Here is a 72089-nt window from a genome sequence, read left to right on the forward strand (position 1 = left end):
GAGCCACAGCTGCCCCAGAGGGGCATGGAGGCTCCTAGTCCAAAAGTGATACACTTTAAATTCAAGGATTACGTTGTCAGTGATGGTAGTGACAGAGCAGTGGTGTGTAAGGTCTGCAGCTCAAAAATCAGTGACACCAAAAGCTCAACACTCATCATTTCGTCTCTCCAACCTACAAAGAAATTAACGTGAATATGTCTTTTTAGCTAACTAATGAACTCATTTTCCATTTAGAGCCCTTCAAAGCAATAGGACAATTATTTTAGAGCTCCACTCTGTTCTGTTACTTATGTAAGAGGCCTAATCTTGGTTGACACAAAATGTCAAAAACCATAAGATTTATGAGGTGTAAGCAGCGTAATGGCAAAAATAATACTCAGCTTTTCATGACCATTGTCTGAAGATCATCAGAATTTGACTGACTTGACTTGTGACTTGCTTGACTTATAGCAGGGGCTCAACTTCACTTGTGTGATTTGCTCCTAAATCTGAAAGTAATTGGTGGAAAAAAATATTTGCAAACATTTCTGGCACTACTCACCTCAGTCATTCTGGTTTGTTTTTTACCCCTGTGTCTGTGCACGTCACAATCCTGCTGCTTAGACACCCGTCTGTAGTTTCACGTTTATTTTCACAGCATGACCTTTTGTCAGAAGCTCAAATTAACAATTTCTTTGGTCTGCCTATCATATTTACCTCAACTGCTGAGATTATTCCTGCCTCCAGAACAGCTCTGCATCTCTGAAACGCCTCTGTAACTAACTATATTTAAATTATGACTGTTTGTAGTCGTCCTTGTGGCCACTACAGCACTTGAGAAAGAAAAGCTCTCTCAAGAGGATGCAGATGAGGGAGAAAACTCTTTTATTGCTTTTGAACTTGGAGTGGTTTTCAGTGCTTTTCAGAAATGACCTTCAGTGACTTTGTTTTCAACCGCGCTGAAGTGTCTTGGGATTTGATTGCGAGCAAAACAACATGACTTTATGTACAACATGGTAAATGTGAAAAATAAAGAAAGAAAAGCCCCGACTAGACAAGAAAACATGGAGTGGTGAAGGTTGGTGATATTTCCTGTAATACTGGGGACTTTTTGTTTACATTTACAAGGCTCAGTCTGGTCTGCTACCTGCTCAGTCTGCTTCGGAGAGCCCACTCTTTGGGTTAATTTGATCCCATTCAATGTTGAATGTCTGGAATATAGGGCTTGACATATTTTTTTTTCACTTTGGGGGGCTATACGTTATCAGAATGGGGTTAACGAGAGCAAAGTACAGGACACGTAAGTTTGGTAATAATTTCAATTGCAATAATTTTCTGGAGGTTTAAATTGTTGGGCTCAAATTGACACAAAAGACAAGAGGATTTGAGTTTAAAAGTGACGATTAAAGTTTATAGAGCCTGCATCCACAACGGCCTGTGTGGTCCTTTACACATTTACGTAAATCCAACATATAGAGAACCCCAGGAATAAGTCCTAAAACACTAAAATCAATTAGCATTTTAACACCTCAGGTTCCCTCATCTCAAAGTAGATTTTTGTAATCCATAAAACGTCCCACCTGCCTCCGTTACATGACCGCTCCCTGGATATATACTACTGACTTCCGATTGAGCGTCCCACTAGTGAATGGCGATCAAATAATTTAATCACACAGCTTTCAAATGTTATCAAACTAAAAGGATTAATACTTTATAGTGAAATGAATCGCTTAGCAGAAATTTTGACACTCAAAAAAATGTATACACTGATTTACAGACGTCTCTTTTCCAGAGTAAGTCTGTATGAAAAAGTCTTTCTGGGCCCCATGGCATCACGTCACGGTGTATTTCCACTTTTGGTCATTATGTAAAATTTGCTTCAAAGCCTGGCGCTCTTCCTGTGGCCTTGGACCGCTCTGTCATGCTTCCTTGTTTACTCCTGTCAGCGCACTGATCACGTGATCGCAGCATTTGGGATATGCATGAATTTGGGTGCATCACTTTTTGTTGAAAAACAGTCTGCCTAGTTTTCTACTATATGCGCAGTAAGAGGATCCTGCTTTTCCTCTGTCTGAGCTGTCCTTGGCCTGAGACCTCATGAAAAAAAATAAAAAATAAAAAAATAATAAAAGCAGCTATTTGGGTTGCTAGGGTTGTGGGCACAGGCATTTTAACCAGATTGCCACAAATTAACTTGACTGAAATTAACACTTGTGTAACCACTGAAAGCACGCATAATTAATTTATCAAAGACCCTGGCGCACGTACACACAGAACAACCATTAGATGTAACACTTATTTCCTTACTCACCCCCCCACACCCCCCCAATTCCTTCTGCATCAATACAAGTCATTCTCACATTAGTGCAGACACTGGGGTGCACAGCCTGTTTGGCTCCTAAGCCTTATTTTTTGGTTGTTAGGGGGGATGGCGGTGGCAGTGGTGGTGGTGGCGGTGGAGGAGGAGGGGGTCGCCTCCTTTTTGAAAGTGTGGGTTTTTGATTCGGTGCCATATTCTCTGAAGCTGAAAAACAGCCCCATCAGTAACTCATTTCATATGGATGTGCTCTGATGTGGCAACTGCTTTAGTCTCTACTCAGTATGGTGCTTTGCTATAGGCACTTTGTATTCATGTTCCGTGTTATTCTTTTCTTCTTGATTATACAATGCGGGTAGAAGCTCTTCAGCGGCAGGAAAGAAGCTGCTGCTAATTTGAATAGTTAACTTATGGGTATTTCTTGTGCCATCGGTTTTTAAATGTCTGTCAAAACTAACTGGACTGACATTTTGACCTGTGCTCCGCTGCTTTAAGTGGCTGTCAAAGCAAAGCTGTCATGTCCAATCTTAGGTGCTGCTGTCCTATTGACTGTGCTCAAGTGAGCCGACAGTTGTCTTCGAGGGGATTCCTCTGGGCATAATCAAATCAAAAACCCTGTGACAAACAGAAACAGGAAATAGGAAACAGTATAGCCAATTAGGGGGGTATTTCCCCTCAAAGCCATGGAAAAAGTGCCCAAAATAATTTAAGCAAAGTGAGTGGCTCCTTTTTTTAAAATTTGAGAGTTCCTTTTGTGTGGTTGCCTATTAGTGCTTAATTGAGAGAGTCCTGGGATAAGCTGTGGAAGAATGCGAGTACTGTCCAAGCCGTGGCACTGCCCCAACAGACAGGGGGGGCCACAGGAGGGCACAACCCCCCTCTTCCACCCCGACTACCACCCCTGCCCCCCTCTCCTCTCCTGATTCTTTTGTTTCCCTCCGTACAAGAGCAATACAGTAAAGTCCGCCAAACTGCATATTTAATTTGTTTGACGAGCCAAGGAAAATTGTTTGCTGTTCAGTTTTTTTTTTTTCCTTCCCGCGAATCTTCCCTTCTCCTCCCAGCACTGCTACGTCTTTGTTCCATTCCCTCGACGGCTTGTTCAACTACTTTTCCGTTTGACGTTCATTTGTAACAACTTCAAAACACACTGGCACAGAATATACAGACAGATGTTAGCGATGAAATATTTATCCCATAAATTGTAACCTGGATTCCTCACTTGCCTTGTGAGCTTAGCCAACGCATCTATTATTAATGATGAATGGGCATGTTTTTTTGTCAGCTCTTTGTTGATTTGTAAAATAGCTGTATGAGTGCTTTTCAGACTTCTTTTTTTATTTATTTCCGTGTAAGCATGTAGCAGATGATGCGTGATGAATGATGAGGGCCAGAAACAGCAAGCTCAGGTCTGTTTTCACCCGATGAATCTTCATCTGAAATCCATCTTTATCTGCTCTCCGATGGTGATGACTGGCCATTTAAAGATACTCAGGCTGTCTGTTGAGACGGAGCCAGGAGCGTTTGAGCCTGAGCTGGGATCCAGGTTCCTCCCACTGCTTTGACATATAAATAAAAGAGAATAATAATGTTCAGCGGCTGCCTGAGCAGCATGCTAATACGGCTGAAAGTGCCCTTTAACCAATGCACCATATCAAAAGGTGGAAAATATGATCCTGAGAGGCATCTAACAGTCCGTGGAAAGCTACACAACTGGGACTCCTGCCTTATTTTATCTGCAGCTAAGTAAAACCATTAGACTCTAATGTCCATATCTGGAGCAAGCATGCAAAGTGAATGCTGCAAAATCAATCTGTGCAAAACTATAAAATCTCCAGATAAAGTTGTGCACATAAATCCAATTGTTGTGACGACTATTTGTTTAAAAGCAGCCCCACAGACTTCTCCCATTCAGCAGTGAATAAAACAGGGACGGTGGGAAATTCAGAGGCTGAGATTAATTGGCATGCAAGCAGAGTAACTGTCCACAGTCTGCCGATCACAGGGCTAGCCAAGCATGACAAGCATTGCCTATCTTCTACTTTTCATTAGGCCACGGACGGGGCCAGCCACAAGCTTTATGCTAAACAGGGTTGATACGGCTGTCTCAGTCTCCCAAAGACCTTTACACCCTCAAAACAAAACAACAGGATACGTACGAGGGGAAAAAAAACAAACAATGTCAGAGAAGAAAAAAAAAGGGACGGTTCTTGCACGAAGTCTGTCATGCAAATAAAAGGAATGAATGGCTGGCGGGGAAATAAGAAGGAAGTGCGGTATCAGAAGTTGACTTGATGCGGAGAATCAATGAATAACTGTCTGCGTATGATTAACTAGGCCTTTATTCTGGAAGCGTGCCTGCTCAATTTTCAAAATGTACATTTCATTTATTGGGATCCATTAACTGTGGGGTGTTGGCAGAATTATGATTTGTATATGCAACAGTGGTAAACTAATTAAAATATAAACTGGGCTGAGTTTTATTTTGTTGTATGTTCCAAGCATGACTTGAAAACAAATAGATAGGTGCAGTGTACCTCGGAGTGATGATAGTCGGTGCGCATTACCATTCTGTTGGTGTGAACTCAAAAAGCCCCGTCTCTTCCCTTTTTAAAATTCATATCAAAAGTGCATCTCCAGCAGAATGGTGCAGATAGCAGAGCTCTTTGAAGGAAAAAAAAAAACAGCTTGTGCACTGAGTTAAATTTCAACAAGCAGAACATAGGGAAGTGTTTCCGATCACAATTTAACTTGAATTGCAGACCAGTTTCGCTCTAACTTTTACATGCAGTCGATGTTTGGGTGCATTTTGGAGAGATGAGGACCTTGCCTGCAGCCATCTGTGAGAGCCTGATGCCATTAGATTGGTTAATACAGAAATACTGAGTTTTCTGCAGTAACACAAACCTTTTGCACCTTGTTCTCTATTTACAGTGATCACAAGGAAATGTAATATAAAATCAAAATTAAAGGGGCCGTTCATCACAAAATCAAAAATACATATTTTTTCCTCTTACCTGTTACCTACTTATCAGTCTAGATTATTTTGGTGTGAGTTGTTGAGTTTTGGAGATATCTGCCGTAGACATGTTTGCCTTTTCTCCATTATAATGGAACTAGATGGCACTCGGCTTGTGGTGCTCGAAATGCCCAAAAAATAATAATAATGGCGTTCTCCTCAGCTGTCACATTGGCTAGCTCAGTGGTGCTAGGTGAGCTAGCGGTAGATGTATGCTACCTCATGCGCAGTGGTAAGGTAAGAGAAAAAATATGTATTTTTGATGAGGGGGTGAACAGTCACTTTAACTTAAAGCTGCTGATATTATGGGAGCCCCTTAAAGGAACAGTTCCATATCACTTTTCTTGCCAAGAATTTAAAAAGATGTGTGCCATGTATATGGTAAATATGTGACTGCAATTAGCAGACGGTTAGCTTATCTTAGCATAAAGACTGCAAAGAGCAGGAAACAGCTAACCTGCTTCAGTCCAACAACAAAATCCACCTACCAACACAATCAAAACTAACACATATTTTTACATGTTATATTTGGTTTGTTATTTTATCCATTAAACAAGAATCCAAAAAGTACAAAGTTTTTCAAGGGTTACGTAAAACTATTTCTTGGCTGGAAGCACTGACTTTCTTAAATCTATGCTGGCTGATTGTAGTGCTAAAACAATTAACTGGATTAATTGACTTGTCCACTGACGAAAAAATAATATGCACAAATTTGTTCATAAATTAACAGCTTAAGTCATTTTTCGAGCAAAAGTGCCAAACATCCACTTTTTTAGTCTTTTGTGATAGTAAACTGAATAGAAATGGCAATAGAGCAACTGAAAGGAAAATAAAATCCTCTTACTGTTTAAGATCGTTCTCCCTCTTCATGCTGTGAGTCATTTTTGCACTTGCATTTTGTGCCAAAACAAACCGAAGGACAAATATAACAGGCAATTAAGCAGTTACCACCATGGTTTTAAGTAATTCTACAGTTATTTATAGCATGTTTTCAAAGTTCATTTATAATTATGTACTGTGGGCCTACTTTTACATGAAAGCAAACAGCATGAAAATATTGTTAGAAACTGATGCTAACAGTTCAGGGTGCATTACATCGTTGTTGGCTGTGAATTTTCGGTCAAATGTCATGTGGAACTAACAGAAGCAGGGGCGCAATTCTTCACCAGTTTAACCTTCTTTTCTCTTATCTTTACCTGCACAGCAGGTCTGCCCCCATGTTCACAGAAGACAAAAAAAAGTCCTCTGTACCCATCTGAAGGAAGTGACCGGAGCTTGGCAACGGGACAAAACAATAGAATCCCCTCATGGAGAAGAGGATGCAAGTGATCACAGTCCTAACAACCACCGCTGTGACCTGCTTTATGGAAATCACCTCTCCACTGAGCGGGCGCCTCCAGCTCATCATCGGGGAATTTTCCAGAGGCTCTCGCAGGCCAAGAGTAATATCAGCAGAGAAGCAGGAGGGGAAGCATGTCGTCACCTTCCCTGTTTGTCTGGCCCACTGTCTGCTCCAAAAATACTAAAGGATGCTTATGATTTTGGATTGCAAGTGGATCTGGAGAGCAATATTGAAAAACACCATTACCAGCATGATGACGGTGGATTATTGTCATTGAAAGTGCCGGTGTCTGAAATGACATGATTGGGCCCCGAGCCCAAGAGTGGGGGCAGCCCTGAGGCTACGACAGGTTGTTGCTCTTTTTTGTTTTGCTCAGTGTTGACATCGGTTGGACACGGGTGGGCAAGCATTTCCTAGAGGGCGGGTGGGAACGCATTATTTTGATAGTGACCCCCCCCCCCCTTCCCTTTAGCTCAAATGACAAAAACATCCAATATCTGCTGAAGTGTATTCTTCAGCCAAGCATGGGAGTCCGCATTCACAGCCACCGAGTGTTAATAATGTGCCAAACAATTATGTCACAGGGTTTGGCCTCCCATGTGAGAAAGTTAGCCCCCCTCCCCTGCTGTGTTACAGTATGCAAATGAGGAAAAGGCTAAAGTCTGAGAACTAGATCTTATGGAGCGGAGCCAGGCTACTGTTCTGCAGCAAAGGCATCTATAAGCTTTTACAGGACGGGGGGAGTGGATGTGAATTAGAGCAGTATTCCATGGGAAATAAACTGGGAATAAAGGAGCAACTTTCTGTTGTTGTTGGGGGCCAACTGGTGCCCGCAAAGATGTTTTGGGGATTTCTCAAGCTTCAGAATGTAATCCATGTCAGCTATGTAGTTTTTCACCTCTTGTATTTGTGTGTGCTGGCTCTCAAAATAGCTCAGTGGGAATACATAATGAGAAATCTGTTGGGTGACAAATACTTGAAACATCACAAGAACTCGCAACCGCAGGTTTATTGTGGGAATTGTACTCTTGGGCCATTGATGTTTCCTGTTGCCACGTTTGTTGAAAACACAGAGTGGCAAGGAAAGAAGCCTGGCACTGGGATGATTTTGTAGAAACAGAGTTAATGAAATTGCCTAAACATGTACCATTGATCGTTTTTCTCTCTTTCCCACCAACAACCTTCATCTTTCTACCATAAATTACCGGCGTTATTTACGTTGCACCAACAAAGGCTTGTGGGAGATTGTAAAATTGCGATGGGGTCAAAGCGTCCTCCGTGCTCTATAAATTATGCGTCCTGTGCATGTTTAATCACATGAAGCACAACGCTGGCGAACAAACCCTGGCCTGACCTTCTCATAATTAAAATGCAAAGTAACCTGTTGCCTGTCTGCTGCAGTGATTGGATGTGACGCGTGGTCAGTCAGCCCCGCTGCCTCTTGGTTACACACTTCTACTAAAACGTCAGACATAGCTGATATATCACCGCTGTTTTCTCTCTGAGGATATTTAGATTTTATTATCATGTAGGGTGAACAGGTAAATAAAGAATTAAAGAATTACAGCGAGCGTTGAATGAAAAATGAACTATATAATTACATTTTGTGGTAAAACAAGTTCCATTTTTAACTTTTTTTTAAACTATTGCAGTTTAAAGCCTCTTGTCTTCAGAATGTCAAGCTTTGGTTTCAGCCTGGTGATCAGGAGTGTCCCGCTGGAGGGAAAAGCTGGAATGATTTCCTAGGGCCCCAATGCAAGGGGGGCCCTCAAAAAGAGAAACTAGTACCATAACTACATTAAATCTGGTGATGAAAATGGTTGAAAAACTGAACTTTGTATTTGTTAAAAATAAAAATTCAACTCAATTGTAACTAACAAGGTTCACAAACTAAACAAGTGTCTTACACTAGACCCGTTTTCCCCACAAATACGACATGCAAACATTTTTAGCACAAGCCTATGGTATTTAACATTGTATAAATTAGCCTAGCGGCTTGCAGAGTTTTATATATGAAGCCAGGAAGTATCACACACAAGAACTAAAATGCTATTGTGTAGGGGCGTTATTATTATTTTCAAAATGTATTGTGTCTTATCTGTGAAATAAAAGTAAATAGAAGTTTTTTTCCACTGGTTTTCAGCTCACAAATATAGTATAAGCAGTATAAATACTGCTTAAGAGAGTGACTGCTTATGCAACATGAAAGTACACTGTTATGTCTTTCTCCAAGAAAGAAAAAAAGAGATTCTAAAACAGAAAGGACCGTAAAGGCAAAGAAAACAAACTGACAAAATAAAAATTCAGGTGCATGAGAGAGACACGGATCAAGAGAGGAAGGCCAGGGGCCCCACACAGACTGGTTATGCATAGCGCCCAGAATTTGCTGCTATGCCCCTGCTGGTGATAATGAAAATCCCCAAAAGTGGAGATGGATTCCACATAACCGTAGCATCATGTCTGCTCTCTCTGTTGCCTTTTTTCCCAAGCTGAATGTAGTGCTAAAAGGCTACTTGCTTCCCAGAGTGTAGCTCCCATTAGCCTCAATGTCGATCCAGGGTTATGAAACCTTTTAACATTCCTAAGTGTCGTCTCGGAAGCATTATGCATCAGGATGCGAGCAAGGCCATCCACAGCCTGAGTCATTTATATTTCACTGCAGGACCCCTTGATCCACAGAATAAGCTGGCAAAACAAAACAATCATTTCAATAATTGGAGGACAGATGTCTTTTTCCTCGGGGAGCTGCAATTAATCTTTGAAATATGCTGGATAACATGTCAACTGAAAATAGAAAGTGCATGCCCTTTCTATCTGCACACTGACTCAGTAGTTTATTTATTTTTTCCAATGTGGCTGTGAAGACACTTTGCATGTGTAACCTACAGTAGAGAGCAATGAACTGATGGCAGCATTTGCCAGAAATGCAGCGCTAATGCAGACTTAATGTGTAAATATGCTCCAGCATGATGTGAGCAATTTACACTTCACGCACTATATTCAAAGTTAAGAGTTTAGGCGTTCCAAATGTGATACGGCCGCTTTTCGCCTTATTTTCACCACATTCACTTTACATGCCGTCACACCGCTCAGCATCACCCGGCTGCCTCCAACACCAGCAGCAACTTTGTTATCTCCGCTCTGCCTTGTCATATGCTACACTATTTCCTATATGCTCTTCACTTTTTCAGTTGATAATTAATTAGTGTGACCAAAAATTAATTAGGGTCTAGTCCAAAGAATATGGGTGTGCGTTGCGAAATTAATTCCTAAGTTGGAGGTAGAGGGAGGAGGATTAATATTCTGCATGAGCGTTGGTTTGTAGCCTTAGGTTTTAATGAGAGATGATGAAGTGAAATGTAAATATCAAACACATAAAACCTGATGATTGAGTTTACATGGCTACATTTACATACTTGTGATGAAAAGAAAGGACACAATCGGTTAACAATGTTAATACTTGTATGGCTAATAAGGATTTCAAGGCTTGTGTGCTTTTGCTACAATTAATACCCAGTGCTGGGCATTAGCATAGTGTTGTGACTTATTTCAGTGCCAAATAAGGAATTGTAATTTGAAAATAGGTAAAATACAGTTACTTATAATAGGAAACGCTGTGTTACTTCTACAATTTGAGGTCGGCTTGTTTGCCCTTTTACAGATTTTTAAATACTTCTCTGTATTCAGTGGACTGACTGCTGATCAGTGCAGGGGTGTGGGGAGGGAGCTAGTTCTTACCAAAAGATGAGAAATGCCTCTTCTGCTAAACATAAAAATATCTTGCTTATTTTGTCTGCTTAGTTGCTAGCTAGCTGCTAACTAGCCACTGATAGTGCTGCTTGCATTTGAGCTTTCAATAAAAGACAGGACTTAGCTTGAGTGCTGCATTTGGTTAGTCACAGCAAGGGTGCACCATCAGGGGAGCCAAACCAGGAAAATGCATGGGGCCCCCTCAAAGAATTTGAAAAAAGAGGCCCTTGACACCAAGAAATATTGGAATATATTGCAATGACCACTATAAACCCTCTTGAACCTCCCATAAAGGCATTATACAGTGCACTGCCACTGCCCCCCCAAAAAACCCCTAAGTGAGGCCCCTTCTAGCTATCGTATGACCTTGATGGGCCATGATGGGCCTCTTCGCCTGGGGCCCCCTGAAGTACAGGATCACATTTGGTCACTTAAACTAATCCGAAACTACTGTTAGTTGTTGAGGGTTAACAAATAAAATGTTCAACGTGATCTCGTCCCTACTCATCATAATCTGACGCTGGGGCAGAATCAGCCTTTTCATTTATATCTTGATGCAGAAGGTGTCGGTGAATCATGATGCAGACTGGGTCAACAGTAAGTCATGAGGGTTGACTCATGTCATGTCATTTAATACCAATGCTTACATGCTGGTTTTCAGCAGATATGATACTTACAATAACAATAACAAGGCTCCATGTCCAAAATTTGAAACAACAGAGTACAGTGGAGGCTGATGGGAATGTCAATCGTTTTGGAGGTGTTTGGTTAAAAATTAAAAAAAATGTTGGACTAATTAAAATTTTGATGTAATGGTGGCTAAGTGAAAAAGGCAAGAGAGTAGCAAAGTGACAAAGTGATAATTCATCTGGAGGGTTCTGTACATTTTTTTACTAAATATAGTGCTGATTCAATGAGTAGATGTTGAGATATTTTACAAGGAAAGTAAAAACTGGAGGCGCTAAAAGTAAAGTCAGGGGACAGCAAAAGTTCATTAGGACTCAATTCATCACACACTTGTTGTGATATTTTAGTCTGAAACAAAGTAGCGGACCAACAGACTGACATTGGCATCCATGCAGTCGTGCTGTTAGTATGGCTAAAGATTATATTAGTCTAAAGACATGCAGATCACGCGAATTCCAAACTCTAAATTGCCTGTACATGTGAATAGGTTTGTATATATGTATTACCCCTGTGTATTACCCTTATGCTCCATCCTGCTGCAACACTGCCCATGATAAACTTTTTTTTTTTTAAGCGGACAGATAGACGGAGAAACTAATACTTTATTTTATGCATTTCTAAGATTCAGATGAAGTGGACAGATGTGCTCTTAAAGCAGAAAGTAATCAAGCTTGTATGCTATGACCTCATCTTTTCCTACAATAATTGCAATTTGAGCAAAGCGGGACGCGTTACAGTGAGTTTGAAGTGAAAATATTCACAAAGTGTGAAATTAAAACACATCTTGTCATGAGACTATCGCCATTTCTCTGCTTGCTTTCTTTCTTCTCTCTGCCAGGCATAACACGTAGTCAGGAGGCAGTTGTCATGGTGATTAATGCAAATGCAGACTGTTAACCTGTAGAAGAGAGAAAAGGACTTTTCAAAGCATCTCAAACCTTGACTTTAACTAATAAGTGTCTCCGCTCACCACCTATATAATGCCAGTAGAAATTGAAAATCATACTGGCTTTCATAAAGTTTGACATCTCGCTTAGATGTTATAAATGAAATCCCTGCACTTCAGATTGTGGATCGGCTGCCTGGTTCAAGGAAAACACTTTGGGTACGGGGAGTCAGATACTGGGCTGGAAACTGAGCCTTTCAGATGTGACAATGTAGTTATTTTGGGCAACACGCCAACGCTGACACCACGCAACATAGCAACAAGTTGTTTAGAATGAAGCCTCGACAGTACCATACGGACTGGGATCATTAGTGCACATAAACTGGCGCAGCATTGCATCTATAGTTCTGAAAGCAATGTGACCTACCAGGAATGCCTTAATGAGAGTGAGAAAGGGCAGGGACAAAAACATCATTACACCAGGGACCATTATATTGGAATGTGCACTCGCCTGTCCTCACCCCTTCTTGACCGCCCGACCCCTGGCTCCAGAGGCTAACAGTGTATTTTGGTCCATCCTCCTGAGTACACTGCCGCTGTCTGCCGGACTGACACAAGCCAGAGACTCGGAGACTGAATCTAATTACAGAGACAATTATGATTGCGACCCAGTTCGACCCGGATTTGTATTCAAATGGACTCATTTACCTTGAGCTTTGGAGCTACATCTTCTGAGGACTGAGTGTGAACCCAGAGACTCTTCTGTCAGTCTCTCTAAAGCAGTAGTCTCTTTATTACATGCTCACACAATGCGCACAATTATCAGTGACATACATGCTTATTTGTCAGCTGAATGCATCACCGTTTTCCTGTTTTTTATGTATTAATTCAAACTGAGCCGTATAATTTAACCAGAAGGTCTCCATTAGCTCTGGGTGAAAATTAAATATTACAGTTTATCGACTGCTAGCAGAACCATATTGTGACATGTTCTTATTGTATTCTATAAATTTCTCTTGTTCATAGCAATGATTTAGATTAACCACCGCTAATAAAATGATAGATTGGAACGTTTACACAAAACATCCTTGTATTAAAAAAAGCCGCCTTGGTGGGGGCGTGTTGTTTCACATGGCACAGCGGATTATAATACGATGAGACGATCATCTCTTGCATTCCAACAATCGTAAGGAAAACACTTAAAGTACACTATTTATGTTACAAAGTAATCTCCAAGGAATGTGTGTGCACAAATTTGAATGGCCAGCCTTGCCACGTGCATTGTGGGAAAAGCTCAACTTTTTATTTCCATAGCTCTTTTGAGTCTATACTCTCAATACATCAATAAAATATATATAAATAAAGCTATTGCTCGACTGAAATGAATAAGAGGACAGTGTTTTTTCATGCAGTGCTGCAGTCTGCCTGAACACAACCTGGTGATGCACATCAGTGGAACATTTGTTCATTGCTTTGAACATCACTTTTATTGACGGAAATGTCATTAAATTATCATGATAAGGATTTTAAATCCAGCCCTACTCCATTCACATTGACAATTATATGGTAACCTGAATTTTGAGTTATTGCTTTCCAGTAAAAGAAATGTAAATTAACTAAAGGATCAAGCATTATTTTATGGCAGAGCATCAAGCCTTTGAAACCTGGATTGGCATCATCTTTTCTTGTGCTGCTTTTCAGTTTGCTTAATACCTTTGAAACCTAAGCAATTTTGTTTTATTTCTTCCAAAAACATGGGGGAAAAAGGCAATGAGCAACTTGGCAAAAAATGTGCTGCAAATTGCAGGAAATTATTAGATTTTTTTTAAAGCTAGGTAAAAATATCCATAAAACCATACTACTCTCCACTTCCTGAGCTTCCTTGTAGGGAGTGACAAGTCCAGGAACAGGACATTTTCTGACTAACAAATTACCACAACCATAAACAATAGGTTGCTAATAGCTCATTTTTGCCCCAAGCCCCCCAACCAGGTTACCCGGCCATGCAAGCACAGTTTTTCTGAAGAAATCTTAGCTAACTGGCAATTAAGTATTTTTGGTTACTGTACAAATATAAGTAGAAATAAATGTTCTGTTCAGTGATGATGCTGGTTTGAACCTACTTAATGAGGCAAATTATGGCTCTTTAGTGAGGTTCAATGAGGTCTGAACCACTGAGAAATTCTAGAGCAGACCTGCTGTCGAAAAATATTTTTATTACTCAAACTAATCCTTCCTCTGAGAATTCGTACTTCCAATGTCACATTGTCTACTTTGCATAGCACTCAGACGTGTTCGCTGGTTCACCGTGAGTTCTGCGACAAGGTCACGCTCAGTGACATCAGTTGGCGGAGGTTTTCCCGTAAGCCCCCCCCTCCTCCTGCTTCCCACTGGCTACTACAATGTCTCACCCACAAATCTCTGGAGGAGGTGTTGCTTCTTTTGGGGCGAGTCAGGCTCTCTGAGGATTGCATCTCAGTTTTCAAAAGAAGTGACACTCTTACAGTTTCAGTCGGAAATTAATCTGTGCTGAAAGACGAAACAAGCTGAAGCTCTTCATACATATTTCTGGGGCTTAAATACAAAACAGAACGGAACAGAAAAAAAAACATCTAATCTGGCACACTTTGTTGTGGGCAATGTTCTTAGATCCTCTCTCATTTCTTTTCCTAATTGCAACATGGTAATTAGGTGTAGAATCTAATTTACTATGGGGCTTCGTTTAAGGAAATATGCATTATTCAAGGGGGAATCCGAGGAGAGGGAGGAGGAGGAGGAGTAATATTAGGATAGCAGGATAACAATAGTTCTGATGATACTCGTGTTTTTATACCAACAGTGACAGTGAGGATTGAAATGGGACTGACAATGCAGGAGAGGCAGATAGCATCGATGATGATGATGATGATGATGATGATGATGATGAGGACGGTGATGATGGTGATTATGGCGCTGTGGCGGCGACTGCGGCTGTGGTGTTGGCAAGCCAGGAACATAAAGGAGGGTCATTGACCTCTGATTTCAGTCCTATTTCCCCTACAAGCCAAGTCCTAATAGACTCCATTAACAGAAAGAGAGAGAGAGAGAGAGAGAGAGAGAGAGAGAGAGAGAGAGAGAGAAAGCCCTGACGCTGGGGCTTTCAGAGTAAAGTCTGCATATGTGATGACTTGCAGTCTGGCTGGCTGAATGAAGCAGGCTCAGAGCCTGATAACCTCCTCTTTCCTTATTATTTCCCCTCATTTAACTCACTGTGTGCCTCCATCACAGTCCATTTTCCTGTGTGTGTGTGTGTGTGTGTGTGTGTCTGTGTGTGCCAGTGAGAGAGATTCGGGCGAGGACATCTCTCACTCCTGCAGCACGCCTGTTATTTCACAGCAATTTTGGATAATGATTTATTTTACTATCCACAATTGGACGGCCTTCCGCTTGAAAGGGAATGATAAAATAGTAATCCCTTTGCAATTATGTAGTGAGAGATAGTCACGTTCATTGAGATTCGCAGATACGACTGATGTGGACGCAGGACAGCTTCCAAATGACTGTGAATAACATGCTCGTTCTTCTTCAGTGTCACCAGCACAGTATAGATCGCATGAAAATACACAGGCCTTTAAAATACACTGTACATACTGTAAATACTTGAATTATTTCTCAGTCCTTGTAAAGAATGATGTCCAAGTGAAGATAAGAATGGGATCTCTTACTGCCTCTATCATTTTAGCTGACATTAGATGGTCCATTTTCCTGACAAATTTGCATTTAATCAAATTAGCACCAGCCTTTGCAGCACTTTGGAGTCTGGGACCCAGACAGGGGCGGTTGCCCGGCAGTTAATTCAGCCTTTCTGTCAGCAGTGAGTGCATGCATCTTTTACTTAAGTAAAAGTACCAATACCACCATTTAAAAATAAAAGTGATTGATGGTAAATAAGTAGATTCACCACACACAGTAAGGCTGGGTTGCTTCTTCTTTTGATTTGTCCTCATTTAAAATACTGCAACATTTCATATGAAGGCTAAATAAAAATATAAGCAATTCTTATGTGCAGCAAATCTACTTATTTTCTATCAATCTGATCAATGGCCTAAGTTACTAACAACAGGCCCCAGTGCTGGCTAATATGAATAGCCCTTGGGCTCCTCAGTTACGAAGCACACATCCACACACATACGCACACACTTAGACATGCACACAAAATTAGGCGTATATATTAAGTACCAACCACATGTTGGATTTTACAGTCGCAATGTGTTACCTCAACTGTTGTTTTTGCAAGGTACAGAAGACAAAGATTTTATAACAGTCTCTATCCAGATTAAAATGCAACATCTACTTGGACAAAATAGTGTCAGCACCATAGAAGCAGCAGGATATGTCACTCCATGTCACAGCCTAAGAAACAACCAACAAAACAACACATAACAACTGGACTTCATCTCCTCACAGCTCACACTGCTTTTTCATTTATTTCTCTTACTTTATTCCTAACATTAAATGTATATATAAGTTATATATGAATGGATGAATGAATGTAAGTTACATACATAAATAGAGAGGGATAGATGGACCGGTAAATTTTATATAATGTGAAATGAATGAATGTATGTAATATATGTACAATGATTTTTTTGTTTTGTTTTGTTTTGCAAACTGCTTTGGCAATGATATTTCCATTCATGCAAATAAATCTATTTGAATTTGGGGAAGTTATCAGAGCCATTGATAGTGCTGTGACAGTTAATGTTCTGCAGTGTGACAACAATCACCTGACAGCAGAGAAGCTGATTACAGTAAATCAGTAGCCTTCGCAAATACATTAGAGAAAGGAGAGCTGCAATACTTCTCAAAACACCATGTCCTGAAAACTGGCCCTCTACAGTGGCACATACACAGTTTACCCATAAAAGTACACACACACACACAATGCAACAGGTGCTCGGCGGCAACCTGACTCAAAAATAATCCAAAACAACTAGGGATGCACGATAATGCCAACATCATCAACCCTAAATTGAAGTATTTTTCTTATTTTACACAATACATGAATATTACATACACTGAAAAGCCTTGTATTTTGTGTCTCTATCTGGTGGTGAGCTATCACAACGAAATTATGTATAATATTATGTTAATTTCACGCTCACGTGTTACAGAAGAGACTAGACAATGACCAGAATTAGGTGGGAAATACAGTGTTTACATTGATATCTTTATTGGCCACATGAGCTGATATATCGGCATATGGGATATCGTCTACAAATCCATTATCGTGCATCCCTAAAGATTACATACACACAGTAAAACAGGTGCTCAGCGGCGACCTGACTCCCACACAATAACAAACTTTAAAACAGGGGCACGGCGGCCCGTCAAATACCACAAATCCCTTTGAAAAGACACGTGTACTCACCTATTTGAAGGCTTCTGTCTCTGACTGGTTAGGCCTGCATCCGAAAATATGTAAATATAACGGTTAGCTAATGCTAGTGACAGCCCGCAACTACTAGTCCATTTGTTAGCTTACCATAGTAGGCTAGCTATGCACCTGATAAAGACATTAACTTACTAGTAGCCCACATTTTAACCTACATAATAAATGCATGTATTGTCTTATAGCCTAACGATACGATTATTTAGACCGACGTTAGCTAGCTTACTCTTAGGGTTAGCTTACCTTTTGCATTTTTGCTGACACATGACTGAGGAGGCGGCGGCGGCCGTGGGGTGGCGACTGTTTGTAAAAAAAAAAAAAAAAAATCCAACACAGTCGAATTAGGGAAGCTTTGCATCCTTCTCCTCCTCTTCTTGTCTCTCCTGTTTTTTCTTGCAGTCGTTATTGTGTTTAAATGGCCTGACTTGGCTTGGCTTGCCGAGGTGTGCTCAACTTTTCCAGTGTTGACAGAGTTTGTGCTTCACCTTGCCGGGGTCTCGTTGTCCTGTCACATGATCAAATAGAGACTTATGATTGGACAACAACATACACACATCAACCAATCACGATTGCGTCTGTATGTGGAAAAAAATCCTAGTTTTCAGTAGTTTATTAATAGCTGGTATAATATATGTAGAAGAAGCCTACAATTTGTTACAAGTTTGATTAATGCTGTCTTTTTTTGACACCAGAACAGAGATGGGTTTACCTATTTGGGTGTAAGCTATATGTAGCAAAGGTAATATCCTTACCAATGTGATTTGTAAGGCTTTTTTTTTTAATTATATATTTTATTTTAATAACCCCATATCTACCAAAGGCACACTATCCATCAGGCGGGGCCCACTCTTGTCACAGGCCCTGACTAGGCACCCAGGAAATCTCCCCCTTGCAGTAAATTTTTCGGAGTGGCCACTCGCAGTACTACACCAACAAGATCTGCTGCAGCTCAGAGAGCATTTATCCCATAAAATAAACAACTTGACAGGTTGTTGACAGGACACCTTCAACTGCAAATGAGGTCAATTATTAATCTTTCTATTCTGAATTTTTTGAGCCATGGTGGTTTTATATTTGCAAAATTTTCCCAGAGCCGAGAAAAGTGATTTAATAATCTGAGACGTCACCACACTGCAAAGTCTGTGAGCGAAGCGACATTATCTCCACTGTCTATACTTACACCCCTGGATCTGATGTTTCCTGCCATCACTCTCACTATCAGAAGTGATAGTGCTGTGTACAGCTGTGAGGTAAATGTCTCCTGCATTTGTAAACACAGAGAAGTATCAGCAGTAAAATATACAAAAGTAAAAGTGCACATGCAGAAAAATAGCCCCTGCGACATATAAATTATTAAACATGGCAGTATTATATTGATAACACTGATGCCTCAAAGTGTAAACAGTCTTTTATTGTTGTAGCTGCTTGAGGTATAGCTAGTTTGAAATACTATGTAAGTAAGTCCTCAAGTGAGATTCAGATCGCATTAGATTAGACTGATTGGATGCATCATTTTCTGTGAAACACTTGTGCTTAGATAAGCAACTAGTCTCAGGAATGGCGGACTCCGCCACTACCAATAAAAACTACTATATAGAGTATAAATATTGAATAGTGAATTGCTATTGCAGATAAAAGAGGGTTGGGTTAGAAATGTTTTGTTTGATTTCATGACAATCGTTTAAAGAGTAAAAGTACTTGGACAAAAATAAATTGTTTTAAAATATTATTATATATGGCATCAGTGCATAGATAGCATTTTACTGCTGGTTGAGCAGTAAGTGGTTTTAACTACTGCTACATTTCAATAGTTTAGTCCTGTGATTCCCAACACAGGGGTTGGACCCCTACAAAAGGTCACCAAATAAATCTGGGACTCGTGAGATAATTATTGGGAGTGGAAAGATGATATTCTGCTGCACAAACCTGTATTACATTTTAGGAATGTTTTCTAACCTTTAAAAATAATTGTACCTCTTTGGTTTCCACACAGTTATTTAATAACTAGACCACGAATGCTTAGAGGGGAAATCATTCTTTAGAACAATTTAGAATATTTTTATGACTTATTATATGTCTTTTTTATCTTTAATGTATAACATTAATCTTAAAAGTAACTAGTTAAAAACTCGAATAAAATACATCTTGCTTTCCGGGTTAACAATTACATCGACCTTTGCTAAGAAACCCTACAGATCTTATTTACTATAAGGAGACTTTAAGATTAGATGTGACATCTAAAAGTGATGAATAGTTTCCCATAATCCTTTGGGGTTTAGGCTGTGTTACAATATCAATGTGGGAAAACATATGGAGGATTTACAGTCTGGACACATCAAAGCAAATATGCAATCTTAGTGCCACATTTACGAGGAACTTTATCCATGATGGTCCACTTCACAAGAGGATGTTCCACTTATATCGAAAGGATGTGAGTCAGCTGCATGGAAATGAAACGCGACACACGCCCGGCTCCTTTAAGAGGTTAAAAACAAGAATCTGAGCCTCGAGGATATTTTCCCATGTGCAGGTCAAGTGCTTGGACTCAGAACTTGCTGGTTGTGTTTCTCCTCAGCAATGCATTATGCATCACAGGTAGATTTGAAGATGAGAAATCAAGTGGGGCAGCAGTTTTGAGAGATCAAGGAGCTGCAGCATTTGAGGCAAAAACAACACTCTTTGCCACTCCAAAGCTGGGAGGTTCTCCAAAGCGAGCTTAATTACCAACTGCAGGCAAAGCTTCATTTATAAACCACAGGGCTTTTACTAGAAATCAGAGGAGCTAATAAGTTGCCTGCCCATTCTAGGTCATCACCATGAGCTGGGGAGCACAGAGGAAGACGGCTTTTTTACATTTTCTTGTTAGTTTGTGACTTAAACTCAGCTCTTTGGTTTATCCACTGCTGTTTTGTATCATTATCTGTGTCAAGTAGAGTAATTATCTAACAAATGTATAAAAGCTGCTCTCTAATTAAATGCCATGGGCTGTAAGAGATGGAGATAAATTATTTATACTGCTTTGATGAGAGCTAGCTAGCTCTAAGGAGTGAGCAGTCAGTCGCTTTTAGAACTGAAAGCACTGCAGTGAGATTTTTACAGAAAGTTTTCTGGGGGGTGTTTGGGCAAAAAAAAAAAAAAAAAAATCAAGAGAGTTTGCCATTGGGAGCGAGGTGCATCAGGTTTCTGTGTTTAGCAACCAGTTTCTGCAAAGATCTAATTTTCACATTTGAGAGATATATTTTCATGCTGCTATTTATAGTCAGAAAGAGATGAAGCCACATAAAGGGTAACTTTGGAATTTTTCTACCTGGGCCCTATTTTTACATGTTTTTGTGTCTAAGTGACTAATGGGAACAACAAATTTAGAATTTGGTCCAGTTTTGAGAAGAAATCTGCAGCTGGCAGTGGCACAACATCAATTTACATTCACAAAAAATGTTTGTTTCTGCCACTGACAGGCTCAAATTGTTGTTTTCAGTTGCTGACAACATTATGGAAAGGATTCTGCAGAAATATACGTTTATTTTAAAGTTTAAGATCTTTTATGTTGAACCAGAAACATCCCCAAATAAGCTACCAGCAAACCAACCAGACTCAACTTCTTTTGTTCCTGTCAACTTTGAATAAAGTTTGTTTTTTGGTGGGTTTGGCAATAGCAATTTCAGGGTTGTTTCTAGTTAAACAGAGAGCTCTATCTGTAGGGATCCTTTTTTGTAATGTTGACACACACTTATAATAGAAATCTGATCCTGTCAGTGGCAAAAATAAGCACTTTTAGTGGAAATAAATTGGCAGTTTCACTGCTGCTGGCTGCAGTGGTTCTGCTCAGTTTTGGACCACTTTCAGAGTTTGTTGTCTCCATTATACGCTTTAACAAAAAAATACAGTTCAGCTTGAAAAATTCCAACGTTACCCTTCTAGCAGGCACAAATAATGTGTAATGCACAAGTTGTTCCTGTTTCTAATACTTGTTTTAAGCATCACATTTGAAATTTTAGATATGTGCCCCTGGTGCACACACCCTGCCCTATTGTAATTTTTCTGCAGGGCAAAGTGCAGCTGAAATGCAGCCATTCATCCTCTACAACCTGCAAACCTCCCACGGCCAAAAAACAACAACAAAAAAAATCACAATAATGAAGCATAACTGAAGAGAATCAACAAATGAGACAAAGGAAGCAAGCCAAAGTCAGATAAGAATTTCTTATTATTCCAATAAAAAATACATTCATACAGAAATATAACAATTTTGCAAAACAATTTCAAATAAAAATTTCATAAAGCATAAACATAACAATTTTACAAAAGTTGTTTTTTTTTTCTTTTTTATACAAAGATTCAGTTGAGAACAAAGAGCTGTGTGTGTGTGTGTGTGTGTGTATGTGACAGAAGAAGTTGGGGTAGTGGGATGAGAAGCGATGATGATAAAAGATGCAAGCAAACATGGGGCTTAATCAAGGCTCAATTACCACTTGAACAGTATTGGCTGCCGTGTTTTCACAGAATGGATGTTCCCCTCCCTTGCCCACAAAAGGCACTGCCAGCACTCCAAAATCTATCGCAGCAAGCACTTTCAAGTTTGTACTCATCCCGTCTCATTTGGATCTGAAATCTATAAGTCGTAGCATGCCGCGCTGCAACATTGAATTCCTACAGCGAGGTCGCTGATCTGGAGTGGGTGGCACGGATCACTTTATCCTGAAACTGTAATAAGTGTGATCCATATAGTTACTGTGATCGAGTCCCCCTCTGCCTCTAATAAAATCAAACAAATCCACCTTTAAAGAGATATTGTCATGGGCTTCTTTTTTTTTTTGGTCCAACTTCTATGTGTCGACGCCTGATCTTTATCTCCTCCTCCCCCCGCCCCCTCGCTCGCTCCTGTGGTTTTCATAATACTGTTGCAGCTTGGCTAAAACAACGCTCCCCAGACAGGTCAATAACCAACCTACACAGTCAGCAGTCTGTGACAGATTCCATGCCAACAAAGCCTTTAGCAATTCATTACTGAGAGGCAGTACAAGGCGAGGCCTGTCCGACTGCAGCCTGTTAATTACAATAAATCTTTAGCTTTTTCTTCAGTCCCACTTGCAGGGATGGAGGGACAGAAGGGGGGGGGGGGGGGTGATGGCGTTGGAGGAATACAGCAAAAAAGGAGCAACTACACACAATAACCCATTATTGTTTCCCTAGTCTGGTTGTCTTGTACCTTAGAGCTGTGTGTGATGGACTTGAGTACATACTACACAGTAGTCAACGTCTTTAATACATGAATTTAAGTGCTCTAAACAGTTTCTTTTTTTACATGTTGCAACTTATTCAAACGCGTCAACTAAACTGGCGCCCACAGACGAAAAACAGCGATTAAACCGACAGAAGGTGCTTCTCTTAACATTTTAGCGACACAATCGACAGACACTGAACACAAAAGCGGTGCGAGTTAATGTGTAACTGAGCCTTGATCAAGCTTGTCGAATCACCCATACAACAAACGTGACCACCCCCGGGAGCAAAACCACCGCAGGGTCCAGCCACTTGCATAAGGCACCATTAAGGTCAACAGTGCATTATTAGATAGAAAAGAAAGTAGAAAAATCAAAAGTACTCCTCAAGGCATAGGATGAATGAGAAAAATGAGTAAGCAGTGGTGAAGTCTCCAGCCAGTTGAAAAACAAAACGGATGAAAAAGAAAAAGAGGAAATCATCGAGGCTTTATGTACAATATTGTAACATTTAACCGTTCGCACTTTAGCTGCACTTTTATTGAAACTATTTGCAGTCCTGATTACAGTGGAAACATGAAATGAACAAACCCTAGAACCATGCAACACCTGTCTATGATACTGAAGTTATAGTATAGTTGTGTTATACCTCTAAGCACACAGCTTATACAATTGGACTACAAATGAGCTTTGTAGCTTGTAAAAAAATAATAAACCAGGCTACATAACACATTGCACATTTAGTAGCTGCACCAAAAACACCAAAAAAAGCTCCTGTCATACAGTGACCAAAGGGGGGGAGTTTTGGTCCCTGGGTCGCTGACCAGAAGGCGGACACCTTCTCTTGTTGGTCAAACCCAAGGCCTCAAAAGCTTCGGAGACCCCCCCAGGTCTGGGTGCCAGACAGACAGGCAGGAACTTCCATCCCTGGCCCCGTCCTCACGCTGCCACCGGGGAAACACTAATGGAATGTTTCCCCCCAGAAACCCATTCAGTCCACAGCAACATTGGTACCAGCCCCGCACCATCCATCAATCCATCTCCCAAAAAAAACTCCTCTCTCTTCCCAGGGGACCGGTTAGCCAATCTCAGACATTCACAGTGCACACATGCTTACCTCAGACAGTTTTGTAAAGTACCAGTGTATCTGCTGTCCGGGAGATGTCCCCCAAAACATCATGCACCACACATACAAATCATTCACTCTTTTTGTTTGTGTCTTTTATCTTTTTTTTTTCTTTTTTTTGTGTGTGTTGTAAGTCCTTCTCAATCAGAAAAAAACGATTTTCTTCCCCATCCATGATTTTGTCCTCTTGTTGCAACAGACAACCTTCAGAGCGCCTTTCTCCAAAGAGAGGTCCCGGAGGCACTGGGTTTCAGTATGGTGCAAAACGGCATGCTTTGGCTGGAACACACTCCCACGACTCTGCTCTGGGACAGTTCAACCGAGAGACTGGTCGGGAGACGGCATTTGTTTTTCTTTTTTTTTTTCCTCCTCTTTTGAAACTCTCCCCCTTCGCTGCGTTGCTTGGTTGGAGCTTGCCCTGCTCTAGATGTGTCTCTTCATGTGAAGAGCCAGATGGTCAGACCTGGAGAAACATCTGGGGACAGAGGGGAGGGGAGGAGGAAGTCAGTAACAATGCAGAAATGGACTGCTGGGAAATGAGACACGTTTTAGGAAGTGAATGAATGAATGAAATAAGTTTGGAAGGAAGCTCAGAGCTACAGTGATTGTAAATATTAATGCCTCAGAAGATGAGAAGAATTCGAGAGTGATTCCTGCTGAGGAGAGGCTGATTAACTCCGAATGACCTCCTCACTCAGCTTTAGTATAACTGACTGATATCTGACTTTGAAGGCCGATACTGATCTCAATATTTGGGCGAACCTGTCGGTGCTCTTCGGTGTGTGGTGGACACACAATTTGAAATGACCTCAAACCTGGCTTGACCCTTCCTTATTGCAATTTCTTGTTACTTGTCGGCTGACTTATGCACTGGAGCTTGGCAATATGTCAACATTACACCAATATAATGATATGAGACCAGATAACATCTCAGATAGGGATACCGTAATATTCTAAGTGTTGTCTTTTCCTAGTTTTTAAAAGCTGCATTATAGAAAATGTAATTTTATAAACTTACCAGACTGTTCTCGCTAGTCTTATTGCACTATGGCTGGGATATATATCGGTATTTTATTGATTTCCTGATATGAGACTTTACATCAGCTTAGATTTCGTGTTTTGCATTATCATAAATGTTGTCTTTTTCTGGTTTTAAAGGCTGCATTACAGTAATATTATGTAATTCTCTAAAATTATCAGACTATTTTAACTGTTCTTTTTGCCCTACAGCCGGGAAATATATTGCTATTTTATTAATATTGTGACATGAGACTTGTCATACGGTTTTGTCATATCATAAATGTTGTCTTTTTCTGGTTTTAAAGGCTGTGTAATAATAAAAAGATATTATAGCTGTTCTACTGGCGTTACAACTGGGCAATTTATAGATATCTCATCAATACTGTGATAAGAGACCAGATATCATCGCAGATTTTGGATAACGTAATTAGTTTTCAAGGCTGCATTACACTGAGGTGATGTAATGTTTTTGAATTTACCAGAGCCTTTCAAGCTGTTCTAATATTTGCCTTTCCCTCTCGTCATTATGTCCACATGACTGATGATTATTGATTTAAAATCTCATTGTGTAAATATTTTGTGAAAGAACCAATACTTAACTCTACAATATCCTAGCAATATTCAGGTTAAAAAAAAATTGGGATATTTGTTTCTCTATATTGTCTAGCCCTAATACAAATGCATTATATTGGCAATAAGCTTATGTTGGATGACTTATCAGTTTAGTTTTAATGTTCTGAATGACATGCATCAGGGTTTTCAATGTTAAAGACATGCACGGGTTATCTTCTTGATGCAAGGAAAGCAGATCATATCAACAAAAACCGCACGTTTCAGCTCTGTGTGAAAGGGACCGAGGCAACATTATTTGCAGATCAGTGACGTGGCTCACCTGTCACAGTGACTGCATTTAAATGGCTTTGCCCCAGTGTGCTTCCTGAAGTGTCTGGTCAACTCGTCGCTTCGTGCAAAACGCCACTCGCAGCCCTCCCATGAACACCTGTAAGGTTTCTCACCTGCAGAAGAAACAAGGAGATGATTAGCACAAAAACACAAAAGGAATGTTCTCCTGCTCAGATTGTGATTGGCCGCCTCTGCAGCTTTTGTTATTCAAATGCTTTCAGATCAATCAGCCCGGGGGCCAGACCAGATGACATATATATGCTGACAAGTCACCAGAGACCCAAATTCCGCCAAACCTGTTGGATTACTAGCTGTGTTTTTCCATGCAACATGCTAGGAGAGACACTGTGCAGCCGAAAATGTGAAATATAGAAAATGAAAAAAAAAAAAGGCGTGCAATTTCACGCCACTAATCAAAAATAAGAAGCGCTCAAATGACCATTCAGAGCCCCTCTAACTCCGTGCCCCCTAGCTCCCCGCCCATTCACCCCTTTCCCATGGTGAAACTCAATCTGTTTTCAAGTCCTTTTATCTCCCATGTGCAACCCCTCCCCCCTGCTCTCTCTCTCTCTCTGTCGCTCGCTCGCTCACTCACTGGCTCAGTCAGTCACATTCCAGATAGATTAGGTCACAGTTTAGGTATCCAGCCATGCAGAGCTAATACTCACAGCGCTGCAGCTGAGGACACCATGCAATGTGGACCTTTAATTACATTACACAATGGATGGACAATGCCATTAAGGTGGAAGACTGAATTAAAAGCACTTCCGCCATTCACTCAATAAAAAGGGAGTTTTTTTTGTAACTGTATGAATGAGCAGCAGAGACCCTCGTGTTCTTCCTCTGTGTTTACATACATCACACATGGTCATGATAATAACCCCGGCTCTTCAAGGCGCTTCAAACTCACCTGTATGAGTGCGCTGGTGTGCTTTTAAGTGGGAGCTCTTCGTGTAAACCTTGCGACACCCGTTGAAGTGACACCTATGTACTCGCCTCCTGCCGTCCGGAGACGCGTCCCCGCAGATGAGTCCCGTCTTTTCTGTAGTCTTTGCCACCCCACCGCTCCTGATTTTAACCGGCAAGTGCAACCCGGCGTGCGCCGCGACCCAGCCGTTTGTCACGTTGGCTTCCGGAGAGGATGGGGGAGTGCTTATGACAGAGGGGCTAAAAGGTCCAGAGCCAACCAAGACAGAGCCCAGAGGGTTGGAGGTAAAGCTGTGCGTGGGCGAGAGCTCCTCAGAACTGTCTGAAGCTTCGCTGCTGGCATCAGAATTCACACTGTTGGTGTCCAAGATTTGGCTGTCCTGATTGTCCTCCTCGTGGGCCGGGGGCAATTTTGGGTCAGACTCGGCCTTGGCCTTGTCCCCGCAGGCCAAGATCAACTTGCTCCAGAGGTCCTCCTGGCCATCGAACTTGAGGTCGGATGTGGAGACGTAAGGCTCGCTCTGTAGATAGCGCTCCAACTCCAAGCATGTCTGCAGCGAAGGAGAGGATACAGTGAGGATACATGAGTCAGAGGAAGAGAGGAGGTTCATTCACAGCAGCAAAATGCTTCTGTGTGGGAATTCCTTTTAAATCATGCATGTGTGCATACCCCAAAATGCCTTGTGTGGTGCAATATTTGTTAAGTGCTTGCAGCAGGAAGCATTAACCAGGAAATTGTAGCTATTGCTGCACTTATCTTTATTGTGCATTTAAGGCTCATGCTCGTAATGATCAGATTGGAGCATTACAGCCAGGGTTCCCACACATTATCATGGACGAAATTTCCAAACTTTTCCATGACTTTTCAAGGACCCATATTTTTTATCATTTATATCAGATTCAAACTCAAGAAACAAACAGAATTCCAGCTAGCTTACATACAGAATAGGAGAGAGGAACCCTGGGAGATAGTGACAAAACGTACGCTACGGTAAATAAAGTGTTGTCATACACTGACGCGGGTTAAAGCTACATTACAATGACAGCTACAGAAAATGTATTTGCTGTTATGTTGAATTAAGTGGAAGGTTATCCACAGAAGATTGTTACAAAAATCATTAGTCCAAGACTTTTCCAAAACTTTCAATGACTAACAAATTCCATGACTTTCCAGGTTTTCCATGACTTTTGGAACCCTGTACAGCTGAAAAGATTGATCAATTGATAGAAATTTAATCATTTCTTAGGCAAAAACAAGTACAAAGGAATACAAGGATCTGCTGCTGATATGAATCATACAATGACTGGACAGATAAAACAAGCAAGTTAAGCACATCATCTTGGACTTTAAATGCTCAATAAAGAAAATATGCAGCAGATGTATTGATAATGAAAGTTAAAATATACAAACTTTGCATTTCATAACCCCAAATTAAGGGCTAAAAATCAGCCTCCCTCACTTCATCAAGCCTGATCTTAAACATCACCACATGCAGCAGCCTTTTTCAGCTCCATGTGATTTCTGCAGGCCTGAGCTGTCACCCCTTTGAACTCAAACTCTCTTACACCTGAGCGCGGCCCAACACTAAACATGCATTGTCATTTCAGCACTCCAATGACTCACTGAACAAAACTAGACTCCTTTTAAGGAAGCCGCTCAACTCCCCCCTCCACCACCACCACACCACCACCTCCTCCACCATGAGCCATTCAGCTGCTTTTTCCTCATGCAATCACATCCTTCCTCACTGTCCAGCTCAGAACATAGCTCCTTCTTTTATTTTTTGGACTTCAGGAGTTGAAAAAGCAGGGACCCTACATTAGGAGGTGCTCAGAGACAGACAGCAGATTTAACAAGGCAAAATGCAAGAGAAAAAAAAAAGATTTCCTCCAGGCTCCTGGAGCCTTACACAACATTTTCCAGCTGTGCTAGTGCCTACTCATGCGAGCAAGAGTTGGCCATGGCTGACATTTGATAGTGTCATGTTGTGGAGCCCATTCAAATGCAAGGGGGATGCAAATGGGTGTTAGAAAGGCGATAAATGTTGGGTGAGAATGTTGCTCAAATCACTATGACATTTTGTGCCAATAAATGACTGTTCATACTAAAAAAGAAAAGATTGACTGATGATCTACGGAGCTGATCTTGATTTCTGAATGAAAAGCTGACTGATTTCAAACTCTACTCTTGAGTGAAACCAGCTCGGAAAGCACCCGCTGAAAGAAGAAGTCAAAATATAGCAGAGCAGCAACGCACGCTGCTGCTTGCTTGAGTTACTCTGTCCCCATTCATCTTGGCGCAGCAGAGCCTCGACTCCAGCTGTCAGACTGACACACTGATCCACTTCAGCCTGCCAGAAACTTCATAACGGAAACTGATCACGGAATCAGGTGAATGGATGCACGGGCGCCGTCTAATCACTGGGTGTTTACAACCGCTCTCACGGGATTTTTTTTTTTTAACTTCTCGCGTGTGATCTATGAAAGCAAATTAAGCCACACAAGCTAAGCAAAAAATAAAAAAAAAAAAAAAAATAGAGTTGTTAGATATATTCACCTGCTGCCAGTACTCCTCCAGTGACGGTAAGGCTGAGAAATAGCCCGTGTCGTGAACTATTTGAAGTTCTTGAAAGATGCTGCACATGGGTAGAACATCCATTTTTTTTCCCCAAAGAGGTTGTCTTAAAAATAAAAATAGCTGCTGTTGAATGTGTCTGTTAGGTAGAAAAAACACCCAGTGGGAAAGCAATAAGAGTGGTCCCCAAAGCTCTTGTTTTCAGCAGCGGGAGCAGCAGAGCCGAGCCGAGCGCTCCGTCCGTCAGTCAGTCAGTCCCCCTCCTTCTTCTCTCGCTCGCGTTCAAGGTGTTTGCAAACACTGCACCGGACTGGATGGGGAACAACTGCGCTCTGCAAACTTCCCTATTCAAACCTCGATGCCCGCCCCCACCCCCCTCCCCCTTCACGGCAGGATTACGCCTGCGGGGCGTCAGCCAATCAGCGGCGAGCAGCGTAAGGGATTGCAAATGATATCACAGGCGGCCAATGGCGGCCGACTTCTGACTTAATTTGGTTCTTTCTCGGTTTTAATTGGCGCGTTTAACTCGCAGTGTCTCGTCGCTGATTGGCTGGTTATTTATAGACCTATATATAAGCGGGTGATGTACTCTGAGAGTGTAGTCTTTTCTGTCGGCGACGTGTTTCGCCACAGACAGCGCATGTGAGCCGAAACAGTTTTAGTCATCTTCAGTGGAAAACATCTCAGTCTCTCTCTCTCTCTCTTTTCTCTGTGTTTGTGTGTGTGTGTGTGTGTGTGTAACTTTGTCACAAGTCTCACTTGGCAACACGCTGTTTCACCCTTCAAAAACAGCAAACAGCAAATTGGCTTGACTTCTGTCAAAACTATGGGAAGAAGGCAACAAGCAAGGAATGAAGAGATCACCCCCAAATTTGCAAGAACTTTGTAAAAAGTACAGAAAATACATAACATTTGGAAAATAAATTAAAATGAAAAAAAAGACCCAGAAAAAGTGCCTAAAATTAATTGGCCTCATTTGTCTCAAAAACATGGGAAGAAGGCAATGAGAAACAAAAGACATGACCCTAAAAATGGCAAGAAATTTGTCAAAGGAGTAAATAAAAATACATTTAAAAAGTAAAAAAAAAGAAAGAAAGAAAGACCTGGAAAAAGTGCTTGAAATCAGCAAGAAATTTGTGGAAAAAAAATAAGAAAATTACCTGAAAATGTGTAAAGAAAATAATAAATATGTTCTAAAAAAGACCTGGAAAGAGTACTTGAAAATATAATATTTAACCCCTTGAAACCTGAGCAAATTGGCATGATTTCTTCTAGAACCATGGGAAGAAGTCAATGAGTACCGAAAGAAAAATGACCCCCAAATTAGCAAGAATTACTTAAAAAGTACAAGAAAATTACCTGGATATTTCTAAAATAAATAAATAAATAAATTAAATAAATTAATAATAGAAAAAATTAAAAACAAAAAAACAAAAAAAGTGCTTTAAAATCATAATTACTTTGTATCAAAATTTTAAAAATGTAGTATAATTATGATAAAGTGCTCATTGACTTTTTCCCACGTTTTTGAAAGAAATCGCACCAATTTAATCAGGGTTCAAAGGTTTAAACACTTGAGAAAGGAGTCTCTAAACCTGGAGCGACATCACTTCCTTGTACTGCTTTCAAAGGGTTAAGCAGATGAGTTCACTGAGGCTGTGACTGTGTTCAAGTGCATGTGTTGACATCAGCCACCACATCTTGGGACACAGTGACTAATGGATGGCAGCAGGACATTATTGTGTTATCAGCAGCACACGTATGAGTTTAGAGGAAACATTTGTCCTCACTTCTCCTCTCTGACTGAATTAATATAGACCGGAGACTTCTGCTTTATCGCCGAAAAAGTACAAGATCAGAGTTAACACTGTCCTAAAGCGGAGGTTCCACAAGTGCAGTATGCCATTAGTTAAAAAAGCTTTTTTTTTCTCCCTTCATCTAATTTGCACTTAAAAGAGCGTGTAGCTGAATTAATATTCAGAGTGGTTCCCCAAAGTTAAAGAATTTGTTTTACCCCAGTTTAGTTAAGATACACGGAAGACATACTCAGTTATTTCCAAAAAACATTTTAGACCTGAGTGTGCCTTTTAGCAGCAGTTTCACCCAACGCGTCAGGAAAGTGGCTCCTTAGGGACTGTACTTTATTTATCTGAGTAATGGGGTGGCTAAGTTGTGACTTAGTTGATGCTTTTTTAGATCATGACCCCGTCCAGAGCCACAGATATTTTTTTCTTGAGCATGACTTGAGTGACTGGGGTAAAATGTGTGACCCTCCATCACAGAATAACCTTATACTGATCTGGATGAATACTCAACTCTGATTGGCTGCAGGGTGTTCACTGCACGTCGGACGGCTCATGCCTCCATTTTGGCCATTAAAAATAGATTATGGACACTATGTACGGCATTATCCCTTACATATGTAAAAGAAAATTGCCATAATAAACGGTGCAATTTTGGAAAACATGCCCTTTAAACCCACTTGCAGGTTTTGGGGTTGTGACGGTATTTCACATAAGTACAACTATGACCATTTTAAGTTGAATGTCCGGTCCCTAAACCAAACCAAAAAACAACTCCTTCCCCAGTGACTAAAAAACTATCTGAGGGCCTTCCCATTTTGTACCACCCCTTCCCCTCCCATAAATAACAAATAGTCCCTAACTTTAGTTTTTCAAAAAGTGAAATCTGCTTGTGATTCCACATTAGTGTCCACATGAGCTGGAAGCAGAACAACTAATACCCTTTTTCCTTCTCAGATGGATTCATTTGAGCTATTTTTATAGGTTCCTTTTTATACTTGGTAGCACAAGATCACACATTTCTGATTATTTACACTGCTTATTTCTGCATTCCTGCAATATTGATGTGTTTTAGCTTTAAAAATAAAAAGACATAGCATATAATCATTCAGTCAATCCTTGTGGCATCCATTATTTTTACTTTTTCTCAAGGCTTCACCCTAATGACATACTTTTCTATATTATTAGTGTGCACCTTGTAAACAAACTATTTACTCATCATTTGAATTCCTAAAATGTATTCTTTTCCCATCCTGGCAAAGTGGATTTTAACCAGTTTCTTGTAATTTGTTTTAAAGCTGCAACTCTGTTGATGATATAACGATACAAGTCTATTTCTTGAGTTAGTTCAAGTGTTTTTATATTTTCATATGGTTAGCTGATTACAATTACGCTGTTTTGTTGGGTGTTTTACATTCCTTTCACCACAGCCTCTCCATCAGTTGGACTTAACCAATATGCCAAATTTAGTTTGTATTTTTAGAGAGCAAAGAGGTGAGAGCATCCACTGTTTCACAACAACAGAAAAAAGGTAAGAAATAAACATGTTTTTGTAACAGAATGTCTTTTTTTACTTGTCCCATAGGTGAGCTCTGGACCCAGAAGTGTGAAGCCACTGTATAAGAAAATTAAAATCATATATTTACTCAACTATTAACTTTAATTAACTGCTATTAACATACTTTGACATTCATCAAAGTAAAAACAGAAGCATTTACACTATAGTTACTTTAAAACTTCCATAATTCCACTCTTGTCTGGTGAAACCCATCTGTATTCACTCATGTATGACTCTTCTTCATTCCAGTAACATTCCACCACATATTTGGCAATGGCATTACATCATCCCGCCTTATTCTTATCATTTCCGCTTTGCAGAAGTGCTCACGTGCCACGGAGGCATCTCTTCCTGTAGCTATCCCCTAAGTTCACAGCATCAAGTCGCGCTACAACCCTCCACGCCATCGCCTCATGAGATAAACAACATTTCTACACAGGGGCCACATTGTCTTCCGAGTGGCAGTATTTTCTGCTGCCGGCTCGACTAGACAACTGAGTGTCCTTTGTGCTGCTCTCAGCTGTGAGGCCATATTTGTCACCCATAGCATCTGATTCAGTCATATGGCGATGGGATGCCTTGTGGAGCCTCGGGCTGGCCTCAGTAGCCCTGCAAAGGAATTCCGCTTTGCTTTTATGTCACTAATGGGGCTATTCATTATGTCCCACCAGGACTGAGCGAACACTTTGAAGAGTAAAAAACTCAGAGCCCATGTCCATCTCCAAAGAGCTGCTAAAACTTCTTTTGTCACAGCATGAAACGTAACAGAATGCACGGCTTATCATTGCACAATAACATACCCACTCATTATTCATGCATTTCCAAAGTTGCCAAGGCTTACACTGTCTGCGTTTGATGAATAACAGAGTACACCGTCGGGTCCCGCTGGAGCATTAGTGGGCAGCTCTGCAGTAATCACTTCCTTCAGAAGGCCTCTTAGATGAAGCATTTAGAGAATGCACGGGGTCCTGCATGGCAGCTTTTATCTTGGAAGGCCAGGTCCGCAGCTTTATCATCGTTATGTAATCCCAGCCCAGCCAGTAGCCACAGGAAAGAGCAATTCCAGGATGACCCATTTTAATGCATCACTGTCAACTCAATTAGTGAGTTGTTCTAAGGGGTTTTTCTGGGCAACCTGGGTGCACTGGAGACCCACTCTTGTGTGGTTTTCCATAATGTGTAGAGGGAATAGACTACAGACTATGGCTGTTCCCTAGTGTTGTGTTCATTATCCCCTATGGACATTATGCAGGAACTAACACTGAAATGATTAGTGGACTAAACTGATTCTCACAAAATTAAATGTCTATTTTTGAAAACCAATGAATCACTGATATCAATTTATAGGCTTAAATGCCTAACATTTGACAGGTTTTGTTGCTATTATTTGTCCTTTATATGATAGTAAATTGAATATATTTGAGCTTTGGGCTGTTGGTCAGACATAACTAGCAATTTGTAGACATCACCTTGGGCCCAGTAAAATAATTAAAAATTTTCACTCTTTTCTGGTACTTTACATGCCAAAGATTAAGTGATTAATTAAAAAAATATTCACTCACTTTAAACATACTTTGACTCTAGATGAGGTTAATCAGCCCTGTTGGCATCACACATTTCTGCAAACCACCAATATGGGGATGGTGGATGACGTAACACCTAAGCATGTTTCCATCAACTTTTAGGCAATAATCACAGGTATTTTGTAATAATCAGTCTATGTGTCTATCAGTCCAGTGACATTTTATGCTCCTGTAGTAGCTGTTTTGCAGAGACTTGTCAGTGTTTTTTTATTGGCATGTTAAGCTTTAATCGTGGGTGTTTTGTAGTGACCTGTCAGTGTGTTTCTATCAACTTTTGTGCCCCAATTATGGATGTTTTGTTGTGACCCGCCAGTGTTTTTCCATTGGCTTGTTAGGCTCCAATCATGGGTGTTTTGTAGCTACCCATTAGTGTATTTGCAGTGGGTTTGTGGGCTCTAATTCATGGTGTTTTGTAGCAACTTGTCAGTATGTTTCGATTGGTTTGTTAGGCTCCAATCATGGGTGTTTTGTAGTGACAGTGGGTTTCCAGCTGATTTTAATGCTCAAGTTTTGTAGTGACCTGTCAGCGGGGGTAGTTCAATGAAAGCAGCTTTAATGTATCCGCTGCCTAACAATGTGCAAATGTCCCATGGTTTGCATAAACGCTCAATGCCATTTTTTTAAGTGACTGGGATAAGATTCTATATATTTCTATAGGTTCACTTAAATAGCATGCCTCATAGGTACAACAATTACATTTATGACTGGACAGACATTAGCAGTAGGGAATGAATCAGACATAAAAGTCCAGTGGGAGTCTTACAGGGGAATTCCAGCAATTTGCTATTTCATTATTATTTCACTTACATAACAATCGGGTTCATACAAGAGCCAGATGTTAAAAAAAAAAAGAAGAAAGCTGATAGTAACTTCCTTGTATTGGTTGTCCTCTGAAAACACATTTCCCATTATGCAACTCTCATTAAGCCCTCACTGCCTCCTAAATGCCAACTTCTTTCAAACTACATAAGCAGCAGCTCTGTGTTAAATATAACTATGATGAAATCATCAGGGTTATCAAAGTCTTGTGTGGACAAAACTGAACTTCATAGTACAAAGTGTGGGAGTGCTTTATATATCTATATCTATATCCATATCTATATCAACACACATATACAGGAAAAAAAGTAGAGTAGGAAGATCTTCACTAAAGTAAAGCTAAGTAAAGGCATAATTTTATACATACTAATGGGACCAATGGTACATAATAAAAGTGTTAACGTGTTTATTTACTTCATTTATTTTATCTGTGCCAAAGAAATGAAGCAGAGACAAATTTATGGCCCAACAATGTCTAAGCAGACATGACAGACTCTGAAATAACCGCCCCCTCATTATTTCCCTGCTTACTATCAGAGGGCCAGTTAGTAATGAGGTACAGCACTATTGATAGAGATGCATTGCTCTCCGCGGGTGCCACTGAAAATTTGTCCAAGCTTAAATAAAATGAAAATAAAAATAATTGATTGGAAATCAATGCACATACATCATTCACTCTTTTGTTAAAAGGAGAAATGGAAGGGAAGAGCGAGGGGGGAAAAAGAGCTCCTGGAAAATCGATATTCATTCCAATCATAAATCAGAATTGAGTCAGCGCTTGCGGGGAGGGGAGATAATCATTGGCCTGGTTTTGGATTACATACTCCATAGGGCTGAGGCTTGTCCAGCCTGCAAATGTGTTTAGCTTTGTTACAATCCCCCACTCGCTACATTTCTTGCCCCCCCCCCCCCCACACACACACACAAACATGAGCGTCAAGATCCGCTCATTGAAATGCATTGATGGTTTAGTGCGACGCTGGCCTTATGTGCCGCTGTCAGGCCACGTCTGGGGACAGATCAACATGTGTGTACAATGGGTCATGTGGTGTCAGCTCCATCAGGCCGTCAACGAGGAGCCTCTGCCTCCCAGCAGCTCTTGACCTTGAGGATGAAAAGTAGGCCCTGTGAGCGTGTGCATGTGTGTGTTTTTGCTGAGTGCGTCTGAGCGAACATGCATCGGACACAGCAATCAGTCAGGACGCTCTTGTGATGTTTGGTGATGGAGGTTTGTGAATTGGTTTGTGCACCTGCATTCAGAGCAGACCGATATATCAGTTTGCTGATATATTGGGGTGGAAATCAATATTGTCCACCTCGTCTGTTATGATGGAGGCTCTTCTCTGATCATTGCTTCACACACACGTCGCCACACAGTGGAAAACCTGCGATAAAATGTATCTTCTTTCGTTTGGGCGGACAAGTCTGGTGGGTCATCCTCAACTAATTTACCCATAAAGAATATCATTATTAGTTTGTGTTTGTTTATTACTAGGGGACCATACATATTAATCCCATATTTATCAACACTGACCTTTGGAATACATCAATATAAATATGCTGAGGTTAGCTCAGCAGGCAATTTGCACCCACAGCTCCAACATAATTAAAACCAGACTATCACAATACTTTGTTCTCATACTTTTAAAGTGATTAGTGCTACAATGAGGTTGACATTTATGTTTTTGAGTAAAATGTATCAACTATTTATAAGATTGCTTTGAAATTTAGTGCACATGTTCATGCTCCTCTGAAGATGAGTTTTAATGTTTCAGGTGGTCTAATGATTTTTTCTTCAATTGATCATTAGGTACAAATTTAATTTGTTCAGCATGATGGCAAAATACAGAACTAATGGCATTGCCATTGACCTCAGCTGTAGCATGCTTTGTATTAGCATGTTAACTTGATGAATGAAGATAATAATATTACTAAACTTTATATACCACCCTTCATACAAGAAAAATGCTATATAATAAGGGAATTTCATGCAGTGAGTTCTTCACATAAAAACAGAGAAAAGAGACATAAAACAGGCCAACAAGGCAACTCAAAATAAAAGACTTTGAAATCCAAAAAATAAGATGAAAATAGAAAACATAGAAAATGTTATAGCTCAATAAGCCTATAAGAAAAAAATGTAAAAAGAAATGATGGAACATTAGGCTACATACTAGACATCAGCATGTCAGCACTGCCATTCTAAGCATTTTAATATGCTAACATGGCATGTGTTTTTCAATTCTGAAAAAGCAGGAGACATAAAAAGGGCATTATCCTAATGCATTGGAGCAAGTAGATCTTACTAAGCATCATAGTTTCATATGTTTTTAAACACGTATAGTGTCTTTAAATAACCCGCTCTACTCTCTGGTTGACTAGTACTTGTTGCCTTTGTTTGTTTGACAGGTAAGGTTTTGGCATGACAAGCAGGACTTGTTGGGGTTAGGGTAAGAACGTCAAGTTAAGCCAAGCACAGGCAAGTTAAGATGGGCCATTCCTTAGAATCTGCAAATTTTAAACCAGTCTTTTGACTAAGATTACCATGGAAACCTTTCTTGTTCTACCTTGAAAACTATTGCATTTTCACAAAAGGTGTAAATTGGCAATGTCAGTCCATCATTTGAAAAGCCCTGTAATGCACTGTAAGTATATGTAACCATGTGTAGGGTGGTATTGTTTTGACAACAGCAAATTACTGGTGACCATGCAGGCTGTGTCATATGGCCTTGAGGTTATCACTCAAGTGAATAGCAACAGATTCAGTCCCTCTTATCTGCAGAGACACTCTTGTAGCCCTCAGGAGTCTCTGCTCAGATGAAACAAATAGGCATTTCTGTAAAAACAAACAGAGAGGGGACCTCGTGTGCCCCCCCTCCAAACAGAGCTTCATTCACTCCTTCCAACCGCAGACTCTGAAAATACGGAAAGACATTGTGCCAGCCAGAGATTTTAAGTAGCGCTTTGTTTGAACATTACAGTCACGCAGGGAGAGATTTCAGTGTGAGATCTTAAAAGTGCTGGAAAATGTGCAGGACAGTTCAATGGTCATTGTTTCACACAGGGTGGTGCATTCAGGAGCTGGAAAGTTGTTTTCCCCTCCAGTGATGCCAGCTCCGCACTAAAGGCTACTACCATTATACCGGCTGCAGGAATGTGAGGTATTTTATTTTTTTCTGCCATCCTCTGTGGGAACCAGCACTCTCTGGTTGTTTCGGGGGTGGTATTTATCAAGGCCATGGTATAAACACAAACCCAACCCACTGATTAGGGAGTTGGGATGTATTCATTGTACACTTTCGGGTGTGGGAGAGACAGAGGAGAGGAGCAAGGGGTTATGATCAGGTTACCATGACCATGAGCGCATTCATGGTCTGAATGTGGTATTCTCAGACTCTGATACAGGATCACGTATCACCCAGTTCTGGAGAGCACACAGATGGATTCCTTGTGTATGAATAAAAGTAACACTGACTCATAGTTTCACAGTCAGTGTTGTGGAAAACATATGAGCTGTTTGTCATTACTGTCACCGGGAAGTGATTGTTGCCTTAGTTGGCATGCATTTTTAGAACATTGTGGGAAAAATAACAACAAAAAGGGGAAAAAAAGAAACAAATTGAAAAAAGCACTTAAAAATAATTATTATTCTGCAACGCAATTTCAAATACATAATCACAATCATTATGAATACAATTATTATTAGGGGTAATATAAATAGTTTCTGGACATTCTCTCCAAGCTGTTTTTGTTAATATATATATTTTAGATACAATTTTATTATTATTATTTTTATATATAATTTTCTACATTTTGTGCCAAGTTGCTCATTACTTTTTGCGCCATGTTTCTGAAAGAGCTCAAACCAATTTGCTCAGGGTCCAAAGGTTTAAAAACTTAAATACCTGTGGAAGGATTATTATGAATATAGTTTTCTAGACATTAATCCCTAGCTGTTTTTACCTTTTCTTAAATACATAATTTTATTTTATGTTTTTTTTTAATATAATTATCTATAATTCTTGTCTTTCCCCCATGTTTTTGAAAGAACTCAAACCAATGTGCTGAAGTTAAAATTACTTGTGAATGGTGCCTAAAACCAATTCAAGAAAAGAGATGTTGCTCCAAGTTTGAAAGGGTTAAAATGACATTTTTTCCACAATCCCAACAGCCTAAAGGATAGCAACACTAATGGATCCAATCTGTCACCTTGAGCTGAATTGATCCACTGGATACACAAATTCCTTTAAGAGTTAAAAGTTTTTTGTCCCTAGTTCCAATCTGACTCCAAATCTGTGTTTTACGATGTAATTCTAGTCCCCTCCCTTACTGTGCTCTCTGAGCAAGTGACCTGGGAGGCAGGTCTCTGCTCGGGGGGTCTTTGTCCTCACACAACTGTGAACAATGTGACTCCACTGCTTGCTTATCATTCTTGTCCAAACTCCGATCTCTCACTGATTGCCGCAGATCTGGGTCACAGATCGGTTTCGGATGAAGTTACCCAGCTCCTCCTCTTGCTGATGGCTGGATTGAAAAGAAATACAAAAGGAGATATAAGAAAGAAGAAGAGCTTTTGTTTTTGAAGGTACACAAAGAGGGACTTTTTTCCACATGGTTAGGTTTGTAGTGAAGTGACTGTCAGATGCATTTAAAGGGAGACTTTGAGCAGCAGCACTGTGAGTCAGCCTTTGGTCATCACATTAAGATCCTGCTTCCTTGTATGAATCCCAATTCAATCGGCAGAATAAATGTTGGCATTGTATATTTCTGCAAACCACGGATATGTTGCATTTGTAGTGGATATGTTTTAACTTTATGTTATGACAACACTGTGGTTGAGGTTTAGGCACAAAAAATGCTTGGTTAGGGTTAGGAAAACATCATCTTTTGGCTGTAAATTCTCAGTTTGGTTGTTAAAAACATAGCTGAAATTGTCCCAGACTCTCATTAAAAATACTCATTTTGTTGGTCTTAAACAGTGGTTTGCTGCTGACTGCTGCTTGGCAGGCATCTCGCCTTGGCCTCCAGCCATCCACCATCCCCTCCTCATCCTGATGAGAAATTCAGCTCATGTACATTTAATCTGAACTACACCACTTTTGAATTGTTGATGATTTTTGTGAAATATACAAATGTAACACATCGATGGTTTGTTGAAACCATGCATAACCATGAAGGTTAAAAAGAGGAAAAGTCATGCCGTCACATTGTATCATAACTTGGGGTACAACAAATGCGCAGTAAAATCTGGTTTGCATTTTCTGAAAGGCTCAATTGCTGGTACACCACCATAGAGCATGGGGATGATTGATTTGTTTCACTGAGGTGACCACAGTCGGCACAAAATATATTTAGAAAGATATAGTTGAGAATTAGTCTACAATTCTGTAATTATTGAAAAGATTGTTAATAAAAGACTACAAACAAATGCTCTCTATATAAAAATGTTCACCCGCCATCCATTCAAGTGTACCCAAAAATTCTTTTCAGCCCAATGTAGGAGGAGGCGCCAAGGAGGCTGGAAAGAGTGCACCTAAAGAGCACCTGAGTGGACACTATCTCTTTATTTCTAGCACTAGTAATACCCCATAGCCTCCATGGGAAGCATACAATTGCCCATAGCTGCAGATCCTCTAATGGCCATCAGAGGCTGGCTCCAAAAGTGAGCCAATGCCCATAGATCCCAATGTCAAAATGCTCAACTTTACAGCAGAAATAAACACTTTTACAGCTTAGTTAAACAAATGGATTGGGCCTCCATAGCTAATTCCAACATTTATGACAACTTGGAGGTGATTTTTTCATATAACTCATCTGTTTACATTTGGGTTAGGAATAAAGGAATAAGGAACCCTACCCTAACCAAGGAATAAAGTAACACGTTGGCTGTGGTGTCACCACAGTCTATGATTCAGATTCAACCCTCGCTCCTCCACAGCTCTAACCTCTCGTCCCAATATGACTAGCTCTGGCCACAAAAAACAACATAGTAATGGATAAAATGCCAAACTTGAAGCTGCAAAACAGGAGTCCACAAATCAATGGTTAATGTCACAATAGCTATGTCTATTATTTTATACAGTCTGTAGTCAATCCCCATAAACCCCCGTGTTCAAATCTCCAACTTTACAGCAGAAATAAACAAGTTTACAGCCCGGTACAAAAAACAGGTTTTGGTTTCTATAGCTAACTTTAGGATTCATGACAACCATACAGGCAGGTAACGCCAAGATAACTCACCAGTTTACATTTTAATAAGGCTTAAAGTTACACATAATAACATGTTTCCTTTGAGTGACAGGCTGTCTGTGAGGCAACACCACGGTTTATGAGTAAGAGCCAACCCTCACTCCCCCATAGCTCCAACCTTTTCATGCAAATTAGATCACTTTTGGCTCCAAAAAAGCTCGAGGCTTACAAACAGGAGTCCAATGACACATGGAGTGCCGTCACGATAGCTACTTCCATTATTTGATAGTCTATGGCAGAAACAATCAATGCCAATATTTTATTCTGGCAATTGGGCTAGTAAAACATGCAAGGTAAGATTCATCAGAGCAAATTTTATGGCACTGTAAAGAATGAACTTTGGAAAATCTTTATCGTGTGGCGCTACTTTATTATAATCGTGTTTTTGTCAGGAGAGCTGATCAACAGCGGCTAATATGGTGAGTGTGAACTTTAGGTATCTGTGCAGTATAGGAAACACATCAACTCCACAGCACCTTTTGCTAAGGTCGTGACTTTTAAAGGTTGACTCCAAACACGGGCTTTGTTGACTCAGCGCCTGTCTGTACATTAGGACACAGATAGTGGGCCGGCTAACAGTCTGCTGTTGCCAAAGTAACAAATCCTACCCACTATGACCTCACTTGCCTGTGAACGCTGTTGAACTTTGAACAGTTATGTCATTTATTTGATCTGTGTGTCATTGGCATTTCCTCTCACAAGTTCCTCCCCTCCAACGCCCGCCCTCCGTCCTCAAACTTTACGTGTTTTCTTTCCCTATCAAAAGGAAATCCTATCCCGAAACCCTGTGTTTCCCTCCATAACCCATTATGCCTTTGCTTTTGTTCCGCTCCATTGTGTGTTTTCTTTAGCATAATCGTTACCATGTAAGCCCCTTTTCATTTAAACCCTGTAAGTCCATTTCCCAAGCCTCCATAAAGGATATCCTCTGAGAGTGAACACTTGAGCGAGCACTTTGATCTCAGGTGATGCTCACAGTTTAGGTTTCAGTTCCTATTCAAGTGAACAGTATCACAGCCAACACAGGTTCAATAAATAATCATTAAGGTTGCTATAAAACAACATGTGTTCCTGTTTGTACATCATCATCTGGTTGCTGCAGTAATCAGATGATAATCATCACTGTTAGAGATTCTCTGTCTCACTCTCCTCCCTCCCTCCCTGCAGCAGATACCTTTGCCCAGCTGAGAATGACTCATTCATATCTCATGACTGCTTTCCAATGAAACTTGTTGTTCCGAGCAGCAGTTTCCGGGAAACAGGCTGAGTGGTGAATTATACCATCACAGCGCTACGGGCTCCAGGGAGTAAGACTGACATAAACAAATATAGCAAGTACAAACTGTACATACTAATGGCCCTAATTACTCGTCAAATATGGGCTGATGCAGAGTGAAGCCTGACTGGTTTCTCACTAAACCTGCAGGTAGTAATGATTGAGGTTCTCTTTAAAGGCAGGCCAGGCAGGTAATGAGTTAGCTGTAATACTGACACTATTACTACCACTGATACTGCGACTAATAACACAACGTGCTGCTAAATGTGTAAAATGACCAGATAATGAAAAAAAACACCTCCTATAAAACAAGGAATGCTTTAAGCTTTAATGATACTTCTTCTTTGTCTGTTACTACTGCTACCACCCCAAAAGTCAAAATGTTAGACCACCGAAAAACAAATCAGTTGCTCACCCTGTGATACATTTAATATAGAAAATGAAAATGTTTTTCTCACATGCCTTCACAGAGGATGAAGAAATCAAAAATGGTCAAAATTCTTGATGAATTGGAACTCACGCAAGTTGGCCACTAATTCATGTCATTCATCCTGTCATACTCCGTGCATCTGAAACATGCATTTTAGCAAAAATCTTATGATTTAAAAACACTTCTTCATACGAATATGTGCCTAGGCATTCTTGTGCATTTGAAGTCCGCTTGAGCATTCAATTGAGCAGAATTTAAATCCACATGCATGGCCAGCTGCGCTATTCATCCGTGCTTGAGACTGTTCATGCAAAAGTTACCCAGTTGACTCCTGGATGACACTGGATTTAACTAATTGCATTACTATACATAATATTTATATGCTCATTATAGGTTTTTAAAATCTAAACCGCAAAGCAGATATAGCTGCCGAAAATGGTGTAAATATACACTTCCCTCAAAAATATAGTCAGCCCCTACAGGATATTGCAACTGCAACAACCAAACTACCAGCTGAGCTACTGGGCGCCCCATTGCCTTTAGATTTTTAATGAATTTCACACATTTTTTGGTTTGTTTTTGCAATTTTCACTTGCTTCTGCAATTTCATTATAAAAATGCCAAAAAACATTACAAGATGGATTGCATTTTTTTTTCCTAAAAGAAAAACTGTTGTAAAATCAGACATTTTAGGCTGCAAGATTAAAAAAAAAAGTGCGAAATCCTGAAGGTATTGTATAGTGGAATGCAGGTATAGAGCAGTACAAAATTAAAATACTCAAGCATCTCAGAATTTTACTTCACTGCAATATGCACAGTCAATGTACTTGTTACTTTCCAACACTGACTGTTAATGATGATAACAGTCAAACAAAAACACCATGAACCCTCCTGTGGGGCACGATCTGTGGTTCTCTAAAGCAAAATGAAGCCTATTTTAATAGGCACCACACAGGCACCTTTGCCATAGCCCTAACAAGCACCGAGTAGGACCCAGCACAACATGTTGACGCTAATAATGAAGAATGTGTGAACTTGTCTCTGCCATGAGCCCCAAACCAGTGGCACTCTGAAGCCCTGCAACAGGACAGACACCATGAGGCGGCAAGGTGACACAAAAAGACGGACAGACAAGCTGGCAGACTAAAGCAGACAGGTAAACAGACAGACAAACAGGGCCGGGGCAATGCCCCAGAGAGCAATGACACGAGCCACTGCCTCCCCACTGCAACAGAGACTGAGCGAGCAGGCAGGCAGGCAGGCAGGCAGGCAGGCAGGCGGGGGGGAGCGGGTGGCTTTCGAATGACTGAAGAGCCGAGTGTAGACACACAGCAGCCCACTCACCTCAAACACACAGCCTGTAATGACTGGAGACACGGCTGCCTTCCCCAGGGGGAAAAACAAGGAGGGTGGGGGGAGCACAGGCGCACATCACCACCTCTTCCCCAGCAAACCTTAATGGCTGGGGCTCAATAAACAACAGCGGTGGCAACAACAACCCAAATAAGCCATGACAGCATGTAGGGTACCTGAGCGAGTTCCTAATTGATCATTCTCGGTTGGAGACTTCCCACTCCTCGCTGCTATTGTATGACACGCACGCTCGCATACACGCCACAGTTTTGCATCGTGGCTATTCTTAGCGCAGGTGTGCCATATTACTGGAATTCTTATTTGGAGCTCAGCTGCTTTGGCTGTAAACATATTCCAGAAACATTTATTCATAGAGTGTGCTCTTTATCTGGTTTGATATCATGGAGGTGTCACACAGGAGCATTTCTTTATTTTGTGGAACACAGCCTCCCTATTCTCAGCTAATGCAGTCAAAGCATGTCCGACACGAACCTGCAGCCGCCTGACCTATTGTGAGAATTAATTAACAGCCACGGCAGATTTTAGCACAGTTATTTGGGACTTTCTGTACGTAGGTGTGATATGTGGGTCAGTGGGGAGCGACGCAGCTGGGCGTCATGTCATCTCACGCTATCAGTGGGCGACAGCCGCTCAGAGCAGCCTCAATAAGCACGCTGATCCCCGGCCCAGCCTGCTGACCAGCACAGTTAACATTCCCTCCCTTTACAGCCGCCTAATCCGGGAATTTAACAATGCGCCTGGCCTTCCAAACCAGGGATCAAATTCTCCCGGTTGACTCCGTATTAGCCCAGCCAGCACATGCAGCCCCGGCCCTGTGCCCACCCACAAAGCCGACAGGCAGAAATTCACACACTCACACCATCGCTTCATTCTGCAGCCTCGGCCACACGCAACACTGAGTAACACAGGGATGTTAATAAGCGCTTCTGTGTTTCCCTCCAGTTTTCTTTTTTTCTTTTAATCCTCCTTGCTCCTTCATGTGTGTTTTCAGCTAACTTTCAACATAAATTTAACCCAATTGAGATGCCTGGTGAGGTCTTAAACTTGCATTATGCTCTGTGACATTGACAAAAAGGTGAGGAGAGCAGGCTGTGTTTGCGTCGAGGCGATGGGATCAAATCCGGGGAGAAATCTATTTCCTTGCAACCCCATGCCAGAGAGACGGAAAAACTGGACACATCCTGACATGCAATTAGGGTACACTGCACTTTGGGAGCATTGCAATTAGTGAGTGTCATTTTCAAGTGTTTTTTTCTCTCTTTCTTTCTGTAGTCACCCTTTCAGTATGAGCTCCTAGCGTTTCAGTCCAGGCTGCCACAAGGTCAGATAGAAGAGATACCCTATGCTGGTGTCGGAACCTCTCAGCTGTATGCGGTAATTACTGGTGTCCTTGATATTTGATGTGAAATGGGGATGGTAACCTTTAGTGTTTGCCTGTTATCCCCCCCTCCCTTCCCTTTCCCTCAATTCCTCCTCCCCCTGCTTACCGCCACCTCCCTCCTCTCAGCTCCTAGGAGTATGGACGGACAACAGGAGGCTCACTTTGGAGGGAAATGTGAAGTGCGTTTGAGTGCCAGCTGGTGCCCTGGGACATGGTTAAACATCTACTGGCCAAATGGTGCCTTGTCATTGCTGTGAAGCGGGACGACACTTTTGATGGGACCTGCTGTCCAGGAAAGGACGAGCGAAAGGGCGAAGGGCACCAGGAGGCACGCTCTGGTCCTATTAATAACTCTGTACTTTAGCTGGAGTCGTGATTTTGTGCACAGGTATCATCAAACACTAACCATATTCAAGGAATTATTTAGTTTTATACATTAGATTCTGGTGAAGTCATGGGGGGCTGTTGAAAATAACTAGGACTGAGGTATAAAGATCCCCATCCAGACATGTTTTGAGAAATATAAAAATACTACGCCTAATAAATTTAATAAACTACAAATTTTTAACAGCACACCTACTCCTCCCTTTATTGAAAAATGCAGAATTTTTGATTTGTAAATATCAGCCAACCAAATAGTTCCAGGAGCCACAGAACCAGAGGAACTACACTGAGAATTTAAGGGAGCTCCACAGACCAAATCATTGTGACATTGCGGCAACAACAAGAGTCACTTCTTGGTAGAAAACTGGAAAACTGGCTATGTACGGTTTTGAACTATAGGGATATGTAAATTCTGCAAACTTGTTAATCTACAATCCAGACTGTAATATATAAAAATATAAAGTTAAACATGGTGGTCCAAGCTATCTGAAGTTTCGGATCTGACGACCTATCCGGCCTTTCTTAGGTTGCTTACAACTAATCAATTAAGGCAGAGTTTGCTCACCGCCGTGGCAGGTTTTCATTAACCCTCAAATTGTGAATATAACATTATAAAAGTGTTTGTACACTTGCATGAGCTGGCATTTCAGGCGATTCCAAATAGCCATGTTTCAAAAAAGTGCAATGGAACCACTTTTCTTGCTTTTATAGGTCACATGATGCTATGGCTAAGTGCTTGTCGGCCCTGTCCATCAGACCATCTACCACAACAACAGAGAAGCTCATGTTAACTAATATTCAGCATACACAGAGCCTTTTTAATGTCTTTTGCTTATTCATGTTAGTGTTTCCACCCTGTCTGAACAGTCAAAGATTAAGTGTATTGGAACAATATTTAAAGAATTAGTGAGGCGTTTCAAACAATTTTGTAACAAGAGGAACTGAGTCACAATGTTGTTTGTGTGTTTACTGTTGCATTTCCTCGATGTGTGAGCTGCTGAAATAAATGAATGAAAACGAAACTGCTGATCCAACCACTGCAGACATATGTGAGGGCCTGAGCTTGCAGGCATGAGGTCACATGAGGACATTCAAGAATGTTTTATTCACCCAAAAATGAGGAATGTAATTCAAGAACACATGCTACAAAAATTATGGGGCCATAAAACAGAACTACGCTCTGGCTCTGAAACTAAAACTCAGTAAACATGACCTGAGCTGAACTGAGCTGCAGTTACCTGAGATGACCCCACCTGAGCTGAACCGAACAAACCAAACTGGTTTGAACCACAGAGGGAAAGCTTTAAAAAAATGTCTGATCAGACCATTTTTGAATCAAAAGGGGGTAAGACAGACGCAAACACAAACAACTCAGCCAAAATTACAACAACAGAGGAAAGTTTCTCAGTGAGTTTAAATATTTTAACCATTAACCAAAACAAAATCTAAATATATCAGCTCATATATTTTACAGAAATACACACAATCTCTGAGCTAAAACTCCCCGTTCCCACCTATGACTTGGCAAGCACTTGGTGCAGCCTGATTAGTCACTTCCTGTATTTAACAGCTGAGGTTTAGGGGTTGCAGCTTTGGCACAGCCCTGACAACATGTCCCTGCAGCAGCAGAACTCTCAGTACTGGTTACTCAAAAGGACAACTTAATGCAAACTTAACCAAAGATGAGCTAAAGCGTGGCTGTACAGGAATGAACTACATAAGAGCTCCTACAGATCTTAAAAGGCATTGAATTCATTGAACCAAAAATAAGGCCCTAATTGATGTTAAAATGTAAAATGTTCAAAAGTTAAAAATGCTTGAGGTTAAGGATTTTATATGTTTTTTTTCTGACAATGCATAAAAAAATCTCTAATTGTTCATGTATTTTTCTCCACTTGTGTTAACAGTGCCCAAAAATAAAATAAAATAAAATAAAATAAAATACAAAATCATATTTTATGCTAGAATAAATATTTGGGCAAAAAGTAATTAAAAGTCATGTTCATGTTTTTTCTTTAATATTGGTTATTGTAACATTAGTCTTTAATTAATTCCAAGTGGCTTTAAAAAAGTCTTAAATCTGACTTCAGCTATAGGCACCCTGTAAATGTGCACGCTACAAATACAAACTAATGTGGTGCCAACAATACTGAGGATACCAAACAAAAGCTGTGTCTCATTTATGTGTTTGCCAATGTTTACAATGTGACTGTGATGTGCATTGAGGACCATAAAAGTGTAAAAAGGTGACTAAAAGATGCAAAAATTGTGCACAAATTAACTTAAGTCCATAGTTGCGAAGTTCTTCAAAAGCTTCTTGGGGCTAGCAGCTAACAGTGCTAAGTACTTCACTAAAAGGCCAATCCTCGCTGTGTGTGTCCTGGAGAAACCTCCACATCACACTTGCTTCCAGACTTTGTGATATTACAAATTCCTGCTCGTACGCACAGGTCTAAAACTCTTAAGGTAATATAAGGTGAGCACAGAGAAGCTCTCCTCCCCTCAGAAGATGAATGTGAAAACAGCCTTTTGGTGCCAAACTCTACCCATACATAATTCTGCACAGTGAACGTCCAAGTGAAAATTTGAAATGGAGTGGAGCTTGAACCGAAAACGGACACATGCATTTAAACTCTTAAAGACACTGAAATAAAAGAGCAAATGATAAAAATGACATGATGTGTCTGCAGCTCTGTTTGTTAGGTAATGAGACATTCTTGGGAGGATTTGCAGACAGGACTTGTGATTACTTGCTCATATGAAAGCTTATGCCATAGCCAGAGCAGTGAGACTCCAACACGGCCTGCGGCTACTAATTAGACCAACAACAGCTCCACCATGAGTCTCTGATGAGCCGCTTTAATTGGTAGAGCAACAATTGAAAAAAGCCTCGTGGCCATTACTATCAGCTACACCTGGGATGGAAGAACTCCTCAGTCTGCTGCCTTTATAAAAGATAGTCGAACCACACGTGGCTGAATTGATCACTTGCCGCTGAAAGACCTCCGGTTCTTCTCTGTGTTTTTTCAGAGCTCCATGCAATCACCAGCGTGCAAATCTGTCATCGCCGCTCCTGCTATCAAATCAGCGTGTTTTGCAACACACATGAAATAGTATGCTATAGAAATACCAAGCACATTCAAGAGCAAATGCGGCGTGTTGCAACAAGCCAGGTGTTTTGACAGTCCACCGGTGTTCTGCATCTCTCTCAAGCACCTACATCAAGTGTGTTGTGCCAACCTCCAAACACTCCCCCCCAAGCTGAATAGCACTGGCTTATATAACAGGGCTTCACACTCATCAATCTGGATGTTTACGTTTGCCCCTCGCTGTTTTTCTTGGAGGTCCCGGCAATGGAAAAGGGTGAGGCGCTTGTGAGCAAACACGTGGAAACACCTGCATATCTGAGATGCCTGGCAGGGAATTATCCTCATGGTCCACTGTAAACACACACACGCTGATCTCCGTGTACATGTGTAACAAAAGCGGAGGAACTCCTGCTTTGTCGTGTGCAAACAAAATGTGGCAGCCAGGAAACACTGCACGGATTCACAGGGATTGAGGGGCCTTGGTTGAGACATGCCACTGGAAGATGGAGCAAAAACAACACAAAAACCCTTCCTCTTGCATAAGTTTGTGTTGAAACATGTTTTTAAGAGGTGCCTCCATTTACAAATACACTGTAAAAAAGCTGTGCCCCCTTGTGTATTTTTAAAGTTTAAGTTTAACTGCTGCCATAGTCTAATATTTCACATCTCCATTTAGTTGACACAACGTGCACATAGTTCAAATGTTAAGTTGTGAGACTCTTTAATATAAAAAAAAATCAAACTTTTATGTAGGCTCAACTAATTTTCTTCTATTGGGGAAGTTGGCATAATAAAATATGCAGATGTCACCCTAATAATAGATATACAAGCAGCCCTTTTTTTTTTTAAAAAAAAACCAACTTTATTATTCCAGAAGACACAAATTTCAAAGCTTTTTAAGTTTATTCATCTTTTAGAAAAATTGCTGCCCTGGTTTAATAATTGTCATTGCCGTTTAGACGACACAATGTGCACACGGCTCAAAATGTTAATGTTAAAATTACTTTTGCTAGATGAAGTAATTATTTGTCTCTCTGAGGTCAAGGTGGCCCAACTTTTCTGCTTGTCAAAATATGAAGTTAATTTAACCCTTTACATTTTGTTAGTCCTGGTTATTTTTTTTCTCTACATGCAAGCTGACCTAACAAAAATACTACACAGTTGTCACCCTATTAACAAATACATAAGCATCTCTTTTTAAAAACCTTATTTATCTAAAACTGTCAAAACACAGGGTTCTCACACCTCCACAAACATCAAATTCAAGGACTTTTCAAGGACTTTCCAGGCCAAATGCTGTCAAATTCATGGACCCAACACTGTTGGCAAACATTGTTTGTGCATTCCCCTGAAATATAGAAGCTGCATCAATAAAAATATCACAATAGGCTATAATATTGCAATTCCAATTGGTTAGGGAATTCAGCAGTAAAATGATAATGGCTTTCCATTACAGTCATGGCAATGAAGACATTTGCAGCCACATTATCTACACTTATTGATATTTTTTGTCATTACTTTTCCAGCTAATTTCAAGTCAGCCGTTCTATACGGCTCCTATTGATTCGGTGTGAAAACACTGAGAAGTGGTGCAGAGATATGAAGGTGAAAGGAGGCAGAGTGACTGAGGTCAGCAGCATTGTCCAGCCCTGATCTCCATCTTCATCCATTGTCCATCCATGGGTGCCGCACTGAATGGGGACTTTCTTTTTCTTTGATAAACTTTTGACCTCAACATATCTCCTCCTCGTGCAAACATGCTGAACTTGGTTTGCCATTCAGTGAACACGGGGAGAGAGTGATAACATGTTCCGATCTGCTGATACTGGGATCCACATTCATACCGTGGTGAAGTTGCGATGGGAAAAGTTTCAAGTGCTACTTGTGTCATTGAGTAAAGTTGCATTTAATGGCTCTATTTCGAGAAACCAGGTCAATGCGTCTTGCACTGCGAGAACATCCTTCACTCCCCAACCCCAAAATACAACCTCTGCCGCTTTCTCCAGGTGAGCGTCGTTAACCAAAACCAAGCAGTGTCAGGGCACGCCGCCGAGCATTTGTCAAAAAACTGCTCAAACACTCGTTGGTTATTATTTATGGTGTCTTGTCACCGAGCCTCATTGTTGATTCTCGCTCCGGGCACCTGCATGCATTTTCATCACCCGCCGCTCATCTCCCACCCTTTCATCAGACGTCGTTAGCATCAGGTTGTGACCGATGTTCCCCAAATCTCACTAACCAGGATCCTCTTAGAGTTTTTCCTTTTTTTACACTTCAATAAAATAGAGCTCGGATGAGGGGGAGATGAAGGGAGCCTGGGGGGGAGAGGGTTGGGGGGAGTGATTGCCACCTGCCACTTCATTGAACTGCATTTTAATCTGGGGTGTCTGGAGGAATCTCGTTCCGCAAATGACTTCACCGGAGGAGTGGCGGCACCGGAGGGGAGGGAGTAGAGATTTGAGCTGCTGATACCTCGCAACAAATCACCTGGATATGAACTATTCGCTTTCTAATGGGAATCCATATTCATCTTCCTCTCCAAAAGCTCTCCTGTGGGGATGCAGATGTGTGGCTGCTTTTATATCTTCTCCTTATCCACTTCCCCATCCGTGTACCCTAATCAAAACCCCCACATATTTTAGGGCCCTACACCAGCCGCTTACTCATATTGAATTTCCATTGCGACACCATTGAGTTTATGGACCATCTTTGGGATTATTAATGACACTGCACAGAGATATACATATGAATATGGAGATCAGCCACATTGTGCATATGCTTCCCTATATAACAGGATTGATCTAAATCTCTAATGTCTTCTTTGACTGATGGCACCACCCTTCAGCTCCACGCGCTTTTCTTAATAATGTGCCTCCCTCACTTCCATTATCTGTGTATTTAAAACCCAAGACCCCCTTCAAAAGCAAGCCGTGAATGATAACTCAAGTCCACACAAACTCTTCAATTCAATCTGTGGCTCAGATATAGGGGTCAACTTCATGCTACAAGGGATCAAATTGAACCCATAACAGGTTTAGTTCTAGTGGTCCTTTTTTTTCCAATGTACAGAATTTGCGTTTTATTCAGGCGTCTTGAAGGGCACCTTCATGCCCGCTGTTGCCGCGATGCCCAGACAAGATATGTAGGATGAATTATTACAGAAAAGGGATTTTATTTATTAACTGGCCCATGGAAGTTGGGAGCGTGCCAACTGTTGCTGTTCCGTTCAGGGGCCTATCATCTGTATTGTCAAAGGGCAGATAAATACTGTACGGCTGTATTCATGGTCACAGATGATATATAGCTGCACAGTCTGAATCTACATTAACGGAGAATTAGTCTGTTGGTGAACAGCCAGCACACGAGGGCGGACAAAAGACACCATTTCACTATCTGCTGAGAGCTCACTTTTAAATGAGTCTGTTAAAATGATAATAATTTGTCAGACTGGAGTTTTGTTAAAGGCGTACTCCACCAATTATACGCTGTATTTATAATGTTCTTTTTGATTCTGGAGGAGCTCGGTCAATGAGAAAATAACCATGATGATGTCATAGTGATGTCAGGAGGGTTATTTGAGCTCTGGCATGAAGATCTTAATTTTTGAAAGATGAGGGCATTTCCAGGTAAAAAGTGTAGGATCAAGACTTTTTGATACTGAACGTTCAGTTATTAAGGTTGCTTCAATTGCCATTCTTTGAATGAAATGTCTCAGAATCTATTGGATAAATTGCCATTACATTTGGTACATAAATACCATTAAAAAAAATGTCTGGACACGCCACTGCTTTGACAATGCAGATGTGCGGTTGGGCCATAGAAGCATGCTGCATGGTGTTTGGAGAGTCATTATTCCAGCGTGTGCTATTATCTTATTGGGCAAAACATAACCAGATTACACAAGGTTAACAGATTACAAACTGCAGCCTCACTCTGAGAGACTGCTAAGGCTAAGTGTCTTTTCACTGAAGTCGGGTGACACAACAACAAATAAACTATTTAAAGCATGCCCTCTTTTAACTGAAAACATATGGCCATGCTAGGCTTAGATTTGGACAAACTGACCTTCCAAACTGGTTTTATTATAGTTACTTATGCAAACTTAATGCTTTCACACAAGTTCAGCAGAATATATTTGATTTCTAATTAGATTTTCCAATGATTCTAAATTTTGAGCACATGGGAGTCAGTATGGAATGATTTACATCTACAGAATGTCAACAGCACCATGGCAACGACTGTAAACATCAGACATGGCAGACCCACAAAGGTCATTTTACCTCGAATTATGTCATCTTTTCAAGGTTCATTGCATAACGACAGCTGTGCAACAGTGAGTGTAATATTGACAGGTGTTACCTGAGGAGACTCAGGAAATGAGCACAGACAGAAGTACAGATGCTCTTTGATATATACTGTGTATATTATACTTTTCCATTTCCTCTTGTTAAAGTTTTTATTGTCATCTTCCATTGTTTGTTTATGTGTTTGTAGCCTCCTCCGGGGGGCAAATTGTTATTTCAATCAAGCGTAACGAAGCCAGCGAGGTGTTGTTGTGTAACTGCTGCCTGCGTATCTTCCTGGCCTGCTCTGGTAATGAGTGTCATCTGCACATGCTTTGTGGAGACCTCTGCAATATCAGCTGATAGTCATGTTTGTTCAGGGCTGTTATCCCGGGCTGAGAAACAGCTCGGGGTAAACAGGAGGAAAGAGAGCGCCTACACATGAGCTTGTCCTCTCAGCAAATGACATCAAATTGCTCTCTTTATTTTTTTTCTCTCCCTCTCTCTCTCTCTCTGTATTGGTTTTACAGTAAAGTGATGCTGCATCATCTAACCAACAATTTCTGGGGAAATGCTCGACTGCAGCAGAAACGGCAGCTTCCGAGTTTGGAGATAAATTCGCGCTATTCAGCACACGAGCAAAGCCTTTCACTCAGGGGCTCTGCCGTGTTTTTATTTGCGAGCAGCAATTTCATCTCGCCGTCTTCACACCAGTCTCTGAAAATCCAATAAAGATGACTGACTACATTTTATCACTGCAGGATTTATCTTTCAGGAAGATTTACAAGTCCGTTCTGATAATGTGGAAAAAAGCAGAAATATGAAGAACTATAAACCCCAGTATGATAAGTGTTTTACTCAAACTTGAGCTGGAACCTGTAATTCACCAGAGCTGTTATCGCTGAATAAAAGAATTAGACATCTGATTTGTATTACTGCATATAATTTGCCTTGTACTGTGCATAATGGGCTTGTTTTTTTGGCACAGTTTCTATTCTGCCAGCTTGAGATGTTTGCGAATGCGAATGCGAATTGAGCCAACAGGCTGACGGTGGTTCCTTGGCCCCGTGACTCAGGAAAAGCCTGTTTCACCCCTGACCTTTGTCATTATCCAGCAACAACATCGCGGGGGCAGACAATCAAAGGATCAAGGCCGGCCAGGAGAAATCCTGTCCCCAGACATAAAAAAGGATGCGCACCGTGATCTCTCCCCCTCATTGCCAGGAATTCAATTTCACTCAGCTAACATCTGCCAGAGATAAGTGAAACATAAACAATGTCATTCACACAGAGAGAGAGAGAGAGAGAGAGATGGAGGGAGGGCTCAGGGCTTTTTCCTGGAGAGACGCAGCATTACTGACACATCCCTTAATTACAACCATGACATTTGTGCCCAACATTCCTTTTTTCGCCCTTTTTTTGCTATTAATGTGGAAAAAGACAAGGAATCTTTGGATGAAATGAGAAAAGACTTTACCAGTCAGAGGGGTCACTTTTAATAGTAATAGGGGGAAAAAAATCTATTCAAACCCTCTATTCAAAATCATGTAAAATTTAAACGAAACAGACCATCACAGCTATGCGAGGGTCTGCAAAACCTTGTGCAAATGATTATCAGGAAAATAACCATCTCCAAACAAAAACGTCCAATTTCCCATTCAAAGACACATGTCAAGGCCACAAACCCCCGCAGATACCTGATACAAAGGCCTGCACCCTTGGGTCAATGTCAGCGTATATTTCCTAGCTTAAAGGCTCCATTATGGTTGCGATGACGCAGGCATTCAGTGTCCCTCTGTAACCTCTCGGGACCTGACTCACTTTGTCTCCAGTAAACATGTTATTAGGAAACCATGGTATTTACATTATGTGATGACGAGATAGTGGTGCTAACCTGTGCCAGTGTACAGTAAACTGTATGTACATGCTATTTAAATTGTAGACTGTATGTAAACTGTATCTCCCTTTCTACGTGCGCTGACGTCAGAATCATTCACATGTTCTGATGTGAGCAGAAGGCTGTTTTCTGACTGTGGAAAGTATGTTTAAGCAAATGTCAAATGGTTTTCCCATTAACCATTTTTCTTGGCTCATTCTGTCCTCGCTGCTCAAGCTGAGGTGGCACACATTCATCGTCTGAAGCAAAAAAATCTGATCTAAATGTCCTAATTAAAGCAATTTGAATGAGCTAAATCATCCCTCAGTTTTCATCAACTTCAGGGACTGTACAAAAATTACTGATGTGGGGATGGAGGGGAAGTCTGTATTTTCTTTGGACCCTCTTCTGACTTGATTTAAAAACAAAACAAAACAAACAAACAAAAAAACCCACTGCAACACTGTCACCCCTCACCGTTCACCATTTTGTTATGTCAAACATAAAAATAGAGCTTGTTTCTTAAAAAAAAAGTGTCAGAGAAGTATCAGGGGTCCGTGCCAAGACCTCATTGTCTTTAAATCCCAGAAACGCTCCTGTAAACACCTGACCTGTTCAGGGCTGCAGACACTGGATTTGTCTTGTTTATTCATTGTATCTGAAATATTCATGGTTGTTTATTAAGTGGTCCCTGACCTCCTGTCATTTTGCAAAAGTGGCACCCAAAAATGGCAAGTTGGTTATCTCTGCACTAGACCTTTAAGTTGAACAAAATAGTTGAAGTAGTCCAACTATTATACTTATTTCTATTTTTTATAGAATACACTGCATACCACAAAAATGATCAAATAAAATGTATGAGCAAAAGTCAGATTCTGTCCCTTCAGCAAAAATAAAAAGTATTTAACTCCCCACTTTTTCTGACCCCCTAATAATTTTCATACAGTCCCTTAGTATGAGCTGTCCATCTGCTCTCTAACAAGAGATGTGACTGTCTGACTGCCCCACAACTGTCATCAATAAAGTGAGGTTGTGCTCTACCTTTGTACAGTTTTACTGGTGCCCTGCCGTAAGATTTATTGCTTATTGAAGTATGTAAGGAGCACATAATGCAATAATCTTATGCTGATGGAATAATATAATTTTCTCTTGACTGCTGCAAAGGAAAATGTAGCCCACTATTATCACTAAGCATTCTCTCGAGGAAAAAGAAAACCCCTAAAGGCAGTATTTGTGTTCTCTGTGTGCCAGTTGCATTTGGAAACACGGCACAGAATCAGTATTCATGCAGACTCTGGTTATTTGGTGTGCAGACCTCATTATATTAGCATACCAGGAGGTAAATGACAAATAAATGCAGCACTCATCACCGTCTCTATTTCGACTTGACAATGCATGTTCTGCATGAATGAATATTGATGCACAGCTTTCCCTAGACGGTTCATTTTCAAGTTAACACTCCCCCCTTTTTTGGGAGAAGAGGGATGAGGTTAAAAAAAAGAGGCAGCCGCAGCAGCAAGGAGACTTGTAAGTAGCGCACATTGTTAGCATTGAAAGCGTTTCCTGCTGGTAGTCAATAAACAGGATGCTTGCTGTGTCATCCCAGACGTTTGAAGACAGCTGCCGTATGGCAAAGAGAAACAGCTTGGAGTCTGCCACTTTGAGCCTAAATCTATTTCGGGGATTTATCCTCAGGTTTTTCTTTTTTTTTTTATTTTGGGTGAAATGGATGTGAAGAGCGAGGCCCCCCTTCCCATCACCACCACCACCACCACCACCCTCTTCTCTCTTCTGAGCTCCTTCCCCTTGCAGCTAGCTTCACACACCTGCTTTTTGTTCGACACAAAGCTGATTACACTTTTCAGCACAGCTATTCCTCAAAAAAAAAAAGACGGAAAGAAAGAAAAGAGAGCCTTGGAAAGTGTCCCTGTCAGGTAACTATGCAAATTTCAGTGAGAGCAACGCTGAGAATTTAAAAGATATTCTGACATTTTGGGGAATACGCTTAATCGCTTTCCAGTTGAGAGTTAGATTAGAAGGTTGATACCACTCTCATGTCTTCACTTGAAATATGGAGCCGGAGTCAGCAGCTGGTTAACTTAGTTCAGCATAAAGAGTGAAAGCAAGGTGAAACATCTTGCTTGGCTCTGTCCAAAGGTAACACTATTTGCCTACTAGCACCCTTTAACCCTTTGAGGCCTGAATCAACATTATTTCTCTTGTAAAACATTCAGACGCCTTTGATTTAAACCTTTGAAATATCGGCAAATTGGTTTGATTTCTTTTGAGAATATGAACAAAGGGCAAAGAGCGACTTGGCAAGAAATGAAAATGCAAGAAATTGGTAGAAAGTGACAAGGAAAATGACCTAAAAAGGAGACTACACACACACACACACACACACACACACACACACACACACACATATATATATATATACACATATATATATATATATATATATATATATATATACACACACACACACACATACACACACACGCACACACACACAGTATATATACAGTATATATATTATAATCATATATTTACAATTATGTTACAGAAATATACATTATTTTAGCACCCTTTTCAGGTCATTTTCATGTTTGCTTTTTGTATTTTACTATTGTTTGTTGTTGCTAAGTTTCAAAAATATTTCTTGTAACTTTATGAATGTTATTAATTTTTTTTGGAGTCATTCTTTGTTAAGTTGCTCATTGCCTTCTTATGTTCTTGAAATAACAATGGGCCAATTTGCTCAGGTTTTAAAGGGTTAAAGCGCAATAGAGTGGGATTAATCTGCATGAGTGGCGCAGGAATGAGTCATAAAAGCCGGAAGTGAGTTAACATTTCTCCATTTCCGGTTCTCTCATCTGGAAGTCAGTTTTAAAAGGTTTTTGGTTAGATGCCTGAAATGAGGTCTGTGGTAAACTCAGGCCTAAGACAACATAAAATATATCAATAAATAACCCACTCCTGTATTCTCAAACTATTTTTGAAGGCAGTTGTGAATAGGTGGCTTTAAGACACTTTAGAAAATCATCACAGCAGCACGGCTTTACATTCTGGTGGAGGTGCAAGATGATCTCATCCCAGGTCAATACATATTGCTGCTTTGCAGTGGACTTTTGTGTCTCCATATTATGCTCTCCTCCTGCATCTACTTTTGACATGCTGCATGTGGTTATGTTTAGGCAACAACAGCACATGGCAACCAACGCCTGGATGCCAACAGGTGCACATGCTGGCACAGATGGCTAGGATTAAGAGAAGGAGGCAAATGGACTGGTTTTGTTTTTTTCCCCTTACAATACCTACTAGCAGTAAGATTACATTGATACAGGGTCAGTTGTGCCTTATATCCTCATGCTAAAATTGACTGTAAATCCACAATTTGATATTTAAAACATGTTCTTCCTCTGGGGACATGTCCCTGGAGTCCCCTACGTGGTTAGCATTTTTGTCAATTTTTTTGACCCCAGATAAGTTTACACACCTGGTTGCAAGGCAACCAGAAAACAGTCCAGGAGGTGTCCTAATGGGTGCCAATTTGGGGAATATGGAGAGTAAATACCAGGAACATGTTTGATTTTTTTTTCCAGAGAGATCATTAAAAAATAACTTGGAAGAAGCCAGAGGAATGGATACGAGACTAGACATGATGTCAGGACTTTTTTCTATAATTAGGGAGCTTTAGACATACATTTATGAAGACTTTGGTTACTTTTGGACAGAGCCAGGCCAGCTGTTTCCAACACATTCTCATCACAGCTCGTCACATGTTGCATCTGTTTATGCTCAGGGATGCTGCCACCATGATGATAACAAAAGCACGTTAGGTTTACGCTGCATGTGTGTATATTTAGGCAACAACAGTACATTGCACCCAATGCTGGGATGTCAACAAATGCACATGCTGGCATGGATGGTTCAGTTTAGGGCAAGGAGGCTGTATTCCATGTCCAGATGGCAGGTTCTGTCTGGAAGTGATGTCGCTCATGTATGTATCATGTGGCGTTGCACACTGCCATCAAAAGCACTGACAAAGTGGCGCTAATTTATGAGTTCAGAATGAGAACTGGCTGCTGTTTCCCCCTGCTTCAAGTCTTAATGCTCAGCTATGCTAACTGACTACTAGTTCCAGCAGCACCTTATGGCGTAGATGTGAAAACGGTATCAATCTTCTCATCTAACTCTCAGCAAGAGAGCAAATAAACATATTTTCCAGAAGTTTGAGGTATTCTTTTAAGTCAGTGAGTAAACTAAGAAGAATCCCACCACATGTCAGTGATATGACCCATCACACTGAACTCTCCTCTCTTTATCTCTGCATCTTACTTGAGCTTTTCAATCTCCTGCAGTTGCAGAGACTCCCTCTGACTCCCTCTGACCCTCCCTGCTCGGCTCATATGGTTCCAGACCGCACTGAGCACGCCCAGCCCAGCCGGCGGATAACCCCACTACCTCATCCTCCCCCTGGGACCAACTTACATCCTTCCTCCTCTGTCCGCACTCTTTACCATTCTCCTCGTATCTTCGCTCAGCTTCACTTCCCTCCACAGCGAGAGAATCACCATCTGCTTGCCCAAATCCCTCGCCACTCCGCCTCCCCCTCTTTAAATCTCCCAGCCTCCTTCCTTCTCCATGCTTGTATTTCAGCAGCAGGAAGCAGCACCTGCTTCTTTACCTCACTTCCTGTTGTCACAATCGTTTTTTTCCCCCCCTCTGTGTGTCTAATTCTTTCGCCAGTGTTATTGTGCAGGGATTTTATGCCCTTATGTGTGTTGGAAAATGTGGCAGACTTGCCATTCACTTTCTGGCTTTGTTCCCGGCTCCCACAGTTGAGGCTGTATTTTCACTGACAGGTTGTGTCTGGACACTTAATCTGCTCACACAGACAACCTTGGCCACCGTTTTCTCCCTGACCCAGGCCACCTCGTGAGCAAGTTCCTGGCATAAATCACACCTTTTCCCCTCTGTTGGAATCTTATCAATTCATCCATAATGTCCTTTGGGGGGCTGTCATCTTTACAGCAGCATAAACAAGACAGTGTGTCAGCTTGACCTCTTATTTAGGACAAAAAATATGGATGTTGCACGGCATAAAAGATGTTAGGCTACATTAACTTCAATTGCCACATTCTTCTGTCACAACCCATTTCCCTGCGATTCTTTCCATTACACAGCTTAGGAAATATTCTTATTGTTTATTGCAGCAGTGACTCTATTGAGTTAGGTAACTCAAAACAGGATGTTTCACTGTGCAATTACCGCTCACAAGGAATGATGGAGGAACAAACAGAGGCTGAAGTCACTTCTGTTTTTCTCTGGGTGGATGTTCATTGTTTTCGGCTCTCTAGTTATTCTTTGTTCAACCTGCTTCCTGTGCTATCGTTAGGCCCATACAGTCAGCCTGCACATGTGTCCGCTCATCACAAACCTTGTGTGGCCTGTTTGGTCATAATAGTCTTCCCACACTGGCATTACTCAATATAAAGCTGCTAAAGCATGGCTGAATTTTTATGGTTATAATAAAGCACTTTGTTTGGGCTAAGGGTGGACTATGACTCAAGTTAAATATTGAAAAATCGTGTGTTTACGTTTTTATTTTTTTTAAATTAATTTATTTATCTTGGCTTTTGCCTTTATCAGATAGCACAGGTTAAGCGTGAAAAGGAGAGAGAGAGAGAGAGGGGATGAAATGCAGCAAGGCACAGGTTGAAGTTAAATTTCTGGCCACTGCGGTATGGGAACATGTTTTGTACATGGGGCGCTCACTTTAGCAGGTAAGCTACTGGGGACCCTATACTTTTATACTTATACTATACTTATTTTTGACCAAAACCACAATCTTTCACTAATATTAAAACAAAGTATATTTGTTGCCTATACATGCAGGACTTGCCAGGCAGTGAGCTTTGCATGGGTATGTAGGAAATATCTGTTTTATTGACCATGTGCCTAACTTTGTGTTGCATGGCCTGCATACAAACATATTGTTTACCCGTCACTGCATATTTTAACATTTTATTAAGGTCTATGTTATGACTCTTGTATTATATATCTGCTTCTGTCTGATGCTGTTTGTTGTTGCTTTTGCTGCTCTGCATGTCTGCATGTTGTACTTAGTTTGTGTTGTTGCTTCATGCTGCGTGCATGGCTATTTTGTGCTAAAATGCTACATGTTGTTGCTGTGCTACTGTTTTGCACTGTTCTGTTGTTTCTTGTTGCTTCACATGGCTTGTGTTCTATCTTGGGTGTTCCTGTATGTTGTTGCCATTGTTGTCTTTATGTTGTCGCTGTCTTGCCACTGTTGATTTGTGAATTTGATCATTTTTAAGGTTTCAATACATCTTGCCAAAGGAGTTGAAAATTAGCCTGATGGCTAACACATTTACAGACATGTTAATTGATGTGTGTTGTCCTGATAAATAAAATAAATGAACCCCAATCTCTGGTGTCAAATATCTGCACTTTGACAGCATACAATCCACCCTTAACTCCTCCTTACATAAAGTAAAATTTCCTTTGGTGGAAAATTTGTTGCCAGTGAATATAGTCCACAACATATCCAACAGATTTTCTTGTGGGGTCATCACATACACATACACTTAGTATTTTCAGTCAGTGTTAAACAATGATTATAACTGCTTTAAATAAAGGTAAATGAGTATTATAAGCAAATGTACATGTGTAAATGTTCGAGTCTTAAATAAAGGATGAATCACTGTCATTGTGGTATTATGTAAGAAGCAGGTGATGTAACTTCTAACAGCTGTTGTAAAAAAGTACAATACTTCCTTCTGAAAGTAAAGAAGTACACTATGAAAATACTTAAAGGGACAGTTCATCCAAAATTTGTAGGGCTTTTTATCAGCCTAGATCAGTGGTGTTAAACTGATTTTAGTTTCTGGGCCACATAGAGTCTGATTTGATCTCAAGTGGGTCAGACCAGTTAAACCATGACATAATAACCTTTTACTTTCATTCAGTGTAAAAAAAGGTACAAGTACATTCTGAAAATGTTTATCTTTTTACGAAACAGGCAACAAACAGCCTTTTTTAAAAATGATTCTTACAGAATTGTATTCTGGTCAGGGTGTGAAAGCCTCAGAAGAAATTTTTCATAGGCTACTCTTTTCTTAACCTGCACCTCTTAGCCTTTACAGCCTGTATCAATATTAGGTGTGCAAAGTAAACCCGTGAGCCAGATTGGACCCTTTGGTGGTCTGATTTTTAACTTTGGGCCAGATTTTAACACCCTTAATCTGGATTGTTTTTGGAAGAGTTGCAGAGTGTTGGAGATATCAGCTACGAAGATATCTGTCTTCTCTCAAACATAATGGAACTCGATGGCACTTGTCATGCTGTGCTCAAAACAATAAAAAAAAAAAAGACATTTGAGAAACTCAATAGTGATGTCTCTTTCCTGAAATCATGAGCCTCAAGATAATCCATCATGAAAAAATCTAAATCTGAAGCAAATGCTTGCTGAGTTTAGTCTTTTGGCATTAAAACTGATATATTTTACCAGCTTTACAAAAAGATTTATCCTTGACAAAGCCGAATACACCATCATTTCAACCTTGCCTCCACTTACTGGACTCAGATATATCACCTTTTGTTGTCCCCTCATTAAATCCAATGTGTTTTTTCCTCCACCTCTATATGTGTGTGTGTTTTTTCACATTCTGCAGCATGTAATATTCCCAATAACACAGTTTTCTAGCAACAAAAGAGCCGAAAAGACCGTCGCTGTGTTATTCATACTAGCATTCCAGTCATAAAAAGCGACCATCATCGATTAACTAGACGACTCCGGATCGATCTCCTCACACTGATTTAAATGGCTGTGTGAAAGTGTTAATAGAACATCTCAGGGCTTGAGGCTGAATGCATTGATCCTATACAATGTTTTCATTGGGACCAGATAGAGAATATTGATACAATGAGTATGGATCCACTGTATTAGACTTTACATGTGGAGAATCTTGTCATTGAACATAGATTGGATCATGGAAGGCATGAGTGAGTATATTGCTTTGTGTTTTTTTTTCAGCAGTGAGGTTTCGGTGAGGATACTGCACAAGCTGTTTGATGCAAATATGATCATGACAAAGCCGAGCGGCGTCAGATATCTGTGATTAATGGGCTTCAAGACTGATTGATTTGTCTGAGACTTCCGTGGCAGACAAAAAATGTTTCATTATATTGATCAATAGGAAAGTCTGGCTCGACAGCAAAGCTTCATTATGAGTAAGGGGTTAATCTGACATTTCATCTACAGTGTGTGATGAGGGTTATTAGGGGACAAGGTTCAAGGATCAAAGCAGCTCTCAGAAAGTTGTCCTCCCTGATTTCGCTGTGGTGTTACCAGGAAACCAAACAGTGAGGCGATAACAGGAAATGATTTCATTGCCTCTTTCCGTTAACTTACGACAGGAACTTACATGCTGCAATGCATTTGCTAAGATACAAATACGATGAAAGAGGTGGAGGGAAAAATGCTAAACTATATGCAAACACTGAGCTGTCAAGTCTCATGAGCTCACGTGTTCAATGAAGCACTTAATATTTAATAGAAAAATAGACTTGCAAGCAGACACAGTGGTATCAATAAGAGAGATGGAAGAAATAGTCAGATCATTTACTGAAGCAAAAGGTCCAATATCATTATGTCTCACACTCAATTATAAGTTAAGTAAAGTATCATCTATAAAATAAACTTAGATTATCAAAAGTAAATATTTTTTCTGCAGGAAACGGCACTATATACAACAAAGATTCTTAAAAATAATGTATCAGTACATGCATTTTTCTGTTGTAGCTGGTTGAAATGGAGCAAATTATTTAACATACAGTTTGGTAGTTTAGGTAGGGGATTCCAAGTCTAGAGGCCAAGCCTCCTCTAACGATGTGATCTCATCCCTTCTCATCATATTTTGACACTTGAGCAGAAGATACTGGCATCATTATAATGACGTAGCCTTTTGCATCATATCTTGATGCAAGAGGGGTTGGTGATTGGCTTTCCGCAATAAAACTACTTGGTTAGTTTTAGGAAATTATTGTGGTTGACAGGACTGATGACTCAGGAATGAGGATTTACGTGACAATATAACATTAACTTTTAGTTTCCCATGGGACACAAAAACCAGTCTTTTGGGTCAAGCCCTGTGCTTGTTGGACCCATCAACTTCCTCCTGAGTGGACTTTCACGCTCTTTATAATACTTGTGTTGCTCAGAACCTGTCATAATGATGCAGAGGGGTGTACATTGCAGTTATATGAAAGCCCCCCTTTGTGTCTCATACAGATACTGAAGGTGCTGCATTTTGAATGTGTATCTGATGCTGAGGGCTTCAGCCCAAGCCACTTTTTTGACATCCTGGGAGATACATAAGGTTAGACAAGAGAAATACCACTGGCACTCATAAGATTTCACTTATTGAGGGCAATAATGGACATGAATTGATTTCAGGTTCGTCAGACTGAAGACGGCTTATTTGCTAAAAAATATATTTTGGACTTGTGCGCACTGCTTTTTTTTCTGCAGTTACTTTAAGCTAACCAATTGAAGGGGGTTGTGAGATGATTAGTGGGGTAGAGAAGATGATTCGTTCATTCTGACACACAGACTCATGTTGTCCTTTTTTGGGATTGTTATCCAGTCTTTGCCTTTTTGTGACATGTTGGATCATTTTGCCTTAAACAGTCTCCCACTGTGAAGTTAAGAAGAGAAATTTGTCCCTGGGTGAGCTGAACAACTCATAGTCATCTGCAGAGGTGTAAAATTCAGGGGGGGATGCAGGGGACATTTCTAAACTGATGCCGAAAAGAAAAATTATTAAATAATAATTAAAAAAAAAAAACCCTAATTTTTGTAAGAGGTCAAAGGTCAAAAAGGTTGGGTGACCATTGTTAAATCATGAACCATTGATGTTTTTTAAGCTTAAGCTTTAATTTGATTATGGGCATAATATCTGTTGAGAAATAAGTAGTAGCTATAGGTGTAGAGTAAATGTAGTGGAGCAAAAAGTAGAGCGGAAAAAAATGAAAATACTTTCTAAAGTAAAAGTCAACAAAGCACAATATTTGAATGAAAGTACTCTCTTTCTACCACTGACCAGCACTTAGCACAACAGAACACACACACAACCAAATGTGCATCAAAGACGAGGAAAAACACCAGATCATTCATGCTAAAAGACATTTAAATTCTCTTTTGGTTTTATGGACATAAATTTGAGCGATTGCTTCCTGCTGCCACACAGAGAGCTGCCTAATGTGTGGTGGCAGCATGTGAGTGCTTCTACTACTGATCTGCACTTCTTTCATTAGGGGCTGTGTGCTCAGCGTCGGAGCAGGCTGATGGCTGCCAGGTCGGAGCCAGAAGGGTTCATCTGTGCAGATAAGGATGAACCATACCAGAGCAGCCTCAGGCACCTTCTCTGACATCTCCTCATGCCTGCTCGATAGAGGTGGGAGGAATGTCTCGTACATGTCCTCTCTCCTGAGCTCCCCCTTAATTGTTTGCCCTCTGAAGAAAAGACAAAATGAAACGTTTAGATTTGAATATCCACCACGCAGAGGGACGCTGGTGTCAGATTCAACTTTACGTATTGTTTCTGGGGATTTTTGATACTAAGTGATAGTGTCTCTTAATGAATATTCAACAATGCATGATGTCAAAACATGGCTGATGTAACAAGGTCTATTCACCCTGAAGATGTACACCTCTGAAACTGTTGCGATCCCTGTTGTGTCACACAGCTTCCATTAACATCTTGATAAAGGCCCAGCGGTACCTGTCAGGGGTTAAAAGAAAGACTTCACTGTGTGAGCCCGCAATAATTTGTAGCGTTTTTTTTGGCCTTTGTGGGGGGAGGCCCTGGTCTTCTCAGGGGAGGCTCACTAAAACCGAGCGCTACGTTCCCAGAAAACATGGCTGGAATTTGGCTCCAGGGCAGATGGGTATCCTTTCGACATGAGGAGGGTGGAATGTGTTTCTTTGTAGGAGGGAGTGTTATGTGTTGAAGGGAGGAGGGGGTTGCATTTGAACCGGTGCCAGACTCTCCCCAACTCTTGCTGGCTGAGAGATGTATATGTGACGTAAACATGCGGGGAGCTGATGAAAGCGTGCATCTCAAACAGATAGTGAGTCTGAGCTGAACTGGAGCTGGAGGGTAATGGTGACGGGGAGGGTGGGTGCATTAAAGCCACTTCTTGCTTATGTTCAGTCTTTGATACGGCTCTGTTTTTCTGCAGGTTTTCATAACCTTCAATTTAAGTTTATCCGATTTGATTTTCATACTGTATTTGTGAACTCAAGTTTTCAAAACACTATGACAAAGCCCATGCTAATTTCCTGAATTTGTTTCATAATACATCACAGACCATCCAGTTTTAGTCTCTAAGTAAAGAATAACTGTCAACAAGTTTAGAAGGCATCAAAAAACCTACTATATTTTAAATCAACTGAGTAAAGTAGTCAATGAAAATGTATAATTAACTAACAGCTGACCATAACACAATCTTATAAATTGACACCAGGTTATTATTTTGAAATTATTGACCAATTAGTGAACCTGCTCGTCACTGGTGTTTTTGCCTTTAGCAGCTCTGACTGCAAAAAGGTCTTATTTTTCTTTAATTAGTGGATAGAAACTGTCCAATCTTTCATAGATCCAACTACAATCCTGCCCCAATGCCAACCATTCCCATTTGGACACATTCAATCTCATTACTGTGCAAGAAGTATATCGTCACATGTGACAGCTCTCTCCAGTCCTCTCCAGTCCTCTCAAAATCGACCCCAAATAAGAGGACAATATTGGGCCTTGTTTGCATGTTGTATTTTTCCATTTCAGTATTTCAGTCTGGAGAGACTTATTAGAATTGAAAAGCTATTCAATTAATTTGACATGGTGTGCCCAACAGGAAAAGTTGAAGAAATGTGTGACTTCACCGTGACATCATTATTTCTACTGGAGAAGTCAGGAATATCCCCTAGATGGAGTGTTGACAAGTGTGGTGTCTAAAAGTGGAGAGATCCCACTAGAGAGACCGATGGACAACTGATTCTGATGAAGACAGGGGGTGAATGAGGTGGAGGTGGACAGCAAAGTTTCACAGCGATGAAATGATTAATTCACAAATGAAGGCTGTGACAAAATGTGATTGGTAGAAGTAAAATATGAATCATCTAAGTAAGCTGATCGAGCTGGAAGTGAAAAAGGAAGCAAAAAACTCGAAACAGAAAAAGCATGTGAATAATCTTGCGGACTGAACTTTCGGCAAGCTTCATTTCTTTCTAGTGGATACAGCCGTGATGAATTTCAACTTCAGCATTTGAACTTCTTTGAAAAAGTAAGGACTTTCTTCCCTGAAAAAGAAGGATTATATTTACAAGGAACCATTACTTTTCAATTTAACCGCTATAACAGTGAAAAATCTTCTTGCTGTGCCAGAGCACACAACATCAAATAAAGAGACTATAGTCCTCAATATGTCAAATGACTCGCTGATGTGCTCTGTTTTAGCACTACTTGACCTGATTGCAGCCTTTGACACAAGTGTGTATTGTATACTGAAACAGAATTAGCTGCTGTTGTGACCTAGTTTTTAAAATCTCTTAACTGGGTGCCAGAAAGTTTTGTCTCCTTTAATGATCATGTCTTGTCACTTTGTGATTGTTTTATTTTGGAGCTCCACAGAGTTCAATTCTTGGACCATTTTTATTCCCTTCAGACACCTGTTCTTGGGGAAAATTCAAATCTACATGGTACCTTTAATGTTCCTCCCCACTTCAGTTTTATGAAACAATAAATTATGAAAACTATGTGACCGTAAGACTTCATTAAAAGGGCATTATCATGTTCTTTTAATAGCCTCAATGCAAATCATCTCTGAACTGGCTGCAGACTGTCTAGCATTCTGAAATAAGTCTTGGACAGAATCGCCTTATTTTGGCCTCCCCACTGCCTTCCTGCCAGGATTGATTCTAAAATTCTCCCAATCACTTTTAAAGCCCTTCCAGGCCTGGATCCCAGCTACATGCATTTATGTTTATATCACCACCAACGGCGGCTCGCTCAGAATAAACAGAAGAGGATTTTGGCAGTGAGCATGAAAAGTGATAAACAGTGTGGCTGAGAGAAGACAGAAATAAGCAACACTTACAGAAACTGACAGAGCACTAAGCACTCTGTTTGACGCACAGGTGATCTTTTTGATGTGACGTGTGCATTTTAAAAAAAATAATTAGTAGCAAAAATACGCACAACACATCGAGTCTTTAACACAACTCAAATCTAATCCTCAAAGCTGCAGCTACAAACACACTACATGGTGAGTTTTTGAGCTATTAGTATTGAGCTTCACCTCTCATATCAGAGAAGCTGGAGTGTTTACTGGACTTTGCTGAGCCTCTTTTACATCCTCCAGGGAGAATAGTCGCTTCCCATTAACTCACCCAAGGTTGGCCGGGATTTTCATTTCCAAAGATATGCATTTCTAAACATTGTATAAGCATTGTGCATTATTCATTGGGCTTATTAGAGGAGGTGGACTTTGGGTTATTGCAAATCAGTGGAACAAATATTAACCCATAACATTAGCATACGAATGAGTAAGCCTCTCACTGAATGACTTACAAGGACTGGTTTCATAGAACATGCCCTCAAGGTAAGCACTGCTCCATACCTAATACAAACAATATAGGGTGGAATTAAAATTGTATGACATCCGCTTCTGTAAGTCCAATTTTGTTTGTACTTAGACAATATCCTGTGTTTTGTAGTTACCCAGAGAACCCAATCATAATAAATGTCACTGGTGTTTTCTGTATTTACTGCGGAAAATAACATAATTAACCTTGCTAATAAGAGTCAGCATACCATATTGCTGCTGCGCTGGAAAAGTACATAGATGGATAACGTTATGGCTGGGTTGCTCGCATCATGTGGACCGAGTGCTGCCTTGACTCAGTGCACATGCCTGCACATATGTTACCATGTCTATGACGTGTTTGAGCATCAATTCAGTTTGAAAATCAATGATCCTCCAGGACTGAAATTGTCTCTGTATGGCCTATGGTTTTAGTTTTCTGAGATTGTAGCCTAATGAGGCACTGCAATCCCCCTCTTCGCACACTCGCGGTTCAATCTCATCCTGCACCCCCACCCTGCTGGCTGGTCCTGCACTCTGCATGCCCTGATGCAGATGTCTTCAATGCTGGATACTCATTAGCCATAGGGTGCATTTCCAGTCTCGCTTGTTCATTTATTATGAAACAAAAGTATGGGGATTCTTCAAAACAGTGAGAAAAATATACGGCACCATTAGATGTAAACTGACACCACAGACTGAAACACTACCAATGTATCAATGGCGTGATCAATATCTCTCTCATGTGAGCTTTCGACAGTATCCAAAGATACAGTAGGCTACATTTTTTTCAAAACTAAAATATACCATATGCAATATATTTTCTGCTCATTTGTGTCAGTCATGTTCAGCTTGGCAATAAACTACACGTCTGTCCATCAGCTGCTTGATGGGGCTCATCAGACTTCAGTCACCAGGCCCAGCATGTACCAACTTGTCATCTTAGTGACGCACACATCTCAACTTTACTTGACCTGGTTACATCACTTCACTGCCTCTCATCTTACCGCATTTGTCATAATTATATTATCGGAGGAGGGTGAGCAGTGAGTGTAGGTGTGTGTGAAAGAAAGTTAAAGAAGCTTTCAGTGCCTTTTTTGATCCCCAGCACAGTGTTTTCTGATTACCGTCTGGTGCACAAACTCCTACTGGAGCTGGTGGTTGAGCATCTTCAAGCATCACCAAGTCTGAAGATGAACATTTCAAATGCTCATTCAAAGATGATAAATTTCCTGAGAGTATTATGTTGACAAGCAACACAATGTGCCTCAGTTTCATAATCCAAGCAGGCAAATTTAGCATCTACTAGGCCTGCCATGCTTAGTTACACTTGCTATCCCCAGGAAGCTCTCTGTTGGCACATGGTACAGATTCAGTTTGATACTCTAATGATAATGAGTTTGACAATAATTACTTTGGCAGACTTACTATGCAAAATTTAAGACAACTTTCTTTTCTTTTTCTGTTTTGCTTCTCATTTCTCAGTGGTGATTGGCGATTTTATCAGCTGGAGCTAACAAGCTAATTAAGCTAACACTGGCTTTGGCAAAATCAAAGGATACAAAATAAACAGCTGTAAGAAGGATATAAACAGGCTACTTGGATGACATAATGTAACTAAAGAAGCGAGCTGAAGGTTAACGTCTAGTTACAATGGAGATGGCCGAAACATTTGCGGAAGCATAAATTGAAAATGTCATTCTAGTCTGTCAGGCGACACGCCACAGGTGTCAAGCGCCTTACCATAAATCACACTTTAGCCAGAGGCACATACACTGTTGCTTAAACTTTTGTTCTTGCATTTTGGTTTTTGAGAGGGTGAAAAAAGAAACTAACATCAAAACTCTTAAAAATAGGGTATCAGTCTTAACACATTCACACGCACACTGCTACAACACCACACTTTTCAGAGAGGGCTTTAGCCATAGGTTATTCCACCCCTATTGATACAATCATTTTTCTCCGAAACTCATCATGCAAAGGCCCTCTTTACTTATATAACCCTGCTTTCAACCTATGAGGTTTATCCTTCACCAGTCTATGCCTCATTTCATATAACCACAACAAGGAGCTTAATGCCTGACACAAGGTTGAAGGAGTCTATAATTTTCACAGGTTTTAAGTGTGTTAAATGTGTAAGAACTCTAATTGTGGAATCTACGACATGGTTATGTCACATGAATCAGGTTATACATACATCAAAGTTTGAACTTAACGTGATAATGAAAATAGCCCCAGAAAAGCCATGATGTAATGAAACTAATATGATGCTCTGGCAGTGTTTTGATCAAGTTGATATTTTCCACGGCTCATGCTTGATACACTCAGCCGTCCCCTCGCTAGACAGGCCAGTAATGAGAAAAACTTGTTTTACTCTAAAAACATGGCTTTCCAAGGCTGGCTGGAAACACACTTTGTTTGGCTCTTATGACCAGACCCTAAGTGGGTCAGCCATAGTAATGGGCTGCTTCATCGTCCTTCGTCTGGTAATTCGGAGAATTGATTGAACTCAGTCTCAACTTTCCGTTAACCTGTGCAGAGAGGCAGAAGACACGGTATCACTCAGGAGGAAAGAAAGATAAAAACAGGAGGGGTGGTCGAAGGGAAAGATGATGTTCTCATATGCCTGACTTGGTCTCGGAAAGGAACATGTATTTCCAAATATAGCGATGTGGCCTGAGGACATGGTATTTAGTTCTCTGTAGAAAAAATCCCCCTGAATGAAAGTAAGCTGAAAAGCAATTAACCATTCAAAAAACTGCATGGTTTATGCTCTTTGTTTACAGATGGAAGTATTTAATTAGAATTAATTTTCACATGGACATGTTTACAACCAAAATTGCTGCCTCTCTTTGGTCTTCATAAACCAGCAATGACTTCAACACATGGACTGTGTATGAACTGTGAAGTTAACTTATGCAATGCCCTAGAAACTGCACCATTTCCTTTCAAAGTCCCAGCATAGCTTTGGTAATTAGATGTAATATAGTGTACACTGCTGTTCCGATACCAATAATCTTGTTTTCATAATCAATGAGTCCCAGAGGACCTGTGATGGATCTCAACACTACATGAACGCTGCCTGACATTAGTGATTAAAATTTTCAATACCAGGCACCACTGTATTGTT

At 40.6% G+C, this 72089-nt stretch overlaps 1 protein-coding gene across 1 annotated transcript; it reads right to left on the reverse strand.

Annotated features, from left to right (window-relative positions):
- Positions 1-23138: 23138 nt before the first annotated feature.
- On the reverse strand, positions 23139-29514 carry klf6a (Kruppel-like factor 6a). The gene is made up of 4 exons (XM_042510388.1): positions 29167-29514; positions 26593-27160; positions 25672-25795; positions 23139-24234 (listed from the first exon to the last, which is right to left on the reverse strand). The coding sequence occupies exons 1-4, from the start codon at positions 29266-29268 to the stop codon at positions 24183-24185; spliced, it is 846 nt and encodes a 281-aa protein (XP_042366322.1). The 5' UTR covers positions 29269-29514; the 3' UTR covers positions 23139-24182.
- Between the last annotated feature and the right edge of the window lie 42575 nt (positions 29515-72089).

This window comes from Plectropomus leopardus, chromosome 21, assembly GCF_008729295.1.
Source record: "Plectropomus leopardus isolate mb chromosome 21, YSFRI_Pleo_2.0, whole genome shotgun sequence".
NCBI lineage: Eukaryota > Metazoa > Chordata > Actinopteri > Perciformes > Serranidae > Plectropomus > Plectropomus leopardus.

Bases quoted from the DNA above. Each gene is read 5' to 3' on its own strand.
- klf6a (XM_042510388.1), bottom strand. From the start codon at position 29,268: ATGGATGTTCTACCCATGTGCAGCATCTTTCAAGAACTTCAAATAGTT. The intron at 27,161-29,166 runs GTGAATATATCT...CCTTCGCTGCAG, and splicing joins TGGAGGAGTACTGGCAGCAG to ACATGCTTGGAGTTGGAGCG. The intron at 24,235-25,671 runs GTGAGCCACGTC...CTCTGTCCCCAG, and splicing joins AAATGCAGTCACTGTGACAG to ATGTTTCTCCAGGTCTGACC.